Here is a 72,089-nt window from a genome sequence, read left to right on the forward strand (position 1 = left end):
TTGGTTCTGCAAATGAGAGCCCCTGACAGAGATGGGAAGGATGGAAGTAAAGTCAGGCATTACCCTTGTCTGTCTCCCTGTGAGGTCCCCAAAGGTCACGGCTCCTCTCTAGGGCTCCTGCTTTCTATGACTCTCCCTCTCTGGGCACCAGCCTTGTGGTCCTCCTCTCCCTGCCCACATCTGTGGTATCAGTACACGTTATACCAGCTCAAATGCTGCTGGAACCCTAACACAGTCTGCAGGATTCCTCCCAGCTGTCCCTCTGCTTGTGATTATGTTGTCAACTACTGCACTTGGTTTCCTTGTTCTTCTTTCTTTAAAGTAAGGATTCTTGGGTTCTTCACATGAAGTTCAGGTGGTGCACAAATTACTAACACAAGAAAATGTTTTGAATTCACTCCATTTTCTTAAAAGCATGACTATTGTCCACAATCACAAGAGAGACACCAAAAGTAAGTAAAATAAGGACACAGCTTTATTTCTCTACAAGGCAGTAAGTACACTGTCATCTCCAAGTTCAGTGACAGACATCTGGCACCAAATATTCTTAAGGCAGCCACTGGCTTTCATCCCTAGTTTCCTGACTCCAGTTGCAAACACAGGGTCTGTACGGCAGTTCCGAGCCCATATGCTCAGAAACCATAGGGGACGCCGATGAAACACATAACCCCTGAATTAAAGAACAGTGAGGGCAAACTCAGAACAAAACACAGGACATCAACAACACAGATCTCCCAAAAAAAAGAAGTGCAATGCATGCTCTTAGAAACCATCAATAACCAAAAAAAAAAAACAAAACCAAAACAAAACAAAACAAAAAAACCCCAAATCAGTAACAACAACAAATGCAAAATCTCCCAAACAAGTTTTCCAATGTATTACAATGGGGGGTGGGGGGGGGGAGGTACGTATATATATATATATTTTACATATATATATATATAAAATAAAAAAGTTTGAAATACTAGTGCATAGTCAATTACCTAACACCAAGTTTCTTTCCATCCAAAGCTCTACTGCCCCTCTGATACTAGCAGCATGTCTACAGGCTAAAACCATAGCAGCAAAACACATTTTTTCATTTGGCATTTACAAAATTAAATTACTGAATAAAAATATAATTTTTTATAAAACTATTTCATACAGTAATAATTTTTAAAGCAAGCTAACAAAAAAAAACTCATAAAATGGTTTAGTACAATAAATGTACCTCCAATGTTATTAACCATAAATGAGCATTTACAATCTTGATTAAAGATCCCATGGTATTAAGCCAACATTTACAGTAATGCATTGTGTTTAGTGATTGAGAAAAGTGATATATTGGAATACCTTTTTTTGTGTGTGTGTGTAAAATTTCAAAAACCTCATCACAGGAAAAAAATACTGTTCCGTTGGTCCTCTAAAAAACAGATAAATCACTTTACGTTTTATTAAAAAAATCTGCATTAAGATATTAAACTGACTACAATTCATTACCTAAAAATTAGGTAAGACTGTTATTTACTTATTTATTTTTTAAAAATCCTTTTTGTGGGGTGAAATCCCAGAAGATTTCATCCACCTAAATGCACTTGGTGCTGCTCTCAACTGTTGTACCACAACAAAAATAGGCTCTTCTCCCATTCATGAAAAGTCTCATGTAAAGGAATGACATATCCCAAGTCAACTTGAAGTGTTCTGAAAACCATAATGCTTGTCTAGAAACGTCTCACATGACCAGAGTCCGGGTTGAGAAGGCGTTCACATACTTCCGAGCCTGACCAGAAGCCGTCACCTGATCTTCCGTCTTTCCACAGGAGGCAGCTTCCCAGGCGCCACCACAAGGCTAATGGGGGGAAAGAGGCCAATGGCGAGGTTAGACAGGAGACCCATACTTCAGCCCCAGAGGCTTCCCAGTCCCAGCAAGGCCAGCTGATGGAATTCTGACCCTCAGACAGCAAGAGGAGATACCAGAGAGCCTTTGTCAGATAAAATCTGACTTACGGGACTCAGGCGTTCTGAAGGGATATTAATGATCAGAAATCACTTATTGCTAAGAGAGAGGAAACCCCACTTCAGACAAGATCATAAGCTACAGTTGCATCTTGGCCCTTGAGCGCCTTTTGTTGATTAGGGTGATTTTTGCAAAGTTGGAGACAGGAATGGGCCTAATCCTCCCAGATACCTAAGACGTCTCTCTGGGTGTTTACTTGTTACGTAAACTGGTGAGGGCTTCAGTTCTCTAAGAGAAAAAGCTCCCACAGGTCCTGGAACAGACTCCCTACTAAACATAGTATGTATTTTATATTATCAGTGAAATATCAATTAATTTAGAAATCTCTGTTCACCAGGTAAGACACGCTGAAAGATCTACTAGGCAGCATCAACATCCGGGTCTGGTGTTCAACACATCACAGTCATGATCTCATTGACACAGCACAAGCACCCTGATGGGGAGGTTCTTTCTCTCTTCAAACTGGCAGGAAATGGAGACTCAGAGAGTGGACATAACCTGCTCAAAGCCGCTCCAAGGGTGAGGAGCAGAGTGGCTTTGGGCCCAGGTTTGTTTCCTGCACAGTCTGAGACCCTGCCTTCTCTCCATATTGCTTCCAACTGAAATATGTACTGTTTTGCTCTACTTTGTTCCTGAAAGGATTTATGATGCTCACAAAATAAATATAAGATAACAGGGATTAAACAGTAGCCAAGGCAGGGTCATGGGGAAATATCTAAAAAATAAATAACATGACAATGGGGTGATATTTGTACATAAAACGTTTGTCATGAAATACAGTGTGCCAGCTAGCTGTCAGCCTCAAGCTTGTGCCTGAGCTCTCTAGCCATCACCGCAAAGGGGGACACAGAAACACAAGCAGATTTGGGGTCTGTGAGCTCAAAACTAAACCGGTGGTTTAGTAAAAGCCCAACTCTTCCCGCTACGGACACCCAAGAGGGATTTTTCCATGGGACAAAAGAAGAAGCCAAAAAAGGCCTCTGCTTTTTAGAGCCTCCAAGGTCCTGTAGAGGACAAAGTGAATGCATGGGAACCAGGTGGGGTGAGAAGAGGCAGCGTGGGAGGTTCGTGGGACCGTGCCCAGGTGAAGGGGGGATGGTGCACTGAGACACTGCCAGGGAAAGGACAAGATGGGCAGGAGAGAAAAAAGGAAGGCACCCTGGGTAGAGAAATAGTTCGAAAGAAGCAGGAAGCTGCAGTTTGTACACTGCTTACCGGAGAGACTGCGAGAGAGGAAGATCAGGCAGATTTGGTGACAACATTCAGCAAGTGTCACCATGTGCCAAGCGTTTTCCCTCTTTCATCTCATGCACGTCATCCTCACACAGGTTGCCAGAGGCACAGGGGCGGATCAGTGCCCCTGTTTTGCAGACCGGCCAACGGTATAGGAAGAAAGAATGTAGGCAACATCCTCAAGGTTAACCAGCTAAGAAGTAGTGAAGCCGGGCTGAGTCCAGGCCCTTGGGAGTGTAGGATGCCCCTGCCATTAGCATCCTTAACAGTGGAAAATTGTGGGCTCTGCCCAGTGAGGTCTTGGATTGCAGGAAGAAGTGTTTAGATGGTGGGTTAGGGGGCAGAGTGAAGGTGAAAATCATCAGGCTTTGTAGCAAAGAGGAATCATTCTGAATGAACGTGCCATTTGTACGGTGATGGGGTTTCCTAGCCTAGTGGCTGGAACAAAGTGTCAGTGACAGAAGGCTTACGGTGCCATGTTTCTAACTTGGGAGTTTGCACAGGACACAGAGCTGGTTTCCTGGCTTCTGCCCCACCTGCCACGCAGTCTCACCACAATGTGAAGGGCATCGTCCAAGTTTACACACGTTTGCTCCGAAGGCTCAGAAGCTCAGCACCTAACCTGAAATACTACATAGCAAAATGGATTATCATAATATTTTCCTGGAGCTGTGTATCACAAGGATGACAGGTGTTTGTTTGGGGCTGACTTCTGCCTTGGGTCACATTTAATCTTTTCCTAAACAAAATCACCAGAATAGTTACAGTATTTCTTTGAATTAGTTCTGAATAAATGATGGTTCTCCAGGTTCAAACAAGCGGATTAAATACACATGTTTCTCTGGTGTATATCTGTCCATACAAAGTCCATATTTCAATTAAGTCGGTTGTTTACATGTTGTTGCTAAATTGTTCAGTGCCATGCTGAAACACCAAAATGAGGCATGAAGCCCAATTAAGAAAATAAAAGTTGATGTTACTGTTTCAGTGACTGAGTTAGCATCTGTTGTCACTGTGGTGGTGTGACCTGTCACTACTCCAGAATGAAGAGGGAAATATGGCGGACGTCTGGTCTGCATGAAGAACTGCGCAATGCTCAGAATCAAGGACATGGATCTTAAAAACAAGTGAGTGAAGAGGCTGCAGAAGGAAATACCTTCATATGCCAATATCTTCTATGTAAATCCCAAATCATGTATGACACACACAAAACCCCAAAATACCTATTTTGAGAGAATCCATACAAACAGATGGAGGGGAAGGGGGAATGAAGGTGAGGTTGGAGAGAAAAGTGAGAAACAGGGACAAATGTTTCTATCTTTCTCCGGTGAAGAATTTTTCTACTTCATATTACTCAGCCATTAAAAAAAAAAGAAAAATCTTGCCATTTCAAACGATGTGATGGCACAGGAGGGTATTATACTAAGCAAAATAAGTCAATCAGAGAAAGATAATTATCATAAGATCTCACTCCTAGGTGGAATTTAAGAAACAAAATAGAGGATCATATGGGAAGAGAGGAAAAAATAAAAGATGAAAGCAGAGAGGGAAACAAACCCTAAGAATCTCTTAATCATAGGAAATAAACTGAGGGTTGCTGGAGGGCGGGGGTCTGTGGGAGATGGGGTAACTGGGTGATGAACATTAAAGAGGACACGTGATGGGTAGTATATAAGACTGAATAATCATTGACATCTACCTCTGAAACTAATAATCCATTATATGTTAATTAATTGAATTTAAATTTAAAAAAAATTTTTTAAAGAATTTTTCTTAGCTGTGCGTCAATAAATATAGACTCAATTTTTCTAAACATGTAAATTATGTATCTTAAAATATTAAATGAAAACAATCTCCTGCTTGTTTTTTACCATGTCTCTTGGTAAAAGTTAGGTTCTGACCCTTGGTCATACAGTACTTAAGTTAATTCAGGGTTCCCAGAATCTGTTCAGGAGAACTGAATACTGAGTATTATCAGTTTCATATATTCTTAACTTGAAATTCGACTGTGTTCTTATTGGATCTCCTACATTGGCTCACCACTTTATCCATGTTTGGCTCTTTCTCCAGGATTAGATATTTAAAACAAGATCAATATGAAAAAGGTACCCTATATTTTTAATTAGTGTTTTAAGGAAACTTTTCAAATAGTCAGCTTTTCCTAAGTCAAAACAGAATTTTCCAAGAAACAAATCGAATTCCAGAAAATGGAGCATCTCAAGGGCATCTAAGCCCTGTAGCTCAAAGCCCAGGGAGAGCAAGACAGTTGGAACACATGACTCTCCTGGTGCAGACAAACACCAGGACCCAGTAGCCACTGTGTGTAGAAAAGCCAGTGGGCACCATGAGCGGGCATCTCCTTTTCTGCGGGTGTGAGTACTTCTTACAACAATGAATGAAAAAACTGGTTAGAGCAGACACAGACCGCCAGGGTGAGAGTTACGGAAGAGCAGAGGGACCGGTACTCAGGTAAGAGAAGAGGTGTTCGGGTCCAACAGCTGAAATGACGATGGCCTCCTCTTTTGCTTCCTTCTCTCTCCTTACATCTTCCTTCCCTCTCCCTACCTTGAAGCCCTGTGGCCCTGGGCCAAATTTTCAAGCAAACAGAAGAGTTTTGACAAAGGGGGATTAAATGTCTTCAGGCTGGAAGAATATTTTTTACTACTGTCACATATACCCTTGTGCCTCCTTTATTCCGTCTTGAATTTTAGCTTCCTTTACACTAAAGGATTGATTAGAATTACGGATTTCTGCACATGAATTCTCGTGTTAATGCAGACCTGTCACTCAAATGCTAATTCATTTCAACATTAATAATCCTACTACACATCCTCCTCCTCCTGCCTGAGAGTCACCTTGTTTATCCTGTGATGGGCCTTTAATTGTCCTTGGGGCAGAAGTGAACTGTAAACAGACTGTCAAAACTTTAACTGGGATATCCTGCTAAGGCACTTGAAATAAATACTTGGCTTCTTTGTGGAAAACAGAAGAAATAAAATGAGACAAGCCCATGTCCACAGGTGGTTTTCTGTCAGAATTAGATTGTCTTCTTGTTTTCCTTTAGAGTACAGGTTTTTTCATCACGCTGAACATTATTATATTCACACTGCAACTTCACACAATAGCTGATGTTCAAAAATCTTGGCAAGCTACGTGCTTTCCAATTCAGAGCCCTAATAAAAAATTTGCATCAGTCATTAAAAAATGATTTTGTAAAACCAAAGCAGCTCATGAGACAGTACTGTTTTTTCTTTCGTTCTGTTTTTAAATAATAAACAGGTGTCCTAACGAGTAAGAACAAGAATTATCCGATTATTCTATTTAACCCATCTGAAGAAAAGACTTGCTCTGGACTAAAAGTCTAAAAGTCAAAAATTCCTTCCCCAAAGGGCATCATTTAAAGATGTATCAATTATAAGACATAATGTAAAAATCTTGAAAACTGTTGAATCTTGAAAGTCAGGGATGGACCAGAGATGAAATGTCACTAAGGTAAGGTCAGTGGTCAACTTCTCCCACGCATGAACGCCTCCCAATGTCTGCACAAAACTGTGAAATGACCCCAACTTCAGGGTTTTTAACTTCTCATAGAAAAAGCCTTAAAAGTTAGGGAATTAAAGGTCCAGGCAGTGATTGGAAGTTGCCCCATCCACCTGCGCCTCCACTGCCCACCCAAACCCAAGTTAACTGTTGCTAATGTGACTATAATTTTCCCCAGTTTGGAGTTTTTCCTACATGTCTCAGGGGTGTCACTTCATCTTACATGTTTATAGACTTCGTAAACATTTATAGGCTAGGGTGTCACATATTAGTTCAGACTATTAAGATTAAGACAAGTGCCAAATTGCTCCAAAGCAATTCTATCTTTGCTGGCCCAAGAAAGAGTTAGCATCTTAGTATTTACTAAGGTGAACAAAAATAGACAAACAAAAAAATCCATGTCTTGTACTGTCTGGGGCAGGGCATTCTGAATTTGAGCTTGATATCCTTTCCCCTCCTTATTCAGCCTTTTCTAGTTCAACCCAAAAGCTGTATATGGCCAACTGGCTTAATTTAAAACATATATAGAAAGGAGGTCACCGAAGTACTACTAACGACTATGTGAATACTTGCTGGGGCAAGTGGAAAAAAGTGACCCAAGGGAGAACCAAATGAGTACAGAGGTATCCAAAGGAGCAGGTCAACAACACCACAGTACATTAAGAAATACCCAGAAAGACCTATGTCGTGTGTAGACAGATTGTTTTCTCTGTCTGTTGACATGCCAACACAAGAAGCAGAAAAATAGAGAAAACCAGTTAATCATTTGTTTCATCTCCATCATACCAAAGGTAGCTCTGACTACCTTTATTTCAGGAATCAGCTGAGTCAGCTCTCTCTTTGGGTGACCCACTGACACAGTTCTGCAAGAGTGGAACCGGGAATGAGAAAGAATGTGCTAGAGGAAATTGTACACCACAGGGCAAGAAGCCCTGGCCATAGGGGAGGCCTCCTTGCCCGTCTTTCTGACAGAGACTGTGGACAGCCTTTGCATAATAATAGATACCACCAATGTCCATGGGCAGTTGTGCTGCCATTTTGAAAGCAATGTCATGTCCATTTCATCGTCCTACCAACCTTGTATGATGAGTGGAGGACATACTATAGTCTTCAAGTTATAGACAAGAACATTTTGGTCTGAAGAGGTTAATGAATTAGGATCACATAATCAGAAAATGGTGGAGTCTAGACTAGACCCCAGGTTCCTGTTGTCTGCATGCTAGCTTATCATGCTCTTCAGCAATGCCGATCATACAAAAAGGATTTGCCCTGTTTTTTAAAAAAATTCATTAACAATTCGTATAAAGATAGGAGCAATCAAAAACACATGGAAATGAAAAGTTGAGTCTCATCTGCTTGCAATAATATTTTAAGATTCCTCAATGCTGTGCAAATGTGTTTAAATAATAATGGCCCGAGAAAGTCACTTAAATTCACTGTTTTACAAAAGTAAGGCCATGACAAGCCAAGTCAGGAAATTAAAATTTAAAGCTGTCATTCTGTGGTTAGAAAAAAAGCGGAAAGTGAGTGAGTAAAACAGCATATGAACACATCTTTTACACTTGGGTTTTAAATAGGAATAAAGGGAAATTATAATTTAAGAGAAAAATACAGAAGTTCAGAAGGCTTATAACTTAAGTACAGTTTCGGATCTGCCAATGAAAATGTCTACCTCAAGAAATGTTTATTAGCATAATATATTTATTTCAAAATGTAAAGCTAATTGAAAGCATTTTGAAGAAAACAGGTAGCTCTTTTCTCTTTGCTGAGGAGGGAGCTTTGCGTTCATGTGTGTGTCCCAATCTGCAAGCTTTCTAAGCCAAATTTTATTTCCCCAAATTAGATAGTTTTATAACTTTCTAGACTCCATCCTCTACCCCCATACAATGAGGGAAAAACATGGTACAATTGTCTAACATGAAGATCTCACATATTCTGGGCTACATGAAAGAGACACAAATATCAAAAATGTCTCAGAACATTTTTATTATGAGTCCCTGTTCACTAGTACAACGTAAAATTAAAGCACCTTTAAAAAGAAAAAAGAAATTCAACAATTATAAGATTGTGCAGCTGCCACAAATTCCTTTGGGGAAGAAGGCTGAGCATAAATAATTTTAAAAACAAATAGAACATTATTCGTACCTAATGGATAATATAGCCTCTATGCAAGCATTATAGTTTATGGATTGTAACTCGGAGTTCTGAGTTGTTAAAATGCATTGCTTCTCAGTGACAACCCACCTAACACATGGACATACTCAGCACCCTGATTTTGGTCTCTACACACCTTTTTCCACTGAAAGGATCAGCGCTCTTGGGGGAAATGGTTAATTACAGGAAAAGAGCAAGGAAATATGACTATTAAGTTATAGCAGTGTAAATTAAATGAAATCGAAAATTCTGTTCCTCAGTGGCACTAGCCACATTTCAAGTGCTATAGCCACATATGACTAGTGGTTATCATATTGGACAACAGCATATTGGGCATTTCCATCACTGCAGGAGTTCTATTGGACAACATTGGTCTAGAGATTATAAGAGATTTAAAAGACTTAACAACAAAATGCACTGTGTGAAACTGTTTCATTTCTGATTAGAAAAATGAAGAGTCTTTTTTGGATTAATGGGGGAAACTTAAATACAGCCTCAGAATTAGAATATTAAGGAATTATCATAAATAACAATGTGTGATGACAGTATTAGGTCATATATAAAAACATTTTTAGAGATATATCTGGAAGTACATAAATGAATAAATGTTGTATTGTCTGGAATTTTAACACATGATAAAAAATAGATGCAGTAAATATGGCAAAATGTTAATAATTGTTAAATCTAAATCAGAATATTTTCTATAATTTTATGTATGTTTGAAACTTGTCATAATAAAATGTTAAACTCACAGCTTCTTGCATTTCTAGTTTTAGAATATCAAATGTAACTTATACAAAATTATGTATAAGCATGTGCATTTCTATGTACATTAGAAGCTAGAACCATAAAGGTCCAGTATTTTGGCCTCAAAAATAGTAATTGCTCTGCCTAAAGTGTTATTGCCATAATTAAGCCAGGGATGATTAAAACTGAAATGAGAGAACACAGAATTACTATAGTCTTCAGTAAACTGTTCTTGTGTCTAAGTTATCTAGACTACAGGGTGGATAGACAATCAATTGCCCTATCTAAGTGACAGATATTTTACATTTTAGAAATATCAAAATTTTAAACTATTTTAGGAATCATATCTAGTTGTCTTAATTAAAAGCACTACGATAAAAACATCAAGACTATTTGGCTAAAATCCCATTTAATATTTGATTTATTATAAGTACAAAAGCTGTAGGTTATATAAAGTACTCTTAAGCTGAAAAGCCAGAGCATGTAAGAAATGCATTTGTTCAATAATGCTATTCCTGAGCAATCTGCCTAATTAAGTCAAATTGAATTATCAATGGAAATATATGATAAAGTATTATGTCCTAAACAAACAAAACTACCAAATTGCATAAGAACCTATGCAAATATTATTGAATTGGGACTCCATGAAATAGAAATAATATATGCTTAAATATTGAGATTCATTTGATGTATTTCCCAATACTTATCACAAAAGTTTAAAACATTTTAGAAATCGCCTATTTCTATGGTATCAGAAGCTAGGGCTCCAAGACACAAAACAATGGAAATTCTTGGTGTGTGCTATTCATTCATTTAATGAGTATTTCTTAAAATGAATTAGTTATCTATCACAGCAGGTTATTAAGATATATTTAAGCAATATGAATCAGTAAACCATATAGTGCAGATAGAAGCATTGACTCTAAAATTAACTTCTGGATCTCAATTATTTCATTTAGTGGAATTGACAAATACTGCCTTCACTACATGAATGGCTTAATCCCAATAGACAGATATTAGAATCTGTAGAGTGTCAAATACGACTCCTTTATATGGCAGAAAATATAGATTAATGAAACAGGGCTCTACTTAATTTTGAGTCTCAAAGATAACTAATATTTCCATTAAATAATATATAAATACATTAACAATAAAGTTCCATACTGAGCATTTTTTAAAAAATACAACAGCATGTAAGATTAAAAAATCTGACAACTTACTTTTTTATAATACTGACAACTTGCCAATTTTATTTAACATATATTTTATATCAGTTCCATGTTCAGCTCTAATGGTTTTGGCCAAACACTATTCAGTTAGGCCCAAGAGCTTTTAGGATTCAATTTTAGTAAAGCAACCTGGGGTTTTCAACTTACCCAATGATAGTTACTCACATCATGATAACTGTCCTCAAATATACTTACATGTTTGCTCTCTGAAATTCAGAATGCCTTTCTCTGTACTACTGTAAGTATAGGTTGAATCCCAGACTAGGTTATAAAATATATGTAAGATTTACTCTAGCTTGCTGTACTAAAAACAATGGTCAAATTCTAGGCTCTGAAAAACCTAGGGCCAAGTATTTTGGAAAGAAGATGAAAAGAAAAACAAAGAATGCATGGCCGTTCTGGAGCCAGGATCAGTCTAGGTCAAAGAGCTGACCTTCACCTTGACATTCTTCTAACCTGCTTTCTAGGCCCCCTTCGGCCTCAATGGAGTTTGTTCTCTTCTTCCTGTCCCAGTTCTTGGTGACACACAGGCCTGACTACCCAGGCCTGACTGACTCAGGAACACTCCAGAAGCCCCCAACACCCTGGCTTTCCCTCTTCTGTGTCCTATATTCCAGTCAACCGTCAGTCTCTCACCAAAGCAGCTGGATCAGATAGAGGCCACAGGAAAACAATCTGATTACGAAGCAAAATGTGCCTACAGCCCTTCTAGCAGTATTTGTATTACTTAAAAAATAATACCAAATATCACAAATACTTAAAAAGGGGCAGTTTTAAGATTCTCACAATGTGGGGGGAGAAAACCTACCACAATGATGGGGAAGCCCTTAAGAGGAAAAAAAAAAAAAGACGAGTTCTCAAAGCACACCAACCTATTCTGGTGCCATTAACTCACAGTACAAATAGCACTTTCCACTTCTGACTCCAGGTTTTCTATACACCTTAGGGTTTGTGAAGTTTCCTTCAGGGTAGCTCAGAAGTATGGAGGGGAGGGCTCTGCAGGTGGCTGGATGCTGGGCTACTTAATGTTGGGAACTGCTTTAAATACTTCAGGGGAGTAAATTTGCATTCTTCTTTACATTTGGCTCAGGATTAATTTGGCATTTGCTGTATTTCATCAACATACACCTACTTCAGGGTTATAAGGGAAATCTCTTTTGGTATTAAAACCCAGGAGCAGACCATCAACTACAGCTTAGGCACACAACACTGGCAGCTGACTTTCTTATTCTGGTAGTCAAATAGATGGTAATCATTTTCCAACTAGTTAATTTCAAACCTAATTTTAAACCCAAATAGTGCCTAAGTTTTGATGGCTTACTAATTAAGCATAAAAGGTAAAAATTTTGAAACAAAAAAAGAACTATACCCATAAACTTTTTATGACATGTTTAAGAGCAGAAGAGGAAGATTATTGACACGCGTAAGCACTGATCTTGCCCTCAGTCACAGTAAGAAATGTTTCACTTCATCACGCTTTGAAAATCTGCTCTAATAAAAGCTTGCGCTGTGCCTCATGTGAGTGGCAATAAGGAATGTTAGATTTTTAGACATCAAGAGTTAAAAAGCATCACTCCTCTAAAACTAACGTCTTAAAATAAAACCCCCCCAAGACCCTCCAGATGACAGTGTTTCAGTGAATGGCTTTTAAGACACCAATGTTGGAACAGTAATTACCTGCAAGGGACTCGCCAGGGACCTGTTTTTAGGTACTGTAAATGCTTTGAGAACATTGTCTTCATCTTCTGATACTGGCGTCATTAGAACGGAACTTGTGAGAATATTCTAAAGGGAAAGAACAATTTGGAATTTAAATGAGCCTGGAAAATATGAGAGCTGACACAATTTTGACACTGTAGAGAAGAGATTATATGAAGTGATACACAGGAGCAGGAACAAGTGCGGGAACCTGCCAGAAATTCTCTTCTTGCTGAGCTTAGAGAAGACCTTAGATACGCCCAACCCTAATCCCACCGTGGCAAACACTTCTAAAACAAAAAGCTTTGGGGTCTCACATAGTTCTAGGTAGGAGGTGGGCACTCAAAAAAAAAAAATAAATAAAAAATCTGCTAAAGGAATTAAAGGAATCTGCTAAAAAAATCCATGCTTTTAAAAACGAAAGACTGGGGTGCTTGGGTGGCTCAGTTGGTTAAGCAACTGCCTTCAGCTCAGGTCATGATCCTGGAGTCCCAGGATCAACTCCTACATTGGGCTCCCTGCTCCGTGAGGAGTCTGCTCTCCCCCTCTGACCTCACTACTCTCACACTCGCTCTCTCTCTCTCTCTCAAATAAATAAAATAAAATAAATTAAAGTGAAAGACTGGGCACCTGGGTGGCTCAGTTGGTTAAGCATCTGACTCTTGATTTCAGCTCAGGTCATGATCTCAGGGTCGTGAGATCAAGCCCTGATTTGGGCTCTGAAATCAGTGGGGAGTCTGCTTGGGATTCTCTCTGCCTCTCCCTCTGCCCCTCCTCCTGCTCTTGCTCTTCTAAAATAAAGAAACAAATATTTTCTAAAATAAAAATGAAAGATTTACTTAGTGCTAGTTAGAGAACTCTTTATTCTGTATATTGGTACCAAAATATTTTTTAGAGCTACAAATTAATGGCAGCGTAGTATAATGCTTAAAAGCATGGAATTTAGAACAAGACTTTCTGAGTTCGAATCCCGAACCACCACTTATTGGTTATAAAATCTTAAGCAAGTAAGTAAGCCTCCTTGTGCCCATTTCCCAGTTGGTATAATGGCAAAGATGATGTTACCAACTTTGCAAGGCTGTTGTGAGGCTTCAATGAGGTGATGCATCTGAAGCTCTTAGAATGGCACTTACCCCTTAGTACATACTGAACAAGATTAACTATTCTTATGAGCTCTGATTCTCCAAATAGGACAACCATTTGCAAACTCCAAACTTTAAAGATGGTGGTAACTGAGTGCTAAAAAGAAAGGCGCCATCAAGCCATGACAGGAAACGGAGGAAACAAATACAAATCACTAAGTGAAAGAAGCCTGTCTGAAAAGGCTACAGGGTATATGATTTTAACCATATGAAGTCTTGGAAAAAGCAAAACTATAGAGACAGTCAAAAGATCAGCGGTTGCCAGGGGTTGGCAGAGGCAGGGGTTGGTGGTGGAGGGACGAATAGGTAGACCACAGAGAATTTTTAGGACAATGAAACTACTGTGTATCTATCCTATTCTAATGGTGGATACACGTCATAAATTTGTCCAAACCCATCGAATGTATAGCGCCAACAGTGAACCCTAATATAGACTATGGACTTTGGGGGAGGAAGGGTCAATGATGTTGGTTCATCAGCGGTAACAAAGGTACCAGTCTAGTGAGGGATGTCGGCAACGAGGAGGGCTATGCAGGTACGGGGGCAGGGGTGTGTGGAAAATCTTGGTAGCTTTACAGCTTTGCTGTGAACCCAAAACCGCTCTAAAGAATAAAGTTTATTTTAAAAAAATGGTGGCAAGCAAAGTCATGCAGTAATAAGAACAATAAAGAGCGTCTGCTATAGACACGGACTGGCCTCATGCTAGATGCTACCTGAAACCAAAGAGGAGGCAATGCAACAAGGAGGAAATACTACCCTTAGAAGACAAACACATGAAAAGAAAATGTAAAATTAACGTTCTGCTTTCATGGAAACATGTATTTTGGCGCAGCAGATTTTTTAAGTGACAGGGATGCTCAAATCACAAGAATACAGGTAATGAAAAATCTGCATGGAAAATAATCTATTTCCAATACATATACAAAAATTTCTATATTCAACATTAATAATCATGAGAAAACAGTCATACAACAGAGAACATTTAGAAATAGGATGCATTAAATAGTGCTAAAACCACAGGAGCCTCACGCACCACGCAGAGAATTCTGTGGGGCACCAACATCTCCTAAATGGGCAAGTACTTACTGGCACGTCTGTCACAGGCGATGCCTGTGTGAACAGCTGGGTGTTCAGACTCTCCCCTTCCCAGTGGCTGGAGCAGAAGAAGTTTCCTGCTTTATCCGTTGGGGATTCCACCTAAAAACAAACAGGAAGTGCTTCGTTGTTTCTAGAACTTACCACAGAACACTGACATTTGAGAGTAAATTTCTATAAAATGAGTAATATCTGAGGATTTAATGTATATCATGTTGACTGTAGTCGGTAGCACTGTACTGTATAATTGAAATGGGCTAAGAGAGCAGAACTTAAAACTTCTCACAAAAAAAACTTAACAAAAGGTCAACGTGTGAGGTGTTGGGTGTGCCCATTAACTCAGTGAGGGAGAATCCTTCCACAATGTATGTGTATACCATGTCGTCAGGTTGTACACTTTAAATCTCACAATTTTGTCAATCACATCTCAATGAGTCAATCTCTGGTCAGTCTCTCAAACATTTATCCTTCTATGAAAAAAAATTCCAGAGGCTCTATATCCACCTGCAGGAAATGCTACTTGCCACCCAAGACAAAACTTTTTTTTTTTTTTTTAGATTTTATTTATTCATTTGAGAGAGAGAGAGTACAAGCAAGGGGAGAGGCAGAGGGAGAGGGAGATGCAGACTCCCTGCTGAGCTGGGAGCCTGACTCAGGGCTTGATCCCGGGACCTGGAGACTATGACCTGAGCTGAAGGCAGATGCTTAACCATCTGAGCCACCCGGCTCCCCACAAACTAAAACTTTGATCCTTGCACGTTAGTGTCTTTTTCTTTTATACTAGACACTATTAGATACTATTATTTTAATTTAAATTTCAACTCTCCATGACATCTGAAAATTAAAAATCATGTGTATTAATTATCTATGTGTTTGTGTATCAGTGATAAAAATGTACAGAAAAGAAGTGCCTGCATGGCTCAGTCGACTGAACATCCATCCCTTGATCTCAGGGTCGTGAGTTCAAGCCCTGCATTGGGCTCCATGCTAGGCATGAAGCCTACTTAAAAAACAAACCAACAAAAATAAAAAATCCAGTAAAATGTTTTCCTTTCTTTTTTTTTTATCCTCCCTAACACATTTTCTGTTCAAACACGAAGTAGGTAGAGGTGGCTTGGCCTCCCAGATGAGAGGTCCCATGCCTACTACAGTCTGGCAGTACCTCTTAGCCACATCTTGCAGGAAAATCTTGAATGAAAAGTGCTGTTGATCCCCAGTCCTGATGCCAGACATATAAGGCGGCCACAAGGAACAGAGGCAGCAGGATTCACATCTTACTCCTTCCAAAGCATCTCGCACTTACCTCTTGTTTGATCTTTTTCAGCAAAGGGGGTCCATTTTCTTGAAACTCGGCAACAATGCCAGGTTTGTCTGTTTCCTGCTTGATCACATCCTGTAGGTCTTCTACTAGGTGAGATGGTGTCTGAGGCTGAAAAGAAGAGTGGGTATGTGTGCATCAGAGGACAATTTCTGTCTGCGCTAATCAACCAGTTAACCTCGGGAACTTGGCCCGGACTTACTAGCATCTTCAGAGGTCCATATTTAATTTCTTGAGCTGCCAGGGCGTGTTTGAATGGTGTAGGAGTTCTTGGAGAGCTTTCTAGGATTGACCTTTTGATAGCTGGAGTTCTAAAACTTTAAAAAGAAAACAAGTGTTGGTTCAGTTACAGAAGAACATTTGTCCTTTCCATCACTCTGCCTATTCAATGCAATATTTTTGTACTGAATAAACTCTGTTGTTGATATACAATTGGGTATGTGAATTAACCATATATGTGTTGTTAAGAAAAAGATAATATATACATCACATATTGCCAAAGAGTTCAAATTATGATACTCTTAAGAGGATTAAACTATTTTTCATCTTTCTTTCATCATTCTGGAGACACAGTGATCCTAGGTTTTTATAATGACTAAAAACGTTATAAAGATTTGTTGTCATTTCCAAATCTATTTGATCTATTCATTAAAAGAGGCCCACAACAGAAAACATACGTTAACTTTTTAAAATGTACTTATTGTAAGTGGAAATTGTAAGATATCATTTTTAAAGGTTTCTTATAATTCATATTGATATTCTCTGCCATTTCTTTGAATAGAGGAAGGTTTTTTTAAAAAATATAAACATTGCTTAATCACTCCTTGGCTTCTGATCATATGATATTACTGGGGATTTTAGAAGTCCTATCTATAGATAAATTTCAAAAAGGAAACATAAGATTAAAGAATATGAACTAAGTAAAGAACCATACCATTGTTATTCTGAATTTTATAAGCAGAGAGGAAAGGAGGTTGAAAATTTTGTTCTCAGTGAAGAAGAAAAAGCCTTACTGAGCAAACTGAACAACTGAATGAAAAGTTATATGAGTATGATCTCACCTCTGCATGTGGTTCTACATAGTCCTTCTGAATAGGACTTTTTTTTTTAAGATTTTATTTATTTATTTGACAGAAAGAGAGAGAGATCACAAGTAAGCAGAGAGGCAGGCAGAGAGAGAGAGAGGGGAGGAAGCAGGCTTCCTGCTGAGCAGAGACCCCCCCACCTCCCACGCAGGACTCGATCCCAAGACCCTGGGATCATGACCCAAGCCGAAGGCAGAGGCTTTAACCCACTGAGCCACCCAGGCCTCCCTGAACAGGACATTTTGAAGTGAGTTACAAAACGTAATCTAGTTTACCTACTGACTTGCCTCCCCCAGGTAGTTGTAACATGCCTAGGACAGATATAGTCAATGTGGGAATATCCCTGATTAGATACATACAAATGGGTCACATATTTGGAGGCTATATTCCATTAATTAAATAAAAGTAAATAATTTTATTCTTGAACCAAGCACTTACATAGTATTTTCCTTTTGAGTTTTCACAGTCTGGTCTCTATGAAATGGTGTTGTAACAGTCAATTTGTGACCATTGAGAGGTGTGGAAGTTAAAGAAGGCATTTCCAAGTCTAAGTTTTCATGGTTACCAGAAGTGTTTAAGAACTAAATATGGGAAGAAAGAAAAAATATTACGTAAGCAGTGATTCCTTATTCAGCCCAACTTAAATATCACACCATGGTAACAAGCGAGTATGTTTTACTGACCCATTACGTAAAATAATAAAGATATTAATAAGCACATAGTGTTGGATAGGGTATTATTTTATTTCAGTTGGAGTGCAATTTGGAGTGTAATTTCCAAGCAATAAAACCTAGGGTCGTTGCTAAAAAACTCGCAAAATCCTATGAAAATATTCTTAATAAATACTATTTGTCATTAAAGAGAATGAGCTGCATACTTTATTAAGATTATAAGCCTTAAAGTGATTTTTTGGAAAGTAATTATTGTTTTTCTTTCATGCTGTTTTTTTTTTCTCTTTAATGACCTATGAATTATTATGATGGAAGGTTTGCATTATATGGAAAATTCTTGAATAATAAGATATGTTTCTCAGAATGCCATTGTTCAGGGGCAATCATAGGTGTTCCTCAAAAAGTTCTAAGGTAAAATAAATTTGGAAAACAAACATATCATAATCTCCTTCTGGATATTTACAATGTGCATCAGTGTCTTTAAAAACTCTGAGAGGTCCTGTAGTAAAGATAGTGCTTCCCAAGCTTATATTCGTATATATTTAGATTTTTTTCTGGAACATCTACTAAAGCCTTGCAGAACTAATATTCTCCAGAACACAATTTGGAAGATACAAACAAATAACAAGATAATTTGGGGGGTGGGTGCTTCATTTTCTCATACTTAAAGCTGTCCTTAAAATAAACTCAACAGACATACTTGGGAAAATGTGTTAAAGTGCCAAATTATCTAATAACTTCAATCAGTTTAGCAATTAAAGACTACAAGTCTCTGTTAAGAATTATAACTTCCATGCCTTGAAAAAACTCTATGCAATGAGAATATTCATGGCAAAAAACCATGTTGATAAAATAGTATGGCATAACCTAAAAAAGCCAGTGTTGAGAAATTAAAAATAAAACATAAGTTGTTTTCCTTAAGCATTTGTTTCTTATGCTTTCCCAAAACTTTCGCACTGAAGTATGGATCAGAATCTCTCAAGCTTCTGGTTGCAAACCAAATGCTCTCCAAACCCAGTTTGGTTCCCTCCTCCCTGGGTCAGTGAATCACAAAATAATAAGTGAACAAATGCAGAAAATCTGCTAAAGTTCTTAAGGAGGGGGAAGGGATGGGAGAAAAGGAAGGGATAGAATGTTCAACTCTAACGTTGGAGGAAATAAAAGCACATCCCATGCAACTAACAGTGTTTTAAATCACCCGAAAGAAAGAGAGAGAATTATGACAAAATCAGCAGTCAGCCTACAGATGGCTCCAACTATGGGAGGCAGTATGACGTGGCAACAGCCAGGGTCAACGATGGCACAGAATCAGTGAGGGCAACAGTAATTAGTCATTTGTTCCAAAGGATTAGTTTCCAGATTATTAAGGCTCAAGTGGCTGTTGAAAATTAGTAAAAGCCGTGCAGAAACTGTGCTCTACCTGTGAAGGGGAGAAGGGTAGGCTTTTGACAGGGGAACGCTGGGGAGTTGAGCTGCTGACGCCAGCAAATACGAAGGAGCTAGAGTCTCCCGTGGCCAAGGGGCTTGCCTGGCCCCGCTTTTTTCGTAGGATGACCAGTGGAAGTGTGCTGTGCCTCGAAGGAGGTGAGAGCTTGAGCGGGTCAAGGGAACCCTCGTTCAACTTGAGTCTGTGCGCCCTCGTGCTAGGCTCTCCTGCAGAGCTAGTCACTCTGCCCTCTCTTTGCTGAAGCTGTAGGGCTTTGCCTGCATGCTGTTGGCTAGGTGAAAACTCTGGTTCTTCACAGAATTCAAAACTGCTGAGATCACACCGTGATGAAGAATCCTGAAACAATGTGGGAGGTGCAGAACTTTGAGACGGTGTGTGCCTGCTGCGTGCCTCCACCTGAAACAGCGCTGAGGAAGAGATGCTGACGGTGGACAAAACACCTGGCCCTCTTGAGAAATGGCCTCAGGATTCATGATTGTTCTGGGACGCTGCACAGCGGGTCTCCCATGCTGCCTGCACGCTAGTCCCTGTGGACATGCCACAGGGAACCCCCCAGACTCTCTCACTTTCATGCAATCCAAAGCAAAAAGGAAACCTGTTCTAGATGGCGCATTTTGGCAAGGGGCATCCCATTTGATGGATAGGCCATAAATATGCTTTTTAGCGACAAAGGAAATGAACTGAGTGTCTACATTTTGGGTGCTGCACTCACATGTATTTCACTAAAGATAGTTTGTCTTAGTGAACCAGCTGGGACTGGGAATCAATGATCAATGTTTTGTGGTGAGAGCCATGTACCACCAGTGAACTCCTTCCTGCTTCAGATACATAGAAAGGCTGCTTTTAAGTTCTGAGCAAACACAATTCTTAATGTGTTATCCGAAAGCAAAGCACAATTCTGGAGAAACACAAAGAAGTAACAAAGTAAAATAAGTTACAAATAACTCAAAGCTCATTTCATAAACCAGGATCTACTTATAGGTCATTAACTTTACTATTGTAAAAAAATATGCATTTTGAAGGAAATGCGTGAAAAGCTACCTTTTATCTGGGTTGTCTATGAATTCAGATCTCTGAAAAAAGATAGATGCAAAGGCCGAAATCATACTTTTACATTAATATATGCTAATAACATGATCTTTGCAACAGAAAATGGCAATCATCTGAGAAATGGGTTTCCTAATCCATCTGCAAAAACATAAACTTGTCTTAACAGTTCTACTTACAGAATCTATAAATTGAAGTGTTTCTGCAAATTCTAAGAGGTTCTTGACGTTATCCAGGATGGTCCCTTGGTGAACGATCATGCACCTTGCTGGGGAGGCACTTTCTTCAGGTAGGGAGCCAGGGTCCACAGGCAGAGATGGAGTGGAGTGGTGTTCTTCCAAACAGGAAACAGGTGCACTGTCCCCATGAGGTCTGGTGTGGTCAGCGATGGTGGTGCTGTGCCACCCGGGATAGCTGCATGTGTGGTTCTGGGTCTAAGGCGGGGTTGAGGGGGGTGGGGGACAAAGAAAGAGCGGGGAGAAGAAAGGGAGAAGGAACTTAGCAATGAAGTTGCACAAGGTATCAGATGCTGTTGGAGGAAAGATAAAAGTAGTTGCATCACCCAAAACTTGCGCCTATGAAACAGTTGTCAAGATGTTTCCTTTTATCGATGCAAGACCCTGCTTTTTAATAGCGTTAAGGTCTGTCGCCTCCATGAGCACCCTCACTGTCATCATTTTGCTAAAACTGTAAACAGAGGGACTGTGTCACAAAGTACAAGTCTCACACAGGCCACCTTCAAGATCTACTTTACCATAACTTCCAAAAGGGCACATATAGTTGCTGCGAACTAAGCATTGTCCCATTAACCTACAAAAAGGCCAGGAGACTCAAGAGTTAGAGTTCCTTTTATCTGCATATACTCTTTTTGCTTCTATCCCTTCTGAATGTTCCCAATTGCACTGAGGCCCTGAAGGGCTGCCAGATCAACGTGGTTAGGAAAGCAGAAGAGCGCACTAACAGAAGGCGCCTTTCAGCATGACCACGCAACAGGAGACATTGCAAAACGCGAACTAAAGTTAAAAAGTGGTTGAACTAACATATGCACAGAACTAAAGTTAAAAAGTGGCTGAACTAACATATGCACATAATCGTCTTACTATTTAACCCCAAAGGAATCCACTCCTATGAATCCCTACTGGGTATTACATCTCTTTTATTCTCTTTGTTGTTTAACTACATAGGTTACAAAGTACAGGTCACGTTCTCAGTTCGCAGTCCACCCACCAAAAAAATCAGTAGTGGTCCTCACAGCTCTCATGCGTGCAAAAAAGAGAGCAGTCCTGTTATTTACGGAGAGCTTATCCATACCTTCTTCCATGTATATATGGAACAGGCATCAGATCATATGTGAAATAATAAAGTAAGAAAATCTAGGTTAAGAAAAATGATAGAAAAAGAAAAATGTCAATTGAATAGATACCAGAGACAGGTATCTTTGTAAAAAATGGCAGATTTTCATTTATTTATATCCGTTAGTTAGTCTTCGAATGGATAACAGTCCTGAAAAAACAAGAGAATCGATGGTGGCCCCCACAAATGGACTCTGCCACACAAAAGGGCCACGTTCAATTTGGTCAACATACATTGGGATCCCAACTGCATTTTAGCACAAGCAACTTCTCTTCAAGCACTATCAATGGATCTATAGTCGTGGTTAATGTAGTAGTTAGAAGAGAAGGGAAAAGAGACAGAGGGCGTGGGGGTGACGCTGCTGTCTGTCCCCCATTGAAGCACATGGTTCTGTTCTTACCGGTAGCGCCTGCTGTCCTTTGAGCTCATTCTCAGTTGACATGAGGAGCAACTCTAATTCCTTTATTCGCTTTTCTTTCTCAGGGTCTTCATCATTATAGTGTCTCTGAAATTAAAAGTTAAGAGAGAATAAAATTCAAGGGCCTGACTGGAAGCTATAGATAAAATTGTTGTGGCCCACAGTTGTGAGGAACCATTGGGCTCTGTGAGCCTCAGTGTGAGATCAATGCCAGCAGAATCCAGCCACTGTACAAAGCTTTGGGAAGGTTCTTCCAGATGTAAGGGAGCGATGCGAGATCTGAGTCTCGAGGGGGCACTCGCGGATGTGCTGGTTCAGCTAACAACATCAGAGAACCAGAGAATTCCTAAGCAGGTTTCCCCTAGAAGCGAAGATTGGTAGCCTGCTGGCCAGAACTCCACCCCACTCTCCACTCTGCCCTCTTTTTTTCTCTCTCTCTTTTACTTCAGCTGGTCAAGTGAAAATAAGTGTTTAGATGAAAGAAATAAAGCACATCTTTAAAAAGTTTGCTTTGAACAGCCCACGAGTTTCTTGAGGAAAATGTCTTCAAATGATCTTACCTGAATGGCTGCAGCCGCTGGCTGAGGGACGTTGACTATATTTACATGTAACGCTACAGGATACGGGACATGACTGGAGACCTAGATCAAAAAGGCAGACAAACAAAGGCCGAGTCATTCATGATCACATAGGCATTAGGGGACTTGGCTTTCTGAGGTTTTGCTCTAGGACTGAGGAAAAACAAAACTCTACTGATAAAATTCAGACACAGAGGAAAAAAAAGGAAAAAAACAACAACAACCCTCTAATTTGAAAATTTAGCCAAGTCTTTAAAAATGGCTAAATAAGTAGTTGAAGGAACATAAAGAGATTTAAAGTTCTCATTGATCTTGATGAGAAGTATTCCTTAATTAGAGTAAAGCACAATGAAACACAATGAAAACATAACCTAAAAATCATTCATGAATGTATGAAAGAAGTCATAATGGGAAAAAACTGATGGCTCTAGCTGTTTATAATAGAAATATTTTTCTTGGAATAATTATGAGTTTTAGTAAAGAGCACAGAACTGCCTACGATAGTTCATTCATCTGAGACTTTTCTGGTAAGTCTGTAGTCAAATGTATGGAATAGACAGAGAAGAGTGAAAACTCTTTAGGAATATATTTTGAATATAATTTGCATATGAGCTCCATATTCTTGGCTAAGTTTCACCATCTGTTACTGTTAGTTGTAAGATTAAAGTTTATTGATCTTATTATCTTCTTTTTCCTTATTTTTCTTTTCCCAACCATTATGGAAATTTCCTTCCCTGAATAGAAATATCTGGCAATTAGGAAGGAATCACACTGATCCAAAGGAGGATGAAAGGAGAAATCAGAAAATGGTGTCACAACCTGCTCCTGACTCAAAGTAAGAAGGTAAACACGCTGGGAAGGAATAAATTAAGACATTTCTGCTAGATCACTACCAGAATCAAACTTACAGAATCAAACTTGTTGAATTTTAGTGTCAAACGATCTCCTCTTTAATATGACATTCACTTTTCATTTTGGAAGAGGGAAATACATTTTCATTTCCCCCTTCTGCTTCAGCAAGAGCTTGTTAAGTAAATTTACATGCAAAAGCTAATTTGATCTGAAACATTTAAGTTAAAATCTGACAACCTGGACTCCTCCAGTCTTGCCCTGTGAGCTGGGTGACTCTCTGTAGATCACTTAACACCCTGGCTTCAGGGGCTGTGCCCCCAGATAATAACATCTCCCCATATCTACCTCAAAGGCTGTAGGTTGGGGATCGAAGGGGGTCATGTTTATGGAAGTTCTCTGAAAAGTATAAAAGTGTGAGGTAGTCCTTCTACCTGGAGCTAAAATCACTGATCATCTCCCTCAGGAAACTAAATTCTCAAAAATGGCTTACATTTTGTGCTTCAGAAATGTGGTAATAGGGATAGTCATTGTTCACCGAGGGCTGGCCAGCTGGTGGGAGATGAGCTGACGGTGAAGGATGAGCAAAACCCATCAGATGGCTGTTCTTCTGGAAACTGGGGGCCACTGTAGGTGGGCTGGCTTTCGAAGACTCCTGCAGATAACCTTCCTGCTCGACCTTCCGACGCATTGTAGAATTCCAGTGGTTCTTGATAGCATTATCAGTTCTGCACAGAAATAGATCACATAAGGATTTTACAAACAAAAATTTCAATTCAGATTAGAGTTAATTGACAGAAAACTGTTTCAAACAGAGACCTTTTCTTCTGGTCTTTTGGGATTGTTGCTGTTTTAACTGTTTCAGTCTTCTGGACCTCTGAAAAGTCATGCTTCCCCTATTACCTAATTGAAAATCCACAGATTTTTCTCATTACCCCTTATGGAACATATGTGGACCTCTAGAAATCTTTAAACTCTTTAAGCACTTTGTTTCCTTGATAAAAGAATATTTTAAATACATCCACCCTTCGTGTTTATTCTGACTGTTCATGGTACGAGGCTATAACACAACTTAGAGATACAGCTGTTCTAGAAAATTTCTCCTTTGAGTGTGGCTTAGCAGGGCCTACCCACCACAATGGGTACACAGTAAAAGTTTGGTGAATGATAACGATGTTGCCATCACTGTCTGCTTTTTATCTCAGAGAGCACCACGCAGAAATTTTGAGTAAAATAAAAAAGGAAAAAAGGAAAAAAAGAAATTCCCACCTTTTGCAGTCCACCTCAAACTGTTCTCTAACCAGAAGTGAGAATGGAAAATGGGATCCAGAAGGGAAAGATGCTAAGTCCCAATGTATTTTCCAACTGCAAAGCATTTTTACTAAAGTCTTTCAATTCTCAGGAAAACAGTTTCTCAATTCAAAAAAGACAAAAACAAAAACAAAAACCGTTTTAAGTCTCCCTTTTACTGTCTTGAAGGGGGTGGGGACATGTATGCTAAAGAAAGAGGAAGTTCAATTGCCCCTTAAATTTTTACAAGAATCAACAGCATACCCTCTCAGGCCAAATGGGACAAAAGCCCTCCTTTCTTCAGCCTCTTGGATTTTCTAAGCTGATCCTGAACCCTCCATGAGGGAGGAACAGCTCTGGAAGGTCACACAAGAACACTACCTGAACCATCAGAGCCATGGCCTTCTTTGAAAGGACCCTTTCTCCAATCCTGAAGCTCAAGGATAAAATCTATTAAATTTTTTCTATCTTACATTATTTACATAAGATTTATAATGAAAGGTATCTTCCAAATTAAAGAAAATGTGTTTATAAAGTGTTCCAGTGGGGTAAGTGGGACAAAAATGAGCTTCTATTGATATCCCTCATAATGAGGTCATTTTTGTGCCTTGTCCATTTAAAGAAAGCATAACACTGGCATTATTTAAAAACCTGGAAGCAGTATGATAATTCTAGAAATGCTCTGCTTCTTCAAAGGAAGAAAAATGAAGCCGTGTGGTATAATGAAATGAACGCTAGTAACAGGAAAATGACAGCTGAGCTTCTTCTGGTCACTTCACCAGCTGCACGAATTTAGACCAGAGACAAGATGTCGCTTCTCAGTTTCCTTCTATGTGTTTAGAGGTTTTATAGTTTACAGAGTGCTTCGACATCCATTTTATTTGATACGAACATTGGCCTTGTGGAGGAGGCTAATACTCATTTTGCCAATGGGGTGACTGAAGCTGAGGAAGGTTCACTGACTTGGCCCAGAGCGCACTGTTGGGTGGATTCTGGAAGTACTTGACCAGAGAAATGCTAAGAGCTCCTCCAATTTAAAAACCTATGGTTCTGGCATATCTCATGAAACATGATCATTGGAATGTAATTCACTCACCACACATTTAAAACAAAATGTTCAATACCCACTCCCTCATTCTTCCCAATCAATATATTTTTTGACATATTATTACCGTCCAGGCAGTAGCTTTGCGATTTCTGCCCATCTGTTCCCCAGTCTCTTGTGTGCCTGGTAAATAATTCTGTCTTCCTCTTCTGTCCAGGAGGTTTTCTTAACTTCTGGATTCAAGTGGTTATGCCACCTCTCCCTACATTGTTTTCCAATTCTCCCCTTTAAGTGCTTGGCAATAACAGACCAACGTTTCGGACCGTATTTCTGTACAAGCTCTATCACCTTCAGATAAACACACAAAAATAACCTATGTTTTAATGTTATGTATTGACTCAGTGGAATCATTCTTCAGTGTTACAAGATCTTTAGAAAATGTCTAAGAATCTGCTTGCATTCATTGGAAATATGGGAATAGAGTCCTCAGCTTCCTGACACTTTACCTGTTTCCTCAAATTGGGAAACATTCAATAAAGATGTCTGGGGAATAGTCAGAATTGTGATTCCCACACCAATGAGGGAAGAACTTACTCTCTGATCTTCTTCTTTGGTCCAAGGACCCTTGATGAGCTCAGGGTTTAGAACTTTCTGCCATCGGTGTTGGCACTGCACATCTGTTCGATTCTAGACAAATAAAGTATGCGCTGTCATATAGGTATTATGTGATAAGCACACGAAGGCTTTCTCATGGTATGAGTCATACACAGACAATACGCACAGTCAGAAACACTTTAGGGCATGTTTGGAAAGCCTACCGATCGCTCATTACTTATAGCTAGCGAACATACAAAGAATATATCAAAATTTTATCTAAAATTAGAAGCTCTGCCTCCTTCGTGAAACGTCCTGCCATGTGAACTGAAGGACCATCATCTTGGACAGATGTCCGTTTAACTTACCATATCCTCAGCCCGTGGAAGTTCCTCTGTGGACTAAGACTAAGACTTGTTAGTGATTTCACGTGAAGGTCAGGCTTTCATGGAAATCCACTCCAAATGACTAAAGTTTGCTTCCCATTCAAACTAAGAGATGTGCTTCATTTTAGGGCCTCAAGTCTTACTATTACAGCACAAAGATAAATAAAAAGAGGCTCTATATTATAAGAGAGGGTAATCTTATAAGAAAAAAAAAGACAAATATATAATCAACTAATAGAAGGCAGAATTTGATTCAAGATAAGAAGAAACCAAAGCAAAAAGATATTGGACTGAGAAGAGAAGATTCTCCTTAAGAGGAGAAATTATGCTTCCTAAGGAAGAGTCTGGAAAAGCTTTTGATAGGAACTTGGAAGGATGGCTGGGACATTATAGGAGGAGACATCACCAGAGACAAAAGCCCAAAGGAGGGAAAGCAGAAATGAATTCAGTGAAACCTGCTCACATAGAGGAAGTAGGAAATAGAACCGGAGCTGTACGTTGGGGGCCATGTGGAAGGTCATGGGGCCTGTGCGGAGGGGCCCGGGTGCCAGGTCGAGGCACCCGGGCTCCTTAATTTGTGAGATTCTATGTCACTGCTGTGGATTTTGAAAAGTTCAGGGACAGCTGCATTCTAGAAAGCTCCATGAGCTAACAATGTTTGGGATGGATGGAAGAGTGGAAGGCTACAGGTAGGGAAGCCAGTTAGGAAGCCCCTGTAATTGTCCAGAGAAGAGGGAAGGGGGCCAAACCTGCAGAACAGCAAGGAGGTTGGAAAGAAGGGGCTGACTGACAAAGGAATTCCAGATTCCACAGTCACTGCCTGGATGTAGGAGGTGGAAGTGGAATAAGTCAAAAAGGATAAACCAAAATTTTCAGCCAGGGTACCAAAAATATGGCTATCTAAATAAATAGGAAATTTAAAGAAGCTAACTTGAAAATATCAGGAGTTTTGTCACCCTACCATCAGAATGCTAATTTATATTATTCTAATAAATAAAAAGATAAAACAAGAGGCAAAGTTTTTAAAAAATGTTGTAAAAATCCTTTAACCATCTATCTAGAAACCCCAGTTATATGCATTACAATAGAAACTATAAACTATAAGTTATGGATGAGGTGTTCTCCCCTACTTCTTATATATGAGCAAATATGTAATATTTTAATGTCTTTTCCCAGGACATAAATGTTTGGAGAAGATTTCCTTTTACAGAAAAAAAAAAATTACAGACTTACCGGGAGATAATTGGCAATAACTTTCCAGTCATCTGTTCCATTCTGTTCCACCAACTTCTTTAGTTTTTCATCCTAAGACATTTAAAGTTAATCTAGGATATCAGTCATTTACAGTATAACTTTATTCAATTAAGAGTAAAAGGGAACCAATCCAATAATCCAATCCAGAAAAAAACCCTCAAAAATATCCAAATACAACAGACATTAATGTAATATACTGGTTTAGAGCATAGATTTATTTAGAGTCTGACACATAAGAGTTTGAAACCCGACTCAGCTATTGAATAGTTAGACGAGCTTGGGTATATCATTTTGTTTTCCTGGGCCTTAATATCATCTTCTATGCAGTGGGAATGCGGATGTCAATGTGAGTTTTGGGAGATTACATGAAATAGCGATGCAAGACATTTAGCATAATGCCTGGCTCGCTGAATGTTTAGTATATGAAAACTATTAAAAGTTCGCTTGATGGGAAAAAAAATGAACTTCGATGTTAGAGTCAACAGACATTTAACTATGACAGTAAACAGCATCTTGAGTAAGAAATAGTTCAAGTTCTATTTTAACATTTAGCTAGTTCAACCTCTTTCATGCAAAAAATGGAAGATCACTTTTTAGATTAAATTTGAAGTCACGGATAATATAATTTTATTTTTGCATCAGTATAGTCACAATTTAAATGAGGCCAAACTTATCAGAACACAGAAGATACTAAACCTCAGGAAGAAATCTTTCAGGTCTCAAATGTCTTTCTAAACACATCCTTTCAAGTGAAAAAGAACCACCACATTTCTGCAAAGATAACTTTCACCCACAGCGTGGGTCCTTGTAGGACACGGACACAGGAATTAGGAAACCAGTATTAACAACAAAACTTCTGTATCTCCCAAGATCTTCTAAGATCACAACCTCCATAGATAAACTAAGCATTTCCTATGGACCTCACTGTCAATCCCACTTGCCTATCAACAGGGGTTCTGGTTTAAGTGAAGTAGGATGGAATGAAACTGAAGAAGAGTCAATATCATTTATTCTAACATAAAATCCTCTAAAATCAGTTGCAATTATTTTGGAAAGCTTTAAAGAAATCAATTTTCCCCATCCATGAATAATTTTTCCCCCTTAAGTATTTATTTCTTAAGTACAAAGATCAAGCTTTTGCTAAGCTAGCAGAAAAAGCAAGGTGGGAAGAAGACATATATCCATCCATCACTGAAAGCTGAACAGATATTCATGTATATGGCTCTGTGAAATATTACATATCACAAGTGTTTAATCAATCCATTATGAAAAGATGAGTTCTGTGAGTATTTTGTTTCAAACTTTTGTTTTGTTTTGGGAAATAGCAATTCATTCCCTTGTACAGAGAACACTTGTTAATATCTTCCTTTGTGTCAAGTGATTCTGGGCTCAGGGAACACAAAAAGAACAGACACTTAGCCCTGCTCTCAGCAGATCTGTTGTCAGTCTACTGGGGGAGGCACGCATGTTCCAGCACTAATAAGTAAGAATGTGTATCCAGTGCCTGGAGGATACAGCCCACCTGTCTGGGGAATCCAGGGATGGCCTCAAAGAAAAGGTGATGTCTTCACAGGTGATAAAGAAGTAGTAAGAAGCAGTTCAGCAGAAGGACAAGAACAGAATAGGCACAGAGAAAACCACAGATTAAATCTACAGTGAGAAGGAGGGGACATTCAAAGAACTATGAAGAGTCTGGAAGTGGATGGTAGAGCGTACCCGTGGAGAAGTGGTGAGAGGATATCATGCTGTACAGGCATGCTAGGCTAAGACTTCAAAGAGCCTGCTGATGAGTTTAAGCACCTGTCGTTTAGCTGAAACATTTTTTTTTCATAAATTGATACACTTCCATGTTTTGATAACACAATTAGTTACCTCTTCCCTGGTCCACCTAGTTTTCCCCAAGTGGCGCTTTCCAGACTTAGGCAGCAGCCCATCATAGTCATGATCACACATCTCAATGTCTTCATCGTCCTCGTCACTACTGTATATGCTGCAGGAATAAAAAATGGGCAGACGTGGACTGAAACCGGAAGACTTAAACTACTGGGTACAAAATTTACACGAAGACTCAGTCTTTTCAAAGGTTACGGAGATAAAATTTGGAAAACCTGCACGACAAGATTGTTTTCTGCATTCTGTTGCTCTAGCATTGTACACTGGTTCTGCTGGTAGTGGTATCCACAGATACGGCCAAGGACCTGGCACGTGCTTATTGCTCTGCATGTTTGAACCTGCTGAGACTACTAGGCCAGTGACAAGTTACACATTTCACAACCTTCCAACCAATGAAGGTTTAAGCTGAAAACTTAATGTTAAGGACAATAAAAGAAACAAGAGCCTGTGTCCTTTACATAAGCACATGCTCGAAATCTTTGGCATACATCACAGCATTGGAATAAAATTTCTCCAAGACAAGCAACTCAATTATGTTACTCCAAAGGGGCTGGTGTTTTATTGACAGAAAAAGAATTCAAGAAGCAATACACCCGACAATACAATCATAGTTATCCCTTACAAATTGAGAAGATTAAGAGAATGTAAAAGGAGAGGATTTTAGAAACCCAAGGAAGGATAAGGCCATCGAGTGATCAGACTGCTTTGTACACAATATTAATATCCAATAGCTCAAAACTGTAGGCCAGTTGGTCCAACTTGTGGCTGTGATGACAATACTCAGTTTCCTAAGTAACTAAATGAATAATTAGGCCACTTGGTAGTCACACTCTTACTTACTTTTTTGGTTTTTTTTTTTTTCTGACTGAATGGTATTTGTCAACTCTTAAGACGCACCTAATTCAAAACTGAGGGATTCCCCCAGGTGGGTTTAAAAAAAAAAAAAATGCATTAGTGTTTTGAAGAGTGCCCTTTTTACCTAGTAGACCAAATTCTGAATTCTGATGACTTTTGAAGTAACTCTACACTAAGTGTTTATTAATCATATACTAAATAGATGACAGTAATGTTGCAGCTGTGTATAAGATATGCTATCTTAAATTCTATCATAAGCTATTAGTATAAATGTACCTTAACTGTCTGAAATTATGCTATCTTAGAAACTTCACTAAAATTTTTCATTATAATATTGAGAAATCCAGCAAACTGAGTGCAGTAAAAATCGTGACAGAAAGCAACATCACAGTGCCAATCATGATTTTCAAAAAGAAAATTTATATTTATATCAGGTTTTGTCTTCCCAAACTAACTTACAAGTATATATTACTCACCCCTTACAAGTCAAGCAGAAGTATTTCCCCAAAATCCTGAATTTGAAGTTCTTATAATTTAAAACTCTTTTTTTTTGGCACAAAATGAAGGTCCAGGTTGCATGGTGATAAGTAGCATGTGATCCAAACTTCAAATGCCACACAAAAGAGATCCCTAAGCTGTACTTATAAGCTACAATGATTTTTCATTTAGTGTCTATTCTTTAAACAAGAGTCTCATCCTGATCCCCACTGTCAACGAGAGGTTCTAAACAACTTCTGATTAATAAATAGAATCGATTCCTGTAAATATATATATACATATACAGATATATATATGTATGTGTGTGTATATATATGTATATATATGTATATTTCTGTAGGTGAGCGTCTTTGGAAAGATTCACAGGAAGCTTCTTGGAAAGCCTCCTTACAAAATATCAGGAATACCAAAAAGAGCAGAATAATCTGAAAAAGGAGTCACAGATTCAATTTACTTTAACGTTTTAGGTTTGGCTGGATCTGGAGATTTTCAGAAGTGATAAACTACATTTTCCAAACTAGTAAGTAATTGGGCATCTTCCTCCTGGAAACAGCTCACCTCACAAGAACAAGCAACAAATGCGGCTGCCCATAGAGGGCAGTCAACGAAAGGTGAGAAGGATAGGCATCAAACAGATCTTTAAGTACTGGAGGCAAAGGTGCAAGTCCTAATTTTGCCTCCACTTCCCTGCATGACTTGGACAAATCACTTCCTCTCTCTCAGGACCTCAGTTCCTCGCCTATACCTAAGGGCTTGGATTTTATTAGTAAGGTACTTTCCAGTGCTAATAAATGATGGTTTCACCTCTTCAGTGCTTTTTCAAATTTCAGCACGGAAGCAGAGATGTGCAAAACCAGAGTCTTGGGGGAAAACTTGGCGTGGGACTTCTGCAGGTCCTGAAGAGACCATAAGGGGAGGAGGGCGAGCCCAGGGCTGCTCCCAGTCTCCTCCGGGGGCCATCAACAGGTTTGGCACCCGGACCAACTTTTGAGCTTTGCAGGAGATGCCCTGGCTCCAAGTTGTCCCGGTAGCCTAAATAGCACGACTAATTTCTATCAAGGACCTGAAATAATTTTTCCTTCGTCTGCTCTGACAAGCTCTCAGACTCGACAGTTAGAGGACTTTCAAAGGTTGATTTCAAGCTTGATGCACTCGACTCCCCACCTGCTAGACCTGGTGTGGTTACAAGAGTACAACTATGAATATTACATTCTGTCAAGGAAACAAACCGTGCAAAGAAACGAAAAAGAAAAGAGGTGTTGGGGGTTGGGAAGAGGGAGGGGAGCGGGAGGAAGTGCCTTGAAGCCGCTACTGTGATTCTAGAAAAGGGGTTCAGACTCATTTCGCTGACCTGGTTAATAATCCCTGCGACGCTCGCCCAGCAAGAAACGGCTTTGAGCCCGCAGCGGGGTTTCTCTTCCCCCTGGGGCAGGTTCAAGGCTCCCGCCCTCCCGGCCGCCACCCTTCTCCGCTACCTGGGAGCTGCAAGGAACCTGCGCGGCCCCGCCCCACCCGGCCCGCAGAGATCTCGGGGCGCGGAACCTGCACCGCGCCTCCTCCCAGAACCCCTTCCCAGCTTCCTTCTCCTCCTCCTCCTCCTCCCAGTTTCTGCTCTCGAAAAAAAAAAGGGGGGGGGGTGCCCTCGGATGCTCTGCTGTTAAGTCCCAAAGGCGAAGGTGAAACCACTTCAGGGGCAGTACCCCCGTGCCGCGTGGCCGGGCCCAGGGCAGGCGTTGGTTGCCCAGGGCCCCCCCAGGTCGCCTCCCTTTTTCTCGGGCGCCCAGCCCGGCCCGGCCTAGGCGCTGCTCCGCGCCTGGCCAGGCCGGGCCCGAGGGTGCTGCTGCACGGCCCAAGCCCTCACCCACGCTCCTTGCAACTTCCCAGCGCGGCGCGGGACAAGCGACAGCCGGTTCAAAACCAAATAAGTACATGAAAAGCAAACAGCCAGAAGGAAAAGAGGTTGGCTTTGCTTTGCCTCCAGGGGCTTATACCAAGAAACTCTGAGCGAGGGTCGGCCCGTCAACCCTTCCTCTGCCCGGACCACCTAACGCGGCGGGAGCAGGGCGTGGGGAGGAGCGGCAACTCAGCCGCGTCCACGTGTGCGCGCCGCGCCGGGACCTCTTGCCCCAGCGCGGCGGGGATTGCGTCCTGGTTGCGCGGCAGCGGCCTTGGGTGCTGCCCGCCTCTGTCCTTTACCGTTGAGTGGCAACCGCGACGGCCCCTGGGCTTGTCCCGGCACCCGGCGGCTCGCAGGGAACTCTGGCGCGTCCAGTCCGGGAAGTGCAGAGACCAGGGGAAAGCGGGAGCGCCCACGACTGACAGTTCGGACGAATCTTTCCCTCGTCCTCTTCCCTCTTCCCCTCCGTGCGGCCACAACGTGAGGGGACTTCGCCCATCATCCTGGCGAACCTCCCCCAAGTGCAGGGACATGTGCAGCGCGGACGTGTGTTGAGTGCGTGTTAAGAGCTTGCATAAGAAATAAAAGCCTCCCCGAGTACTATGATGAGAGCTTTCAAAACCTGGGCTTAAACCAATTTGCAAATGTAGAGACCCTTTTCCTCCCTAAAATCTTCCTGGCAGCCGCCTGTCAGCTGCCGCTCTTCTTCGCCTCCGTAAGGAATGAATGAAATTTAAGGGAACTACCTGCAGCTACTAAACAATCCGGCATTTTCCCTATATCTGCCATATGCTCTGCGCGTCCAAGTCCAAACATAGCGCAGAACATCCACCAATTACGCTGCGACTCCTTCGCCGACGCCGCGGCATCAAGCCAGGGACCTAGTGGGCTCCCCGGGGTTGGTGGGCGCCTCTCAGCCCCCGGCTGGAAGGTGCTGCTTTTTTGCCCCCTAGAGAGAAACGTCTCCCCGTGCAACTTCCAAAATGAGCCCCAGGGCATGCTTGCTGACGTCCTGCTATATTTCCCGCATAGGCTCTTCCATTCATCAGTTCCACTCGCGGCTTCTGCTGCAGAGGCAGAGGCTCTAGGTCCTCGAAGGATCTGACAGCCCCGCAGAAGATCCAGGAATGCATGCCCACCTGCTCCCCGAGCGCCTGGTGCCCCGCGCGCACCCGCCCGCGGCTGCCCGTCCGGGCTCCCCGTTACCTGTGTCGGGGTCTCCGGGCCATGGCGCGGCGGGCGCGGGGCTCAGCTGGGAGCCGCGGAAACCGCACGGGGCTACCGCCTCCCGCTGCCCGCCGCCTGCCTGCGTCCCTCCCCCGCTGCGCAGCGGCGTTCCGCACCGCCTGGGCGAAGTTTCTCGGGAGAAAGAAGAGGAGGAGGAGGAGGAGGTCACGGAGGAGGAGGAGAAGGAGGAGGAGGAAACAGGTTGATATTAAAATGTAAACTCTGTAAACAGAGATGCCATCAAACAAAGAGCTTTGGACACTCCCCCTCCCGCCAAATCTGGCGCCCCTGCAGTGCGCACGCGCCCTGCCCGCCGCCTCCGCGGTCGCCTTGGCTGCCGCCCGCCGGCTGGGCCGCCGCTCCCCTTCGCCTCTCGCGCCGCCGCGCTGCTCCTGGCGCGCCGCGAGCCCCGGACGGCGCGCGGGCGGGGAGCCGGGGGCCGGGGAGGGGAGGCCGGGGGCCGCGGAGGCGCCTTTTCTTGCGCAAACCCCGCTCCCGGGCAGCGGCCGCGCGGGCTCGCGCCACGTCCCGCTGCTGCCGCGTCCCCTCCTCGGCGACCGCGCCACCGTCGCCCGGCTCGGCGTGCCCCAGGCACCAGCGCCCCGAGCTCGCCGGGCTCTGACTCACTGTCCTGGGGGCGGCCAGGGCCGGAGGGGCGGGGGGAAGTACTGCTTTGGGGATTGGATTTTAAGCAGGGTGTAAGATTCAGCTCTCCGGAGATGGAGTGGGGGGTTGGGGAGGAGTAGTAAGGGACGTGAGCCTGTGTTTTCACTGGGCTGTTTTCCGTTTTTGTTTTTAATCTCTCCAATTGAACTTGTTAGTAACAAAGGACACTTAAGTGCAAGTGGGGCTGCAGTTCTCACCGCTCCTTATGGGGCATCCGGAAGGAGCTTTCACTCCTCTGCGAGATCCTGGAGCCCACACAGCCCACGCGCCGCCACCGTTTGGTCACTAGCACTTGACTCTCACCCGGGCACACGCCCGGCCCCACCCACCCTGCCCTGCTTGGGCGGCGCCCACCGCACACCTCTGCCCCCGCACCACCCCTACAGCTCGCGCCCTGGATCGCACACCTGCAAAATCCACGGGGCTCCAAACTGAACTAAGGAAACCCCACGTGTGCTGGCAGGGTTTTGAAAGTTAAGCGGTTTGTGATACGGAGGTCGGTATCCAGGCTTAGCGTAGTTTGGGGACTCTGTTTTACGAGATAAAAATCATCGAAGACTTTTTGTGTTCATTTAACTAGGGACTCTTGAAGAAATAAAGGGAGAAGATAAGTGCTGAATTTATAAGGATTGATGATTGGGGGATTTTAGGGGAGTTTTAGTTTTACTTCCGTTTATAGACTTGTACCATTGGGGATTTTTTTTTTTTCATTCTCTGTACACACTTAATTTATTTTTCCTTTAATCTTATAAGTTGAGACTTCTGCTGACTGGGTTTGTGGGTGTCCCATGTGCCCCGGCAGTTTAAACTTAGCTCAGAAAGCATTTTTCTTACTAAAAAAGCATTTTCTTACAGAAATGAGTCATAATTTTATTAAATGGTGAAGCATGCTAGGTTTCAAGACTTTATCTGGTGTTTTAAACTTTGTTTCTTAAAAATTGTAATATAGTTTAAGTCCTTATCAAAAAAATGTTCGTTGCTAGCAAGGTTTTAACATTATTTTCTTCCTGAGGAAAAAACAACTCTGAAAAAAAAATTATTGTGAGGTATTTCAGTTTGCAATTCTGAGAGATAAGTCACTTGCAAGTCAATATATTTTTAAAGCCAATATTTATGTGTAGATTATATAATAAAGTTTCTCCACATCAAAAATAAAATAATAATAAAGAACAAACATGTAGAAATTACTCCAAAAGAAATTACATTCTGTCTTTGGGATTACTTTATGAATCTAACTGGTGTGATTCCCAAACTGAACCTCTTTGGCACAGAGTATAAGAACCCTTCTGAAATGAGTTCGTTTTCTCAAGATGATTAGGAGGTACAACTGCTCTATGATTCTTAAACTCCTTTTAGGTAGAAAGATATCAAAATCAGTTTTATTCCCTTTATTCACTTTGTGGATCATTTTATGTGTTTTGGGAGTTTATTTTATTTTCATTCCCCAGGCAGACCTTCTGGAATATAGTTTTGTATTTTTCCTTATATGTGTAACATAAGCATAATCCAATAAAGAGTATATGTGCAATGATTCTTACTAGGCTAATGTGGGATATATTGCCACCTGATAACCATATGGTGGGATAGAATCAAATGGATTTACCATAAATTCTTGTATAGATGAAAATATGTTTTCAAAGCTGTTACAGGATGTTTATTACAACTATAAATTTTCCCCTCTGCTTATAACTATTACAACTGTATTTTTAGATGAAAACTTTATATAGTTCATCACTCTTTTTTTTTTTTTTTTTTTAAAGATCTGCCTCATCAGTTATTTTAGCTGGGGCAGGATTGGGAAAGGGCTAAATTCACATATAGGCTTTTATTTGCATTGCATCAGACAGAGGTCAGCAACTTTTCTGTAAAGGGCCAGATAGTAAATGTTTTAGACTTTGTGGGCAATATTGTGTGTTCTTTTCTTTCCTCCTCCTTTTTTTTAAAATAATTTTTTTAAAAATGTAAGAAAACATGTTTAGCTCGAGGGCCGTATCCAGCCTACAGGCCAAAGTCTACCAACGCTAGAACAGTGGTCTTCAATCTTCAGTGTGTGTCACCAACACTGAGTGTTCCTGTGAAAAGTATACAGTCCCAGGCACTGCCCCTAGAGACCATGATTCAGTAGGTCTGAGGTAGGGCCTAGGAATATGCATTTTAAACAAGTACCCAAGTGGTTTTCATGGACGTGGTTTCTAGACAACACATTGACAATCTCAATATAAGAGAGACAACAAGAGGGTTCAATACACTTTCACCTTTGAGAATTGCTGCTCACCACCTTCCCCCCACCTCATTCTCTTGCACCTCTCCTTAGCTAAAGATTCAGCCTCTCCAATCCAAAATAATTAAATTCTGTGAGAAAGTTGACGCCAGTGACCACAGGACTATGGCAGCCTGCTCTTTCTTCTCATACTGCTAAACTTCAGCCTCAGATTAGAATTTGAAAGGAACCACTCATCACTCCCTGATCATCATCAGGATTCTCCTCCATGAGAAATCAAGCATTTATTTTTTTTTCAAGATTTTATTTATTTATTTGACAGACAGACATCACAAGTAGGTAGAGAGGCAGGCAGAGAGAGGAGGAAGCAGGCTCCCTGCTGAGCAGAGATGTGGGGCTCAATCCCAGGACCCTGAGATCCTGAGATCATGACCCGAGCCGAAGGCAGAGGCTTTAACCCACTGAGCCACCCAGGCGCCCCTAGAAAAGCAAGCATTTAAAGCATTTTGTTTTATTGCTAACCATCAGAGAATGGCTGAGAGGAAGAGACATGCATAAAAGGTACAAATATCAGCCTTTTTTGCTTCTGACTATTGAGAAATCCCGAGCATGGGGTGGACCTTTAGTACCTGTGGTCAGTGTCCCAAAGACAAGAGAGGCTTGTCAGTGGTGGGGACAGACCGGCCCTCTGGGACCCCCTGTCTCTACAATACACCTCTCCTCACCTTCTCAACACATTTTAGTTCGGAGCATTCTTTAAAGGAAAATAATCACAGTAAACACCAAATGGTTACTCCCCATGATTCTTGATCATTTCAGTTAATGAATGACTGCTGTAGCATATAGAATTGAATCCGTATGTTTGAGATAAACCTCATGTCATCTCACAGCAAGCTTTTTAGTAATAACAGTGGGGGAACTGCTACTTTAGTGCAATATGTTTCATAGAGCCTCTATATTAGATAGTGACCAAATACATTTTTATCTTTAAATGATTTCTGGGTTTGGCACCTCATTTGGGATTTCCACCCTCCAGATTATATGTTCCTCGGACAAACAACCTGCCTGTTTTCATCACCATTTGAACTGAGTCTTAGTTAAAAGCAATGAGTCTTTCCATGATAAGGGAAGGGTATTTCAGAGGAAGAGAAAACTGTGAGCAGAAGCACAGGGTCAGGACCCACAAGGCCGATTCCAAGCCCAGGGACCAAGGAGCTGTCTAGATTGACTGCGGCAAGGAGAGCTTTGAAGGCCGGATTAGAGGATTAGAGTGTAGTGTGTTAAATGCAAGAGCTACATTTTCAGGACTGTGCACTTGGAAGACTGATTTAACAGTATGGTCAGATGGACCATAGTCAGAAGAAGAAGATGAAGGGGAAGAGTTCAGTTAATTGGTCTGGACTAGGACAGTGACCCTAACTGCAATGAGAAGGAGGGGGTAGATCAGAAGAACACTGGCTGGGCAGAACTTTCAAGACTTGGCAACTGATTGGCTGGCTGTTGGAGGCACCATTCATAGAAATAGGGAAGTCAAGAGGGGAAGAGAAGTGTGCGCTATGGAGATTCAAAGAGGAAAGTGAGTTTAGATTTCAGTATGTTAAGTTTGTGGTTTCTTATGGAAGTGATCCGGGTACAGTTCTTCAGCAGGTGGCAGAGAATGTGGGACCCTTGCCTGTGGGAGAGGCCAGGCAAAATTTTGTGAGCCAGTTGTTAAACACAGACATGATTAAAAATTAAATGTTATAAAACGACAATTGAATATATTGTATGCCAAAAGGTAATACATATTTAAAAGTCATAATCTCCTTCTTCTTTTTACTACATTTTACTAGTATGTCTGCTCTTGGGGTAATTTCCCCAATACATCTGCATGACGGAAATACTATGTAATGTGCGCTAATATGCATATCTTCCCAATTTTGTGTTCAGTCAAGTCATGCGGGTAGCTGGGCTTGGCTATGGTTGGAGTATTTATACCACACAAAGTGACAAAAGCTACAAATAAGGGCTCCCCAGCCCCCAGAAAACCTGTTGTTAAACATTTACCAAGGCAACGCTGGAGAAATAGTCTATTTAAGAGCTATCTGCATGAAGGCGATTGTTGCCCTATATTGTGGATTTGCTAATACACATTTGTGTATAGAGATGGTCAAGGGAAAAACTTTGGAGAATATTTAAGAAGTTGAAAAAGTGAGTGTAGGGGCTAGGTGAAGAGACCTGTTGGAGAGGAAAGAAAGTTTTCTAGACATGCATACATAAATGTTTTTGTCTTTTCTTCCTTTCTTCTATATTTTGTCAACTGATTTTGAAAAGTTTTACTTTGAGAAAAAATATTTATTGGGCAGTTCAAACATATTTGACAGTGACTCCTAATAACAAACCCATTTTAGCTCCCGTCTCAACACACACACACACACACATACACTCACTTAGAGCTAAAAAAAGTTTTATAAAACAATATTACCTCATACTACCAACCATGCAGTCTATTCCATTCTATTTTTTCTTTAAATTTATTTACTTGGCAGAGAGAGAGAGTACAAGTAGGCAGAGTAGCAGGCAGAGGGAGAGGGAGAAGCAGGTTCTCTGCTCAGCAGGGTCTCCATCCCAGGGCCCCGGGACCACAATTCCAGGACATTGGAACCATGACCAGAGCTGAAGGTAGACACTTAACTGACTGAGCCACCCAGGAGCCCCTATTGTATTCTATTCTGTTCTATTCTATCCCATCCCATCCATCCGATTCTATTTCATCCTATTTTAAATACATCCTGGTAATGAAACCTGCCTTGTTTTTGTACCCTGGTTATGGGTACTGAACCATAGTTTGAAAAATGCTGCTGAGGGGCACCTGGGTGGCTCAGTGGGTTAAAGCTTCTGCCTTCGGCTCAGGTCATGATCTCAGGGTCCTGGGATCGAGCTCCACAGCTGGCTCTCTGCTCAGCAGGGAGCCTGCTTCCCACTCTCCCTCTGCCTGCCTGTCTCCCTACTTGTGATCTCTGTCTGTCAAATAAATAAATAAAATCTTAAAAAAAAAAAGAAAAGAAAAGAAAAATGCTGCTGAGAGGTTGAAGGCCTTACCTCTTTCTGCTTTAGGAAATCTGCTTTAGGGAATTGCTCACCTTTTCCCAAGTGATAGTCCTATCTTTCCAAAGCTTTGAAGAAAAGTCTTGAAAACCAGGGGTGCCTGGATGACTCAGTTGGTTAAGTGTCTGCCTTCAGCTCAAGTCGTGATCCCAGGGTCCTGGATACGAGCTCCTTGGGGAACCTGCTCCTCCTCCTCCCTCTGCCTGCCCCTCCCCCTGCTTCTGTGCTCCTGCACCTGTGCACTCTCTGCCTGTCAAATACCCTCTTAAACAAAGTCCTGGAAACCTGTTTACAGAAGTCATTTTTCTCCCATGTCTTCTCACAACTGTTCTAGCCAATTCTTCCTCCTCTCTCCACACTCCCCCCACATATGTTATAAAAGTAAAATAGCAGATTTCAAAGTCAGTGGACAAAATATCAAGTTTTATTAACAACAACAACAGTCACACCTACAGGTTTTCTGGGGTAACTAAGTTACAAGATACCCAAGCCCCGTTCTCTGAAAGTACAGGCAGGATACAACTCCTCTGAGCCTCATATTCCAGACTTTCAAAATGTGGAGATTATAGTAGAGAGCTTTAAAGGTGCTTCCAGCCCTTTATTCTCTGTTTCTCCCTAAAATACCTGGGCAGCCCATTTTACCTCTATCTACTTGACAGTGTTTCCACAGTTCCTTTTTATTGGTAAACGCATGGAGACTATCTACTCAGTGTCCCCCGTGTGAGCACGGGCTTGCAGACATGAGAGGGCCTTTACTCGAGAATTCTTGCACATTCGGGGCCTCTTTTCCATGTTCATTATCACCACCTCCTTCCAGATGATCATTGCTTCCGCCTAAACTAGCACAACACCCCTGCACTAATGTCCTCCCCTCTGAGCTCGTTCTCCCCAACCTATCACCTCTCTGCCAACACAAGCTCACTGTAACCTCTTTTGGCCGTTTAGTCATCTAGTTAAAAATCCTTAACTGGCCCCTAATGTTGGGAAGATCAGATCCAAACTCTTTAACTTGGCATTTTCGTGTTTGAGCTGGCTTTGGCCTCTGTGCCTACACAGCCTTACCCTCAGGGGTGATGGTATGTAGTAACTGGAGTGGCTCAGGTACTGACCTATCAAAATGGGCTGCGGCCACAGGAACCCTGGAGAGCTCTGCTGGGGGACACGGGCTCAATGTCTTTCTGCTGTACAGCGCATGCTCCCTTCCAACCTTATCTTCTATCAGGCTGGGTTCATTCTGCTTCCTCCCCAAGAAGCCATTGGCAAGTTCAGGGTCTTTACTTACACCATGCCTCCTGCCTGCAACGCCTCCTTTGCTCCTTGCTACTTAAGTGCCCCCCATCTTTCAGGCTCCACTGAAGCCCAGACTGCCTTCTGAAGTTCTCCTAGGCTTCCCCGCTCCACATCACTGCTCCCACCTGTGAGTCCGGTCAATGCCCACCTTGCCTGCCTTTTTTTTTTTTTTTTTTTTTTTGACAGAGAAAAATCACAACTAGGCAGAGAGGCAGGCAGAGAGAGAGGAGGAAGCAGGCTCCCTGCGGAGCAGAGAGGCCGATGCGGGGCTCGATCCCAGGACCCTGAGATCATGACCTGAGCCGAAGGCAGAGGCTTTAACCCACTGAGCCACCCAGGCTCCCCCCTTGCCTGCCTTTTATTGAGCATCCGACTCTATTACCTTTGTTAGTTATTTACTTCCTTTATCTATGTCTTTAATTATTATAATGTGCCTTATCTCATCTTGTGTCTTGATTTTTAGCTAGAGGGGAGAGACAGTATCTTCCATCTTTCTTTTCGTCTTTTTTCTTTTTTTTTTTTTAAAGATTTTATTTATTTATTTGACAGAGAGATAGAGCTCAAGTCTGCAGGGCTGCAGGCAGAGTGAGAGGGAGAGGGAGAAGCAAACTCCCTGCTGAGCAGGGAGCCGGATGTAGGGCTTGATCCGAGGACTCTGGGATCATGACCTGAGCTGAAGGCAGAAGCTTAACCCACTGAGTCACCCAGCCGCCCCTCTTCAATCTTTCAATATGCTTAATTCTAGGACTGGGTCTTGCATGCAAATATGCACATAAATGTTTTGTGCAATAACAATTGATGAGGAATTAGTCGGAGCTGGTGTGTGTGTGTGTGTGTGTGTGTGTGTGTGTGTTTAAAATACGGTTAAAAATGCCTTACCTTTGGGTTTTAGAGTTTGCAACTGACTTAGCCATATATTACCTCACTCAATCCTTATAGCAGTTCTTGTCTTTCTGCCTATGTTTTTGGTTTTTTGTTTTCCCTCTAGATATTACTTTTTCCATTTTTGGGTGGGGGTAACTGAAGTTGAGAGAGATGAAATGATTTACCCAAGACCATACAGATAATAAATTGAAGAGCGTCCTTCTTCTCTCTTCCTCTGCCCCCTTCCTTATCTGAACCTGTAGTCTAAGGAAGGGAGGGAGGAAGTGAGGAAGGAAGGGAAGAAGGAAGAAAGGAATAGATTTAGGATAGTTATTACTGTTATTACCATCACATCAAGTAGACTACATAATTCCCAATGTCAACCTGTTAGGATAAAGTATATCATTACTCTTCTCTTCCCATTTAAATGTATTGCTAGAAATATAAAAAGTTCATAGAAGTGTAAAACCAATACTACAATGTTGTGTCATCTATGAAGATTACATATTTTGATTTACTTTTCATTGTTAGTTCTAGGAAATAAATAAAAATAGTTAACTGGCCTATGAAAAAAGCCATTCTCAGAATTATCTTAATTTGGTTTAAATATTTGTGTTAAGCAAACATTTTACTTTTCGTAAAGAAAATATCCTTTAGAAAAAATTTGTCCAATTGCTTCTAATCCTTTGGATTAAATTTCTGAAAAACTTCCAAAGTGATAGCTCTTTGGGAATGTGGGAAAGCTCATCTGATCCTGTTTTAGGGTCAGCCTGAGGGAGAGAACTTTTGTAATGAAGGTAAGGTAATATTTTGTTGAAAAATATCAGGTACATCAAAGTTCTCCTATAAAAGTTTTAATTTCTTTTTTAGTCAAGATTATATATAGTTTCTTTTCTGAAAGCCCTGTTGGTGTTTTTTTCTTTCTTTTAAATACCTGAGAATTAAAGATATCTTCATAGAAAACTACATACTCAAACTGCCTTGAGAAAGAAGTTACTTTTAATCTTTAGACTTGTGCACTTTTATTTAACAATTTGATTTATATGTATATATGAAGGAAGTGTTACTAATGTTTCAAAATTTTTAAAAAAACCTCATTACAGTGTATTTAGTGGTACTTTTTTTTTTTTTAAAGATTTATTTATTTGACAGATAGAGATTACAAGTAGGCAGAGAGGCAGGCAGAGAGAGAGGAGGAAGCAGGCTCCCAGCTAAGCAGAGAGCCCGATGCGGGGCTCGATCCCAGCACCCCGGGATCATGACCTGAGCCGAAGGCAGAGGCTTTAACCCGCTGAGCCACCCAGGCGCCCCTAGTGGTACTTTTAAGTATGTGAATTTCAGAATGTTCATGATGGTAATGTTGATTCAAATCCCAAAGAGTAAATAGATTCCTTTGAAAACGTAGCATGGGAAGAGATTTTCTTCGTGCAAAATCCGATACAGTTCCTGTGTGCTGGTCTATAGTCTTGTGCCATGTGATGGATTTATTGTGTCCTTTTGAAGACTGTCAACAGGTTTTGCATAGAATGACTCATTCAGAAGAACATGCCAGACAAAGTTTTGAAATTAGACCAGGGCTGGTTGTTGGTGTCCTCTTGCAGCAAATGGCACAGCCGCCCTTTCAGTGAGTCAAAGCAGGGACTTGGGAGTCACCCTAAATTTTCTCTGCCCCAAGATCCAGTCAAGCACAAATTCTTGCCAAGGTTATGTCTTTAACAGTTAGCCAATGATTTCTCTCCCTTTTAATCCCTCTACCACCACTTCAGCCGAGACATTTATCTAGCCCCTGAAGCTTAGTTAACTTCCTTAAAAGTCATTCTGTTCACAGTTGTCAGGCAGACAAATTTGTAAACAGAGACTGGACAACCTGATCCTTGGCTTGAAATCTTGCTTGTGGACAGACTATCAGGGTCATCTAGAAACTGTTTTCAGAGGACACATGCCTCCCTTACTACCTCTGCCAGTGTCTCCTTCACCCTAAAGCACAACCTGCCTGCAGGTGAGGAATCATAGCCTACGACATTGAAGCCCCAGTCAGAGACCACAGCTTGTGCCCCCCCCCCCCCCCGCCGCCCCACGTGCCATGGGGATCTGTGTTCCAAGACCTTGCTCATTCTGATCCTCTGCTAGCCCTCTCCCTGCTTCCTTCTTATAGTGACTAATTCCTGCTTGTCATTCCAGCCTCCGTTTAGATGCCTTCTGCTGGAGAACGTCTTCCACGGAATGCTGTGAATGTCTCGGTGCCTCTAGCAGAGTGCTTATGTGAGGTTTGAACTTGGTTTCATGTCTCTCCCTCATCTGCTGGACCAGTGGGTCTCACAGTTTAGAAGCCTAAGAACTGCCTTTCAGTGTGCAGACTCCTAAATCACCATTGTGCCGAGTCGATTCAAGAGGCCTTGCTGGGATCCAGGAATCTGCATTTTTAATAGGCAGAATCAGGTGATACTGATGCTGATGCTGCGGTTTAAGACGAAGGCACCTCAGAGATCAGTTTTGGGTTCTAATACCTTCTGTGTAACAGGTCCTTTTCATTTCACAGACATTCTGTAAGTCTTTGAGGCACTGAATTCGAGTCAACATAGCTTTTAATTGAATGGTTATGTCAATTTCAAGATTTGGGGGGGCCTTTGCTTGCCTCTCTACCAAAAAAATTCCTGCCTTCTCTCTGGCTGTCTTCGAAGTAGGAGCACCTTGAAAGATCTTAGTAATTAAGAAACTGAGACTCAGGCCAGTGAACAATTAAAATTTATCAATAAAATGAAATGTGATATTATCTGTGATTTTTCCCCAGCTACATAGATAATTGGGTTTCCTGTGGAACATTGCCACCAAATAAAATTTAATGCCAGCCATGGATCTGCTTTAAAAAATTTTTGTGGCTATGCTTTAAGAAAGTAAACAGAAACTGATATCCTTATTTGTAATAATGTATCTTATTTAACCTAATATATCCAAAATGCTATCATTTCAATGCATAAATCAGTATTAAAAATTATTAGGAAGACATTTTGCATTCTGTTTTGTTACTAAGTCTTTGAAATCTGGTTTGCACATTATATTTACACCGCATCTCAACTCAAATGCTAATTTTCATCAGAAATATTTCTGTTTACAGATATCACAAAATGTACAACTCAAAAAGTAAATTTGCGTATCTAGTTGTTTCAAGCATACATAAAAGATTTTTAGTAGCTGGAGCAAAAGTCATATTTTAAATTTAATATTAAATTAATGAAGAATGACTAAAATTTAAACTGCAGTTTCTTGATCACACAGGCCACAGTTCAAATTGCTCAATGGCTGTATGTAGCTAATGGCTACAGAGCATGGAATTGTTCAAGGTCAAATACTTATCAATAAGCTATCTTCAAACTATTCACACTTGCTCTCATTGTTTCCTTAAGGGTCAGATTTGTAGAATTTTGAATAATGAAAATAAGAACATTTTTTCTAATAGGTTCCATTTAATTATTCAACATTAGACTTTTACTTAAATACTTAAAATTTTACCTTAAAAGACTGATAGGCTGATTGGGTCAGGGTAGCAGGAGGGCAGAAATACATATCTGATTTAGATTTCGAGACCCTGAGTTTTCCCAACACTCCCAAACAAACTGTACAAGTTCAGGCAAAATGCTTAATGTTTAAGCCTGTATCTTCATCTATAGAATGGAGATGATACCTATTTTATGTACGACTCTCCAGAATCAAAGTGAGAATCAAGTGGTTAATAGATTTCAAAGTATTTCATAAACTTTGGATAACTTATTTTTAGAACACAAATATGGTTCACAACCATTTAATTGAAACACTACACTAGTAGCTACCATTTATTAAGCAATTGCTATATGGCAGGCATTTTGTGGGCTAACTTAATTCCCAAAGCATCCTTGCCAGGTAGGTGATATGATCTCTGTTTGACTGAGAAAGAAACAGAGCAGTTTAGAGTTTAAGTACATGTGCAAGTTTACATGACCTTTAAAGTTCAAAGCCAGAATTTTAACCCAGGCATTTTTGATCCCAACACTGTGGGCTTTCCTAGAAACTCTAACTCCACTGCCCTCCCTCCCCTCACCCCCAGTAAGAAAGGTAAGGTCCCTACATTTCTTTTCAGTTGATGGAATAAGATAATCCAATGATGATTTTTGGAAATAATGAGTGAGCTGAAAATATAACTCATTTTGAGAGTGGTTGTGGAATTTTAGGCCTATCCAAGGGTTAGTCCATTGTAGCAAACAGAATGAAGAATAACTATACAGAGATTTTTGAATAAGGATTTACTCCTGATAATTTCCCAGAGAAGGAATACATGACCTTCTGAGGTTGGTAATTACTGGTATTTCTGGCTTTGAGCCAAGCCTGGAGCCATAGGAATTAGTTGGCAGCGATTAGACATATGCTCATTAAAGAAAACAACCGGCTTCAGCAGTACTGCAGTCAGGTTTCATGTAAATCTAAATGCTTGTCCTTTATGGAATATATAACATGATATTCAGAGAAGAAAGGGAATCAATAGTAAACACTCAAACCATCAGAGGTGACCAGCGCTGAAGTTGGCTACTTCCAAAAATCAGAAAGGCCAGGCTCTGATAAGTCACATAGTTTAGACACCCTTTTGAGCCCCTATTTGCTCCCAAAAGGGAGGGAAGGCGTTTCTTGTAGTGTGGGTTACAAAATTTATGTTGCTTTTTTGTATAGAGATAAATCGTATTTGTCAATTTTTTCTTCTGGGATTGAAAACATTTTTCCAGTTTCACAGCAAGCAGAGTATCATGTTAGCCATGCTGTGTTCAAACAAGCAGAGCATCCTGTCACTTCATCAGAGCAGCAAACGTTGGGCTTACTCTGTGATGGCCATGGTAGATGGGGTCACCCTGTCCATCACCTCTTCAGAAAAGAGTCTCCCCATTGCCCTGACTACTAACTCCTTCTCCAGGGTGCCAGGCAGGCCAGCCTCCACTGTTCCCCCTCACCTCAGCAGGTTTCCCAGGCAGCCAAGAGGGCAGCCCAGTGGGAAGGCCTTGAGGACCTCCTTCACTGTCAGCGGGGACAACATCAGCAGCAGGGAGCGGCCACCAGCAAGTCCTTCAGCATTAGCGACAAAGATGAATGGGACAAGTTTCTGCCCTGACAGAGCTTAGCGAGGGGAGGCCAGCACGCAGGGATTACCACACCATGTGCATTATGTTCCTGAGAGAGAGCTTAGCTTATGCATAATTGTAAAACAACCAGAGAAGATGTCAGAGAGGTCTTGCCCTGTAGAGCTCAGTCTAATGTGTTTTCAGTCGACTGGCCCGTCCAGATGCTTTCCCCGTCCACCTGCACATTGTAATCCTAGGGTGCTATCAGACTCCTTTTCCAACTATTGCCTTGAATTAAATAAGCATATTGATCCATTTATTACTGGTACCCTGTAGTGTGTTTTTGTTTTTGACTTGCGGGTTTGGGAAAGAATAGGTCCAGGTGAGACACTGGAGTGGAAAGCTTCATTGAGTAGGAAATAAATCCTAGTGAGCACAGCCCACTGAGAGGACGTGGGAAGACACTTAGAGGTAACCTGGCCTTTTTGGGTTTGCTTAGGACCTAGTCTGCCTCCAATAAATGTAGTACCCAGAATGTGCACATGATAGCACATTGTAAAATGTTTTAAAAAACATTTTCTTCAGGGACGTCTGGGTGGCACAGTCGGTTGGGCGACCGGCTCTTGGTTTTGGCTCCCGTGATGATCTTGGGATCATGAGATCAAGCCTGGCATTGGGCTCTGTGCTCAGTGTGGAGTCTGCTTCAGATCCTCCTTCTCTCCCTCCAGTCCATTCTCTCTGTCTCCCTCTCTTAAATAAATAAAATCTTAAAAAAAAATAAAACAATAAAATAAAATAAATTTTAAAACCATTTTTTTCAAACACATATGCTTTTTTGGGATATCATTGACGTCTTTAAAATTACATATTGGATTCTTGTTTTCCTCATTGTGAAGTCATGCTGATGCCCCTTGTGAGAGCAACCACTACCCAAGTGAGGAGTATTATTCCATTGACGGTATTAGGACCTCTGTGTGTTGTTCCATATCCTGGGTGAACTCCATGTCCAGGCATGTGATCCCAAAGGCTTATTTACTTTGGCTGACCAAGAGATTAGCTTCTGCAATTACTTGCCAGAAGGAATAAAACTTTAGGTCAATACGAAAAATGCCATTTTCACATTGCTTTTCCATCTCAATAGAGCTCTAAAAAGACCTTGATTTTGGAAGTAGCACCGCACAGTTTAACAGAGAGCTTTCCAGTGAGATCATAGCTTGGTGGTCACCAGGAGGAAGAGAAGGATTTCTAGGAGACTCTGATCTCGTCTTTGGGGTTGGCGCAATATCCCTCCTGCTGAGCTCTTCTGGTTAGCAAGTTACAACTTTGGGAATGGTGCTCCTAGGGATCCAGAAACCTAGCAAGATCTCGCCTATGCCCTGTTTTCTCTTCACATTCCCCAGCCCTGGTGTTTGGACCGGGGTTGACTTGGAAAGGAAGCTGCCTTTGGAGACATGCTTCCCCTTGAGAAAACCAGGGTGACCTGAAGGTAGGTGAATCCGGAGGCAAAGACAGAAAGCTGACAACCCTAAACCAACTGAGAAATCTGGGGAGGGTGCTTCTCTTCGGGGTCACATATGACACTCCAGCATGATTGGAAAGACAACGTTACCTTAGGAGTATGTTGGCAGATAGCTTATCCGTATAAAGTATTCTGAGCCTGTATGAAAATTCACTGAAGGAAGGAGAGGTTGGGGAATGGAACCAGCCGTATGCATAGTGTTTGTGTACAATCTAATTTCCTGACCAGTGTTTATATTAGAATACTACCAGTATGCTGTCTTACATATTTTTATCAGCCATGACTTTCTTTCATGAAAGGTTTTTGGTTGATTTTTTTTTCACCTTACTCCAGAGTTCCTAATGGAGAATACTTGAAATCTAGTAAATACTAAACTTTCAAAATTTATTTTAGGGGTTTCAGACCTGGGTCTGGGGGTAGACTTGCGGGGACACATTAAACTCCATGTAAATTATAATGAATACATTCATTTCGTTTTTAAGGGGAGAATTTCCACAGTTATTTGATTCACAAAGTCATTGGTGGACCCTACAAGTGAGCTAGATGATTATGTGTTGTTTTATAGAATGAGTTTAATTCTGTCTCAGGGCATGGATTGGAGAGCAGGCAGAAATCCTCATCCAAATCTAGTTTTTAAATAACTGTTCAGTCCATAAGTGTGAATTTGGTGAAACTATAGTCAAGTATGTCATCTGCTACATACACAGATGAGAGACAAGTGGAAATATTATTTTTATAATCATTAAAAATAAAATCATGTACTTTCTTCCAAAACTTAAAAAAAATTCTATTTCAAAGAATTGGGCCTTTTTTTGATTTCCAAAAAGATGAGCCCTTGTGTAACATTTGAGTATAAGAACCGAGTTAACCTTTTCCTCTCCCCAGAAATAAACATTAAACTGAAGCGAGTCAGAATTCTAGTCATAAGCTCTTATTTTTTGCACTTGAAGAACTGAAAGCTTTCTCTGTTTGTTATTTTCTGAGGGAGGGGGTTTCCTGTGTGTCTTTCTGAAGCTCTGGGGATCCCCTCATCTCTTTAGTCCTAATTACCTTTTCCTTCACAGCAACCATCCTTTGGGCCACGAGGGGCTACCGCGGTCATCGTTTGCCACCCCCCTGGCAGAGCTATCTGCAGTTTTTCATGACTGAATGAGGGTGCTAAACGCTAAGGAAAGAGGTTGTTTGGCAGGGTCATGAGAACCCAGGAGGGAACAAATGGGGGCTGGTCCAGCATGGGAGGCAGCACGGGGACGGGGGTCTTGGTGGGGCCTTGGCGGAGTCTTGGTGGGCCCTCTTCCAGGAAAAGAGCTCAGGGCTCGGGCACCACCGGCTCCCGCTGCAATTCCAGGAATGACCACTGGAGCATAGGGCCCACCTGTCAATTTGCATTCTCCCTGAGTTATGAAGGAAATCTAAAATCTGTATCAGTTTTTCAAACTATTACAGCTATGAAAGATGCACTTTTCTTTTATGCCTGATATCCTAGACTTTAAACATCACAAGTGGTGTTTTAAATGTATTATTGGTGCAGAGCACATTATTGTAGTTCAATAAAGAATTCTATGTCTCCATTACACAGACTAATCACACCTCCAGACATATTTACCTTAATTTTCCCAGCTGATACAGTTTAATTAATGATATAAGGACATAATTACATGTTTCAGTGATCTTTCACATATTTACAGGAACTGCTGTAACTAGCTTAATTAGAGTAATTATGTAAATAGCTGATAATGCACAACAAATTACAGAAAAAAAGTCTCCTGGAGTCTAGCATGTTCATTTTCTAAGCAAGCTTAGAAAAGGAAAACATTTACATCTGGGGATTAGAGTTAAGATGACATGGCCTCTATATTTTGTTGTTCCTAAACCAGGCAGAACATAACTGATGGAGGTTTAACAGTTAACTTTTCTTCCTTTTGTAGTTCAGTTGCAGACCTCATGTCCGTTGTTGTTCTATGAAATTGCTCATTCTGTTCTGCCACTGGCTCGAGTTTCACGATGAGTTTTCTGTCACGTTGGTCGCGTCCTGCGCTCACTGAGGATGGGAAGGGTACTTAGGGAAGAGGTTGACAGATCTCACACATCTTTTTCATTTCCTTTCTTGTCCTTTAGCTGATATCTTCTGTTTTCACCCATCACACTCATGCACAAAGACATTTCTCTGGATCAGGATCTCAGAGCTCTGTCTGTAGGGAAACACATCCTTAGAGGGTCTGTCATTGGTGTTCTACTGTGCAGTTCTAATTCTGGTTTGCCCAGGGCTCAATTCCTTTTGATGTTGCCTTTCCTATTGAAGTGATCAGTCTTTTAGTCCGTGAGAGGAAGCAAGAGCCTGCTTTTAAAGCAAAATTGTGCCCCTCCTTAATCAGCTGCTTTGTTTCCTTGGATTGACATCAGGTCCGCCCTCTCCCTGCCTTTGCCTTGGCCTGCTGCAGGACCCATGTCCTGGTCCTTCTTGGGTAAGAAGACGTAAGGATATTCAACTGAGCCAGAAGAAGTATCAACCTCAAGTTGTGTATTGGGTCAAATTTTATTACAATTTGCTCCAACGAGTGACTCTTACATGCTCTGCACTTTCACCCTCTGCCTGTTCTCAGCCTTTTACCTGCCCTGCCTTATTCCCACTGTTTCCGCTCAGGAAGCCTCTCCCGTGGCCCTGCCAGTCTCCTGAGTGTCCTGTGAACACATTCTAGAACCTATATGTGTGTTCTTTTTTCCTTTTCAGTCTCCTTTTCTACTGGATTTTACCCATTTTGGAGGTCCTTCTTGAGTTCACCTTCTGCATGAAGCCCTTCACTATTAGCCTCAATTTCTTTCTCTTCCAGGACACAGTCTATGCATGTAAATCAGTTAATTCTGTACTGTCGTGCACTGTGCATCCATCCCTTCTCTCCAGTGAGATGGAAGGCTCTTGCAGGAAGGAGGCTTGTGTCTGATACTTCTTTATGCCCCACCGGGGTCTAACACAGTGTTGGTTACACAGCAGGCATTTAATGAATTCCCATTAATGAGTCAAGTGTAATAATCAAGTGTGTTTAATCTGCATGTGGCTGTGCAGGGTGGGTATGCACAATGCTAGGGGGCACCGTTGAACATCAGCTTTGCAATACTTTTTACTGTCATGTCGGGCCCTTTCTTCTCACTGCTGCTTGCTGTAGTCACTGATGTCTCTAGCTTTACCCTTACCAGTTAGGCTCACTCTGCCGAATGCGCAATTAGTCAATTCTTTTCCATAGTAAGATCCAGTATCCTCCTTCGAGTAATTCACAGGCTAATAGGAGATGCAGGCATAGAGATAAATCATTGCTAAATCTTATAATGATCAAAGTATGCAGAATAGATAAAGAAGATGTGGCATAGAGATGGATAGATATAAATATACACATGATGGAATACTGTTCAGCCATCAAAAAGAATGAAATCTTGCCATTTGCAGCAACGTGGATAGAGCTGGAGTGTATTATGCTAAGCAAAATAAGTCAGGCAGAGAAAGACAAATACCATGATTTCACTCATATTTAAGAAACAAAACAGATGAACAGAGGGGAAGCTAAAAAAAAAAAAAGAGAGAGAGAGAGAGGGAGGCAAACCATAGAGACTCTTAACTATAGAGAACAAAATGAGGGCTTCTAGAGGGAGGTGGGCAGGGAATGGGCTAAATGGGAGATAAGTTTTGAGAGGGCACTTGTGATGAGTCTGGCTGTGATATGTAAATGATGAATCACTAAATTCTACTCCTGAAACTAAGATGATACCGTATGTTAACTAACTAGAATTTAGATACAAAGTTGAACATTAGAAAAAACCAAAACAAAATAAAATACCGTATTCTAGTAAAGAAAAGGTATGCAGGAATTACAGAAGTGGTGTGGGGAAGGAAGTAACTTTTAAATTGTAGAATTAACAAGACTAACTGAATGTTGGGCTGAAAAGGGGGTGGGAAAGGGGATCTAGGTCGCTCCTAGGTTTCTGGCCTGAAGACTTCATAAAGGGTAGTGCTATCTTGTGAGAGAGGTGATTCTGGATAAGGAGGACAAGGTTTGAGGAGAAAAGAACATTTGGGGGCCTTTTAAATGCCTGTGAGAGATGGGAGAGATGGGAGATGCCCAGTGAAGTATGATTGACTTAGTACCAGAAGATGGAAATATGAGAAACGTCCACATCACCTGCCCATGCGTGGGGTTGTGTAGGGTTTTCAGCTTTCGAAGAGAGAGAGAACGGGACAGGAAAGAGAAGAGGCCAAGAGGAGAATCACTAGGGTAGTGGGAGGAATTGTACCAAGAGCAGAGTATGGGTAGAAGAGGCCCAGGAGTTCAAGGTGTCGCAGGCCGAGATATGAGAATTGGGGATAGCCCATTCCCAGATCTTGCTTTAAGCAATCAACAGGGATGATTTCTTTCCTTTTCTTCTTTTCTTTTCTTTTCTTCTTTTTTCCCAACAGGGATGATTTCTACTAAGCACATCCAAATGTCAGTCTAAGCATGGCACTTTCTTTGCATGAAATGAAAGGATAAACATTCCTTTTCTAAACTTTTTCTCACATTATTTATGTGTAGAGGAAGTCTTTTGGTGAGTTGTTACCTGTTTAATAGGAAAATTGGGTTAGGATTAAATAATGAAACAGGTGTCCCTTAACTGAATGTAGAAAGTAGGCTGAGGTGTAAGAACTGACAGTGAGGTGAGATCATCAGGACCCACTGGTGGGCAAAGACGAGACAGAATTGCTCATCTTGTTCACAGCCCTGCCCCGACGACCAGTTTCCTGTTACAGTGAACTGTGCATGGCTCCCTTGACACCAAAGACCCTTGCAGAAAACCCAAATTCCCTTCCATTTTCATAGGTTTTTTTTTTTCTCCACTATCCTGTTTTGCTTATTCAAAGTCTATTTTAATTGTTTATTACATTGTTGCTTTAAAATTTCTCATAAATGGCTTTAAATACCTTCTATATAATTATAATTTTGAAATTTTATCTCCAGTCTGGATCTGTTTCTTGAACTCTATACTCATGTAGCTAAATGCCTGGTTCTCATCTCTGGATCCTTCCAAGTCTTTCCTTTCTCAGTAAATGACAGCTCATTCTTCCAGTTATAAAAGTTGGAAGTTTTCCCTCTTCATACTCCTTCAAGAAATCTTATTGGCTCTATCTTTAAAACATATCCAGAATGTGACCACATCTCACTATTTTCATTGCTATAGCTCTATTAATGGCCACTGTCATATCATCTGTCACCTACAATATTATACTATGTTAATGGGTTGCCTTCAGTCTAGTTTGGGTAAACAGCCCAATCCTCATTTTTTTTCCTTTTTCTGAGGTATTGAGTATTCTTTTAATATATTTCTGTGGCTTAGAGAGAAAATTTTTCATACACTGTTTAATTATTAAGTGATAAATCAATTTTTTAATTTTAATTTTTTGTTTAAATTCTAGTAAGTTAACATATATGGTAAAATTGGTTTCAGGTGTGGAGTTCAGTGATTCATCACTTACACAGAACACCCACTGCTCATCACAAGTACCCTCCTTAATACCCATCACCCATCTAGCCCATTTCCCGCCCACCGCCATCCATCAACCTTCAGTTTGTTCTTTATCGTTAAGTGTCTCTTAAGTTTTGCTTCCCTCTCTCTCTTTTCCCTTCCTTTATGTTCATATGTTTGATGAGTGAAATCACATAGTATTTGTCTTTGTCTGACAGACTTATTTTGCTTAGCATAATAGATTCTAGCTCATGTCCTTGTAAATGGCAAGATTTCATTCTTTTTGATGGCTGAGTAACATTCCTGTGTGTGTGTGTGTGTGTGTGTGTGTGTGTGTGTGTGTGTGTGCCACATCTTCTTTATCCATTCATCAGTTAATGGATATTTGGGCTCTTTCCATAATTTGACTATTTTTTTTAAAGATTTTTATTTATCTGTCAGAGAGAGAGAGAAAAAGAGAGAGAGAGAGAGAGTGCACAAGCAGAATGAGAAGCAGTCAGAGGGAGAAACAGGTTCCTCGCTGAGCAAAGAGCCCAGTACGGGACTGGATCCCAGGACCCCTGTGATCATGACCTGAGCCAAAGACAGATGCTTAACCTTCTGAGACACCCAGGTGCCCCAATAATTTGCCCCCAAAACCCCTTTAGAAGATAAATCAGACCATGTTACTCTTCTGCTCAAAACCTGATGTTTTTCCAATTTAGAGTAAAAGCCCAAGATGCTACAATGACATAAGTATGTTTCACCACCTTCTTGACTCCTGTACCAGCTTTGTCACCATATGTTCCTGTTGTTCTTGCTCAGGACACTCCAGTCACTGTGACCACTTGGTTGATCCCAGAATATGTTAGGCATGCTCCCACTTTAGGGTCTGCTTTTTCATATGTCTGGATATTCTTCCTTCCACCCATATGACTTGCTCCTTCCCTTCCTTTAAGTCTTCATCAAAATTTCCCTTCTCCGTGAGACTTTCCCGTGTACTCCATCTAATATTTCAGTTCCCCATTCCCAAGTTCCTAATGTCCCTTGCTTGCTGAATTTTTCTCCTTAGCAGTTAAATACATCTGATATATAATACGTTCAGATTTATCTTTGTAATTGCCTCTTGTGGAACTAGAATATAAGCTCAAGAGAGAAAGACTTGTTTGTTTGTTTGCTTGTTTTACTTCTTCACAGCTGTATTCCCTTTGCCTGGAAAAGTGCCTGGCACATATTGGCCACACAGTAAATATTAAATGAATGAGTGAGAGAATAAGGAAGACTCAGTGACTTTGCCACAACCTGTCATAAACTGTCTCTCATCTCTCCATATCATTTGAACAGCTTCAAAAATTCCATTTCTTTCCCAACATTTCCCCTGTAAAGAATTCATGAATTTTATCTGGTACACATGGGCTGGGTATGGAATAGCTCAGACTCCTCTTTTTTCTGATCATCATCACGATACCATCATCACTTTCTGACCATGCTTTTAGGTTCCAGGGACTAGACCAACAGCTTGACATATAGCGTTCCATCTAATCCTTACAGCAACACTAGAATGGAGATACTATCCTCCTTTAGAGATGGAGATATGAAGAGTTAAAGAGGTTAAGAAATTTGCTCAAGGTCATACAGAGAGCAAGTAGTAGAGCCAAAGGTCTCAGATGGCTCTCATCCCTAATTTCCCTAAATCTATATTTTGTATATTTTGTATAGAGGTGTAAAAATGGGATGATTTGCAAATGGTTTAGACCACATGTTACCGGGCAACATAATGAGCCCAAATGTAGAATAAAGTTACAGAAACTAAACAAAACATTCTTTTAAAAACATATGCTCAAGGGGTGCCTGGGTGGTTTAAGCCGCTGCCTTCGGCTCAGGTCATGATCTCAGGGTCCTGGGATCGAGTCCCGCATCGGGCTCTCTGCTCGGCAGGGAGCCTGCTTCCCTCTCACTCTCTCTGCCTGCCTCTCTGCCTACTTATGATCTCTCTCTGTCAAATAAATAAATAAAATCTTTAAAAAACAAACAAACAAACAAAAAAAAACAACATATGCTCAATTAAGTAATTAGAATCATAGCCAGCACTGCTGGACTCAGAAGGTTGTTTATTTCAATGAAAAATGATAGGCAAGATCTCATGCTGACTAATTTATTGAAAAAGAGATAATGAAATTTGCATTTTTCTTAAAAGTTAAAGGTCAATTTCTCCTAGGCTAAAGAACAGAAATAGAAGAAAACAAGACTATAACTAATGTCATTTTGTCTTAAATACCCTGATGATATTTTAGTCAGTTTTCTAATGGAAGTCATTTAGCTCCCTCGGATCAAGCAAATGAATTCAAGAAGCCAGTTCTTTTTTTTTTTTTTTTTTTAATGTATTTACTGACTGGGAGGGTGACACATTTTGCCGTTCATTCAAGTAAAATAAAACATTTAATTTAGAAAGCTGGTGACAGGAAAGGATTTGACCAAGATAATAGATGTTTTAGAATGATAACATGGAGGCATAATTTCTTCCTCCCAGAATAAGACATTTCAGTTCTTCCCCTCTTAACATTTCTACTCCTTATTTGCTTGTAAGGCAGGGGTTGAGGGGCATGGGATTGAGAACAGAAGGTCTGATGCCAGGGACCTTCTAACGGCATAAACTGAAGTCAGAGATACTGAACACATGTTTAAAGAGGTTGTTATTTCATCATGAGTTTTGTAACTTCATAGAAGATACTTGAAATTAGTATCTTATACTTAGAAGTGGATGTTTTATTTCTTCAACAGGATTTTGTAAGAGAGAGAGAACACTTTTTTAAAAAGTAGGAGCATGCCACTAACTTGGTCTTATACCAGAAAAATACAAGGTTCCTTGAAGTCATTCAAAGTAATACTCCCACATAAACTTGTCACCTTACAGACACTACACTTCCTTTCTTTCACTTAAAAAATTGACAACTTGTCTTTCTAGGTCAATTACTACACGCTTCGTTCTTCTTTTTAAGCAGCTAATGGAAAAGAAGTAGGAGTAGACTAATAGCAGATAATAGAAAAGATAACTTCAAATGTGTGCAAGCACACTTTGGTCAGAGTACTTGAGCTGGAAGCTAAAGGAAGTGCTCTAGAATTCTACAAGAGAACATGCGTCCCCCTTAGACTAATAAAGAAGACTCCATTACACAAATCAGACTATGGCTATTTATTAGCACATGGTATTAGTCTTGTTATGATGTGTACAAATAATTTTTATTTTTCATATGGCTCATTCAGGCAATGACTACTCAACTGTTCCCCCCCCCTTTTTTTTTTGCTTACCAGAATTCATTTAAGATGCCAGCATAAGAACTCTAATGACCAGGTAATGGAAAATACTGCTTTGGAAAAATGGAGCTGACCTCTGGTCTACCTACTGTTCAAACATTTAAGATGTTAACGAATTCAGTATTTTCCTCCCTTTCTTTTCACTTTTTAAATGAAAGTTTCAGAAAAATGAGTTACTCTTTGTTTTTGTCTTTTCTTCCACAACACACATTTAGAAAGGTAGAACCTCTTACTTACCTTTATAATGTAGAAAAATAGTTTTATAAATAATTCCAGAAATTGTCCTTTCTTAACTGAAAGAACAATATGATTGAAGACTATAATTACAGATAATTTGGGGGTCTATATGTGCCCTTTACAATTTTCCTCAATTATACTATTACTCTGATTATTGTTCATCACCTATCCGCATTTGCAAGGCATGGGCAATTATCTTGTCCTGCTTTCTGAATTTGTTCTTAAGTAAGGATTTTGTTTGTACTCTTAACTTTCTTGCTACCCTACTTTTTTGCCCCACTTTCAACCGCTGTCAACACAGCCGATGCCTGACTCAGAAAGAAGTCATTCTTTACTTCAATGTCATGGCAATCAGTTCACTCTTTCCTATAACATGTCATGACTCTTTGGGATACTTATTCATCCATTGGCACCTGTGCTAAATACTGGCGACGAAGAAGTGAATGGATCCAGGTTCTTGGACTTGAAGGGACAGGTGGTCAGGGGGTTGATGCTTGTAATGAACGTTAGCACATTGTGATCAGCCCTATGAGAGCAATGTGTATAAGGGATTACAGACGAAAGACTTCACAGCGGAGGAGATATTAAGTTGGGACTGGTAGAAGTCTGCCAGAGAGAAACACAGGAGAACATCCCCTAAAGAGGAACAAGGATAACGGAACAACATGGAAATATAAAGTATAAAGGGCATGGCTCTGTGGGGACCAGGCAGATAAAGAACATGAATGAGTGGGCTAGGGGTGACTCACTGGAAAGGGGTGAGGACTATGGAGAGATAGAGACTTTATGTCACGTCTAAAGCAGAAAGCCATGACTTAGGTCAGCAAGTCACTGCCATGCAGAAATGTGGACAATGTTAGCAAATCCTACATTTTTCACAAGAAGATAGAAATCCTGTGAAATGTCCAAACAAACAACTTTTTAAACACTCTAAGGCCCAAACAAAACCTGTCTGTAGGATAGGCCTCCTGCTAACAATCTGTGTAGCAAATAATACACTCCAAATTTGGTTGGTTTTGGGTAACAAGAGCAGGGGAATGTTTGGAGGAGGAGGTTGTTGAGATGGTAGAGAATTGTAAAAGATAAAGAGGGGCAGACAGGTTGGAAATATTTTATAAAAGTTCTCTAATTCCTTATCTTGGAAGTTTGGACTCCATTCTAAATATAACAGAGAACAATAGAACAGTTTTATGTAGGAAAAATGCCATGATTATTGGACTTATTTTAATTTCTTGAAAATATTCATAACAACTTACTTTAAAAATTTAAGGATTTTATTATTTATTTGAGACAGAGCGAGCGAGAGACAGAGAGCATAAGCCGGAGGGGAAGAGGGAGAGAAAGAATCTCGAGCAGACTCTGCTCTGAGCAGAGCCAGATGTGGGGCTCGATCTCACGACCCTGACGTCATGATCTGAACTGAAACCAAGAGTCAGACCCTTAACCGACTGGGCCACTCAGGTGCCCTTAATTTTTATAAACAATTTAAAACAAATTCTGGAGTTAGGTCTTCTTACAGAAATAGCGTGCACAGGAGTAGATCCAATACTTGTTTGCAGTTACAATTGGAGTTAATCAAGCACTCAGGAATTCAATGAACCATAGGACAACTCTATTACCACCACTGCCACATGTGTTTGCCCATGTAATTGTGTAAATTGGGCACTGGGCTGGAACTTTCTGCACTGTTAAAAAGACTGTCACTGACTTCCCAGTCTGAGCATTAAATAGGATTTAGTCTCGCTAAAAATAACTTGACACGCACAGGTAGAATAAACACATCCTTAGACCTTCACCTAGTTGTATGCAGAGCTGGGCCAAGTCAGGGTGACCTCATGCCAGAAGGATGTGGTTAAGCTGTAACCTGCTGTTTACCTGCCCTCACAGCCATGGCTATGGGCATTGCTTTAGCTACAGCTGCCTATCCCAGAACACCCCCACTCATCCCTTCTCTGCTCGCTGAGATGGGGTAATGAAGGGACTCGAAGGAACAGCATCTCTGTTTTCTATCAGCCCTTCAGGGCAAGGTCAATGCGTTGTACACAACAGCTGCCCACACTGCCAGATTCTGGACCTAAATTAAAGTGCAACACTTTCTTTTAAGGCATACCGGAACGGGACTCTGATGATGCATGGTCATGAGCATGGAGAAGTCTGACTGTTAATGGAGTTTAATGTTCCTGGCAGCCAGTCCTGGCTTGGGTTCTAAGTACTGTGGCAAAGATGTGTTTTCTTGGCCCCCCATTACAGCTTTAAGTAGGGTCTCTGGTTTACATGGGTCCAGGGTGAGTTTGGGGTCAAAAGTTGAAACTGATGACTAACGTTGGGCTCTGAGCTTTTAGTCATGAGAGGTCCTAGAACCAGGACACAGCTATCCTTAACAGTGAAAATGTAACCTCAGGGACGCCTGGGTGGCTCAGTGGGTTAAAGCCTCTGCCTTGGGCTTGGGTCATGATCCCAGGGTCCTGGGATTGAGCCCTGCATTGGGCTCTTTGCTTAGCAGGGAGCCTGCCCACCCCACCCGCCTGCCTCTCTGCCTACTTGTGATCTCTGTCTCTGTCAAATAAATAAATAAAATCTTTAAAAAAAAAAAGGTAACCTCAAACCCCTATCTGCCCAGAGGTGCTAAAGTGAGAAAAACCATTTAAAAGCAGATCTCTGGACTGGGAGATATTAGTTTCATTTGAGGATGTTCATAATACCGCTTTTTCTTCTGTCTTTTCAGTTGGTCTGCTTGTAAAATGGGGATAATAAACTATTCTTTTTGGGGTGCCTGGGTGGCTCAGGTGATAAAGCATCTGCCTTCAGCTCAGGTCATGATCTCAGGTCTGAGGTCCAGTCCCACAACAGCTACCTGCTCAGTGGGGAACCTGCTTCTCCCTCTCCTGTCACTCCCCCTACTTGTGTGCATGCTCTCTCTCTCTCTCTCTGTCAAATAATAATAGATAAATCAAATAAATGTCAAATAATAAATAAAATCTTAAAGAAAATCTGTTCTTTTCTACTCCATAGAAATGAATATCCCTTGAGTATGTACTGAATTCTGCAGGAGAAAAGTTCTAGAAAGAGTACATTATTATTTCATTAGTGAAAAATTACACTTGTATAAAAAAGAAAAGCAATCCCCTTACACTATTTCAATTATAACAAATACTTTGCATCAGAAGACTAACCACATAGAAGTCAGCCTTTAACTAGGCTTTCATTTTCATTAACTTTTAATGACTGGGTATGCTTACTTTGTGTCTCTGAAGTATAATATAGATAGCCAAAGTAAAAAATAAGAACAATTTTTAGAGTAGATGGTGCAATGGAAAGCTCCTGGCCCTTTTGGCACCTCCTTTGACAGTCAAAGGAAAGACATAATCAAGTTTCCTCACAGGTACTGTCCATATAAAACCAAATCTTCCATTCTCACTTTCACCAAAAAAGGAGGGAAGCAGATGTCTAGAATGGGGGAACTTTGGAACTCAATTTGTCTGGTTTGCCTACTTCCCTGGTCAAACTTTCACTACTTTCATTTTCGTGTCAGAGACTATTGACTCTGGAATCACTTTTGCTCATTTCCATCCCTGGAGTTTTGTGTGCGCGATTCTTGTAGGCCAGCCTTTGATTATTGAGAAAAGACACTGAATTCCTATTTTCCTCATCACTTTTTTATCTCCCCAGCCACTCTACCTCAAGCTAATTTGAGAGGAAAGTCTGGGTTCTCCCATTTAGGATGCAAGGTCAGGTCTTTGATCTTTCTTTCTGAGAGAGGTGGGCCACCTACTGTTGCCTTTTGGTATGACTTTTGAAACTAGGAAATGCTGGTGGCAGAAATTAGGTAAATTTAGAAATTACAGTTATAAGCAGTCGTATACATATACAAATCAGACCTATTAGCAAAAGAATGTAAAAGCATCGAAATTTTTTGCTGTTGTCTCCATTACTCACTGACCGTTGTTTTCGTCAGCATGGCTGGGTAGAGGCCTTAGAGAAGGCAGATGAAGGGCTTAGGAAGACTTTTTTAAAAACCACGAAGGCCCAGGCCTCACCTAAGAAATTGATTTTTTTTTTTTAAAGTAGGCTCTATGCCAGTGTGGGGCTTGAACTCACAAGCCCGAGATCAAGAGTCGCATGCCTTCTGACTGAACCAGCCAGGCACCCCAAGAAATTCTGATTTAATTGGTCTAGGATCGACCCAAGCATCAGTTTTGTTTTGTTTTGTTTTGTTTTTTCAAAACTGCTCAGATGACTTGAATACGCCAGAACTGAAAATTACTGCTGTAGGATGTTGCTACTACTTACTTCTTGATGCTGGGTTGTTTTTGTTTGTCTTCAAGAGACAACAACGGGGCTGCTTTGTCAGGCTTCTTTGAATCAGAAGCTCCTTCATGGAACACGTTTCTAAAAGTTTTCCAGAAAGAAATTGCAGTGAATCGACAGGCCAAACGATCAAATCTCATGAATGGCCCATCAGAGCTTTCAGATGAACAGTTCCTTTTTTACATCTTGTATTTTTCAATGAAATGTGTACAGTGAATGAGACAGACTTCTGTTCCCAATTCTGTTCCCCCTTTCACTGAATGTGTCAGTCTGAGCTGATTATTTCACTTCTCAACTCGAAAACGAGGAGAGTCATAGCAAGTAGCTCCCCGGGGTTTGGGAGAATTAAATGCAATACTACATGGTCCACCACAGACAGCATGGAGCCCTAGTGCTTGCACACAGAAAGTTTTCAGTGAAAGATGGAACTGTTGGTAAAGTGAGCATTGCATCTTGGTCTCCCAGTGTCTTTTTAGTTTTTACTTAATCCTGGCTTTAGCCCCAATGGGTTCTTTACAAAAAGTTATCTTGAACTACATATGGGTAACTTGACTTTTGGTGCATAGCTAAGCAGTTCAACTAAATTTAACTATGATTTTACTGCCAAAATATGCACCTACTACTATGACTAGGTGAGGGCACAATTCATAGGGCTACAGAGGAATGAACTGAAATCTACTTTCTTCCTCCTAGAATCCTTAGTAGGGTACTAATGACCGTGTGTCGATCGGTGTGCTCCATAAGTCAAAATGCTAGCTGTTTTTTATCCCTCAACAACTGCTTTACAATAGTCTTAAAATGAAATTTTAAAAACAAACAAAAGTGTACCTATTATTCTCTCCTTTTACCTAGTGTGGCTGTTGAAATTTCTTCTTGCCTTCTTCCAAGTCTATTTGCATGAACTTACTCATATCCCGTCTTCCCTGACTGAAGAGTCATTGTACCTGCTTTGCATTTGATCTTTTCCCCTTACCCCACAGAGCTTAGTAACCAGAAGTGGGGGCTCCAGGGTCAGAGTCCTTATTTTCCAAGTGCCTGGCATTTGGCTGTATGACCTTGAGTACTTTGCTTAACTTCTCTGTGCCTCCTAGAGTTGTTGTGAGGAGTTGGTACATAGGTACCCATACATTTTTAGCTATTATTTAACAGTTCTTTGGTAAGCCCTTTTAGCTTGCTACACAATTTAAATGTTTCCATTATTTAAAAATCACATTATTTTGATTATCATCATAACAAATTATGCTCACGTGATTTTTCACTGATGAAACATTACTATTTTGAGGACTGGAAACTACATAGATCCTTAAAAGTTCCAATTTCTCTTCTTCTTATTTCCAGCTTAAGTGAATTTAAATTGAGTATATTTATGTGTATTGAGCAGGTACGAATAGATGGAAAAGAATGCAACAATATGGTAATTTGATGAGGTCACTATCAGGCAACCACACAAGACATTGTTATGTATTTCAAGATGACACAAAATGATTTCTAAACCTTTGCTGGTTTATTATGTGGATCTTCAGATAGGAAAAAGTCGCTGCAGACTGACACTCATGGGAGTCTGAGCTAGTGAGTGCTTCTTCTTCATCCCTGCCACCTCCAGGTATGGTGTTGATGTGAAGAGAAATAAGCCTTAGTCCTTGTCCTTGTGCTCCACACTTTCTACCATCAAGTGAAAAGTGACCAGCTGGTGACTTATTAGGATTGGGGGATGATTTGGGATGCTCATTTATTCAACGAATTGTCATAACACACCTGTTACTTGCCAGGCTCTGCAATGTGAACCAAAGTGGATCGGGCCTGACCTCCTGAGGTTTACCATCAAGGAAGACAGACAGCTATCCATCAAATGATCCATCGAACAAGTGTAAAATTATACCTCCAACAATTTTAGGAGGGAAATGTACGTGGCGTAATGAGAGGCTGGACTTAAGGTACTTTGTCTAGAAAGCTGGTCTAAAGAAGTCACAGTTGTACTGAGAACAGGTGGATGAGTGGGCATTGACTAGATGAAAAGGAAGGAGAGTGCATCCTTGGCAGAAGGAACAGAAAATGCAGAGTCCTGTGGCAGGGAGAAGTAGACTGAGTAAAGAGAATTGGAAGAAGATCAGGTGGCTGGTCCTGTGACAGAATGAAATGAATTACTCTCACATGGATTAAGCCAGACCAGCTTCTGAGAGCTGCTTCCATGTCTCTCCCTAACTCCACATATAGTGATAGAAAGTTTGTAGCTTGAAATTGACCAACGTGGGTGTTTTTACACCACAAAATTTGGCCAACTCTTTTGATTATTCCCAGAGAGCTGGTTTACCAGTACACCATCGGACTAAATTATATGGAGATACCCAGATTTAGAATCCAACCATTCCACATGGTACTTAATCTGAGAATATAAGCAGTGAAGACACATGTTTTGGGAGAGAGGAGATTGTGACTTCCAATGATTTTCACCACTTATATAGCAAGAGCAAACCAGTTAGGTATGAAAAATACCCTCTGGCACCATAGCTTTACTCTTTTCTTTTCTTTTCTTTTTGTTTTTAAATGAAATGACTCAACCATCCTTATCAAATGCTGTGGGAAGCCTAGTACTCTACCTGAGAATAGTAAGCATTCCTAAGCTCAGTGCCTTCTTCCCCATAATCACCTCTCACCTTGAGTTCTTGCTGAATTCTCTCCTCACTCTCTGCATCCTGCTGACTCTGTCCATTAGCTCCTATCTACACTGCTTTACCCTCACAAGGCTGTTGCTCACCACAAGGCCATCACCCATCTTCTCTCATTCCCCAGAGCAGCACCAACACCAGGCACACAAAAGAAACCACCTTGAACTTTAGGATAGATCTTCCTGCCCTAAAACTCCTGCCTTGGGTGGTCTACTCTCAGCACCCAAAGCCCCCTGGTATATTTCCCCTTTCTTCAGTTCTTATAATATTACTTGGGAAATTTTAGTTCACAGATTAGGTTCAATGTGCTTCTCTGCATATCCAGAAAGCTCATCATATTTTTCGCTAAATCAAAGGGGGGTCAACCAGAATGACCCTCAACAGGAAGAAGAGCTAACAATATGTTTGAAATGACCATTGCTCTTTACCTTGGGGAAGATAATATTTTTAAGCACAGTTGACTTCTCCACCAACCAAGGGTTTTGGGTTTCTAGTCTTCATTTTATAGAAACACTGACTTTTAGCTATTAATAATAAACAATCATGAATTTACTATAGCTGGAGAACTAGAAACACCGTCCTGTCTCTAAATTTTAGTAGTTCCAGGTCATTTTAGACCACCATATGCAATCTTCTAGAGTTATTGAGATTTTATTTTAGTTTTTAGTTTTTAGTTCAGACTTCCAGCATAATTAGAATGAAATGTTCTGCACGCCCTCCTCCTCCCTTGTTCTGGAACCCTGGACGCTGACAGGTTGCTGCAGGTTTTCATTGCTGTCTCAGCCAGCTTCTATGCTATTAGCAGAATGCCTTTCTGGGCACAGAGGGAAGATGTAACCCCAGGGTCTGTCTCCTCCACCTCTTCATCTTCTTACTCACCTGACACAGAATTCCTGCGCAGCCTTTAAAGAAAAGATTCTATGTGACATTTCAGCCACAGAAAAGAGAAGCTGCCATAAAATAGAAAGAATAAGGCATTGCTATTCAGAAAATACCTAGCCAGCTAAAATTTGTTGTAATTTTCCCTGAGTTCCTTTAGGCTTTCCTTTCAAGTCTCTTCCCTATGCTCATAGAATCTGTTCAATTCATTCACACGATAGGAGAAACAACTGATAAGACTTCGTATATTATGGCTTTTTAAGCTATTAACATTTCATCAGGAGAAGAGTGATTAGGAAAGGAAACACAGTTGTTGGATGGATAAAATTATTTTGCAAAAGGGTTCCTTTGTGACACTTTCAAAATTATTCCCCTCAGGTTAAGGATTACTCCTTGAGATTAAATATGAGCAGATATGGAAGACTTATTATTATTTTTTTAGATGGAGTAGTCCCCATTTATATTAATTAGGATATAATTAATTCAGCACTGATATATAAAGTCAGTCCCCCTTTCCTTTTTAGATCTAGGTTGAACATGTCACTCTTTCTTAAGGCAAAAACTTGTACGTTGACAGAGTTGAAGGTTTCTCTTCACTCTCTTATAAATGTGGATTGTCTGTCCACAGTGGACCAAGTGTTCATCTTAAGAAACTGCAGGACAGGTCTACAAAAGGAAGAACGCGTATAGCCTATGGTCGGTCTGGCCCCGAGGATAAAGGGCGCCTAGTACTTTTATCTCTTGTCTTTTGACATCTCTAATCCAAACAAGAAATATTATAAATATCACCTTTTAATTGCCTGGTATTCCTCATGCTTACATTTTGAGGTTTTGATAGAATATTGAGGCAAAGTCAGATGAACATCTGAGGTCATGACTGGGTTGGTTGATCTACTAATTCCAGAAATGAGGACTAGAGATCTGTGCAGATGGAAATGAAGGCCAATTAGACGTGATTAACATGTAGATTCAAAAATAAGATAGCACAGCATTTTACTCTGAGACTTTGCCAGTAGAGTTTAATAAATTAAAATGAAATGCATTCAAGTTGAGACATTAGAAAATGAGGTTAGGCAATATTATGCAAACATTAAGACCTGGTTAATGGATCCTAGCGTTGTGGGAAGATGGAGTCCCTAAAACCGACCAAGGCACTCTTTTGTGGTTTGATGGCCTTCTCCCCTTGCCGAAGGAAAGGACCTGCATAACAAGTGGGAGAATATTTTTGGTTCAGGCAAATATTAAAACTAGAGATTCATACAAAGCTCTAAAATTGCCCACAGCTCCTGAAGTTACTAATATTTACAAGTATTTGTTCCCCTTTATTTATTTTTAAAAGAATTCTTTTTAAAAGATTTTATTTATGTATTTGAGAGAGAGAGAGAGCACAAGAAGGGGAGGGTCAGATGGAGAAGCAGACTCCCTGCTGACCAGGGAGCACCCGATGCAGGACTCGATCCCAGGACCCTGGAATCATGAGCAGAGCAGACGGCAGACGCTTAACCAACTGAGCCATCCAGGCACTCCCATTCCTCTTAATTTTTGCATAAGGTCTCTTGCCATAAGATCTGCTTGTAATGGCACTACTTAGCTGCTACGAGTTGAAAATGAAAGAGTTAAGTAAAAAAATTATATTTTGTGGATGTAGCGAGTAGGTGGTTAGAAAAACAGACTGAAGGATCCTAATTTTCTGGATTATTTTTTTAAGCACTGACTTCGCTCCTCCTAAGAATTTATTTCCATAAAGCTTTAGGCTGTTATAGTGCAAATTGCACCTTGCTTAAGGGCAGCAAGATTTGCTTAATGACTATCTGCAAATCACTGTAGATCTTAAGGGAGGAATGTTATTAGAGTGTAGAGCAGTAAATGCTCCCTGTGCAGGGGAAAGCTTCCCCAGCTCATGACTGCAGGCTTTGATCTCATCAGTCCTCATAATGAATTTCTGCCTTGAGTTTTATAAGGACTTTCTTCTAAGGAGAACAAAACTCAGTGCAGACATTATCTAATTCTTCCTCATAACCTTCATATAAGTTTGGGTGGGGCAGATGTTATTACCAACCCATTCTACAGATGGGGAAAGAAAATAGAAAGTTACATGACTCGCCCAAGGTCAAAGAGAAGCTGAACAAGAGCCAGAAGGATTCCATTTGGGGTTTCCCAACTGTCGGCCTAGAGCTTTCACCTGCTGACTCTGGGACCACCAAGCAGCCATGGAAACACTAGCAGGTCAAGCCAGGTGGTGAAGGGGTGCAGGATTCTAAGCCAGAGGGCTTGCATTTGCCCCTTTCTGCACTTACTGTGGTCCTTCTGAATTAATTATTCTTCTTTAATCCAGGGCTATTAGAAGTATGTGTCCCACAGTCTGCTGATTGGATGAAATACGTTTTCAAGTTAGGGCATATGATGAAATAATCCAATCACATTAACATCCCAGAGGGTAAACCATGAGATTGAATTTCCTAAACACAAATATGAAAGTTGGTAAATAAATGTACTCTATTATCTTGATTCATTTCAAAAGGTGCAGTCACAATTCTCCATCATTACATTTACTGTAGATTTTAAATGATTTTAATGCAGTGAAGGTGTGCATAAATTCGTATGTCTTTGACTCTTTCACTTATTATCTCATGACCTTCACTTAGTTTTACCTGTACTTGTAACAAAATAAGACCCACTAGCTTCCAAGTAGGGCTGTGCCTTCTTCCTTCCCAAGCTTTTCTCCTCACCTTTCCGTGACCCTGTGGCTCAGTAGAGTGCCTGTGAGAAGCCATCCCCACCAGGCTCGAGTAGATGTGCCTTAGGCACGGCCGCCATTGCAGCAGGAATGATGGGCACTGGGTTCCTCATGGAGCCGAGGGGCACTGTGTCCTCTGGCATTTCCAAGCTGTATCCTGAGCAGGAATGGGGGGCTCAGTCCACCTGGGCTGTGTTTACACTTTTCCCCACAGCTCTTCCTCCCCCACCCCACCCCTGGGTCCTAATGTCACAGCGTTTTTAGGATAACAGCTTGAAGGTCAGTATAGTACTTGGGGTCTGGGTCAGGGGAGACAACTGAATGACAGTTATGTGCTGAATTTAGAGCCCCTTCTTCTCTGACCACTTAAGCCTTTTAAATGAAACAAACCCAAACTGGATCATAACCATGATGCTTGTGTGAACCTTTTTTTCTTTTTTCTTAAGAGAGGTTTTGATCCCAGGAGGCACCTCAGGCTGTCATGTAAACATTGGTGGTGGGCAGTCAATCTATAATAATAGACATGCCTTAAGAGTGGGTTGAACACAAACCTCCTTCCCTATTTTCCCATAGAGATATACCTGTAGAGTGAAAAAAAATTAAGTCAAAGTTAAATATAAATGTACTTTTAAAGGTTAGCTTTTTACTCAACATTTTCTTTCTTTCTTTAAGATTTTATTTATTTATTTGACAGAGAGAGAGAGGGAGATCACAAGTAGGCAGAGAGGCAGGCAGAGAGAGAGAGGGCAGCAGGCTCCCTGTGAGCCGAGATCCCGATGCGGGGCTTGATCTCAGGACCCTGAGATCCTGACCTGAGCCGAAAGCAGAGGTTTAACCCTCTCAGCCGCCCAAGCCCCTCTACTCAATATTTTCTTAAATTGTAGGAACCCCTGGGCTTCCTTGATTTTATTTAGTGTAGGCGTGGTTTTCCAGTGTATAGACGTTATCCCTTCCCCTTCAAATAAAGGAGAAGGAAAATAAAAAAGAAATACTCACTGAACACACGCACTTAAAGTTTCAGAGATTATCACATTTCTTAGGTGAACTAATATCTCATTCATAGTTGGGAAGTTTACATTCTATTCATTTACATAGTCATCTTTTTGTGAGGGGCGAAATTATCCAAAATGCTTTTTCCCTCTTCCTTCTCATCCACTCTGTCTGTTCTCTATCCAATCTCACATCTGGAGATATGAAATGTACAGATTCTAAAATGAGATTCATTGACAATTTGCTGTTGTTTTTACAGCATGAGACACTTTTCCCCTGGGGGCTAGAAAGAGGCTAATGACAGTATTTAAAACTGAATTGTTCAGAGGCTGGCAGGTACATGGTGTCTAAAAGAATGCTTTCACTTTTCTATTGGGCTTGACCTAGCTGGAAAATTATTTGCTGTATATGCATTATCATTTTTGTTTTGTTAGCTATAGTCGAGACTGCCCAGAGCAGGACTTTCATGGAGGTTGAACACACAGCACCGCTCTTGCCCTTTAAGCAGAAACTTGGCTCAAATATGAATTCCAGAAGAACCTCCGTGTCCACACCAGAGGCATGAAGAACTAGAGAGAGAGAGACCTTGTGGTCAATCTAGATGGAGCTTTTAAACATGCTCATCTGAGTATTAAGATTTATTATGGTGGTTTTTGCACCACTCTCTTTCAGGATACCGAAAGCGAGGGAGCAAAAGCAGAGTTTTGTCTCCTTTGTTTTTCAGGGGGGCGAAAAATGTCTGCACGTTTAGTTGCCCGTGGGTGTGTGCACACTGGCTATTACCTAAGGAAATGGTTACACTAATTCCTCATTAAAGATAGTAGCCAGAGGCACTGAAGGTCATTATTTTATTTTTTGTGCTACAGACTTTTGACTAGCAAACCTTATAATAGGTACGTAGGAACCTGATGATAGAAACTTTCCTGCTTAACTCATTTTGAATGATCATCCAAAGGTCATTCAAAGATCATAGGAAACACTTTCCCCCAACCGTTATTAATACTGGAGGGAGGTTTATCTCTGTAGTGCATTCAAGGCTCCTATCAGCTACATGGAATATGAAATATAAATAAATACAAAACAAAGAACTTCCAGAATGACCGGAGGCTGCAGGAATCCTAAAGAATTACCCCCAGTGAGGCGTATGCAGACCTGGCGTATGAGACCTGGAGGAGTGGGGGATGGAAAGGGCAGCTGCCTTCTCTCCGTGTGTACCAGTGCGAAAGCAGTAAAATCAAGTTCCAGCCTGACCCACTGGGAAAGTACGAGTTAGCAGCCTCACAGTTATCACGGGTGTTCAGTTGTAAAAGAAAGAAGGGTCTTTTTGTTGTTGTTGCTATGTTTCGTTTTGATTTTAAGAAGTGCCTCAGCAAGTTTAGGAAAAGGAAGTTCAGTCGATGCCAAGTTATCATTGATTCTAGTGGGTATTCCCTTCTGCTCTCCTCCGCAGCTGGGAAATCCCCTCTCTCCAGACTGGCCACCACCAGCAGTGGTGCTGGGGAGCAGCTTGCAGAGACTTTCCTAGATCTGCCTCATTTTACGAAGTCCATGCCGAAATAGAAGACGGTGCGGCAATTCAGGGGGAGTTTTACTCTTCAGAGAATCTTTTTTTCCCAACCCAGAAGATAATTCTCCCTAGGCATAGCAGAACATCTTTCCACCCAAGAACCTCAAAGCTAGCATATATCAAGACATATAGTTTTATCATTTTAAGTTAAGAATTGATAGTTTCATAAACTTAAACTGGTTTTGTAATCTTAAACTATCTCATTTGTTAGAATAAAATAAATATACAAAAATTGTAAAGTATGCTTATAATCTGTTTTCGGTTTCCTCAGTTACTGAACATTAATGAATATTTGTTGAATAGTGATATTTTCTGTCACCTGCAATCAAATTTTTTTATTTAACTCTAAGATGAAAAAAAAAAAAACATCAGTGAGAAAATAGTGGTTTTTTTTTTGTTTTTTTTTTTTTTAAAGATTTTATTTATTTATTTGACAGAGAGAGATCACAAGTAGCAGAGAGGCAGGCAGAGAGAGAGAGAGGGAAGCAGGCTCCCTGCTGAGCAGAGAGCCCGATGTGGGACTCGATCCCAGAACCCTGAGATCATGACCTGAGCCGAAGGCAGTGGCCTAACCCACTGAGCCACCCAGGCGCCCGAAAATAGTGGTTTTTTTAATTTCATTTTCAAAAGTAGGGATAATTAAGGGCGCCTGGG

At 40.9% G+C, this 72,089-nt stretch overlaps 1 protein-coding gene across 2 annotated transcripts; it reads right to left on the bottom strand.

Moving 5' to 3' along the window:
- Positions 1-466: 466 nt before the first annotated feature.
- MYB (MYB proto-oncogene, transcription factor) lies at positions 467-34,738 on the bottom strand. 2 transcript variants are annotated; one of them, XM_046006840.1, is made up of 16 exons: positions 34,519-34,738; positions 30,042-30,159; positions 28,149-28,220; positions 26,530-26,622; positions 26,063-26,283; positions 24,094-24,328; positions 22,734-22,814; positions 22,156-22,260; positions 20,582-20,836; positions 19,329-19,691; positions 17,676-17,818; positions 16,355-16,469; positions 16,138-16,263; positions 14,826-14,936; positions 12,577-12,684; positions 467-1,828 (listed from the first exon to the last, which is right to left on the bottom strand). In XM_046006840.1, exons 1-16 carry the CDS (start codon positions 34,539-34,541, stop codon positions 1,712-1,714), a joined length of 2,286 nt encoding a protein of 761 aa, XP_045862796.1. In that variant the 5' UTR covers positions 34,542-34,738; the 3' UTR covers positions 467-1,711. The 2 variants fall into 2 exon arrangements, with proteins under 2 accessions (XP_045862796.1, XP_045862797.1); XM_046006841.1 differs by lacking the exon at positions 19,329-19,691 and having other exon boundaries at positions 34,519-34,730.
- Between the last annotated feature and the right edge of the window lie 37,351 nt (positions 34,739-72,089).

This window comes from Meles meles, chromosome 5 (genome assembly GCF_922984935.1).
Source record: "Meles meles chromosome 5, mMelMel3.1 paternal haplotype, whole genome shotgun sequence".
Lineage (NCBI taxonomy): Eukaryota > Metazoa > Chordata > Mammalia > Carnivora > Mustelidae > Meles > Meles meles.

What these genes read in the sequence shown, in the direction of transcription:
- MYB (XM_046006840.1), bottom strand. Translation starts at nt 34,541, where the DNA reads ATGGCCCGGAGACCCCGACACAG. An exon ending in ATGGACCTCTGAAGATGCTA is followed by an intron (nt 16,264 to 16,354) that starts GTAAGTCCGGGC and finishes TCTTCTTTTCAG; the next exon opens with CCTCAGACACCATCTCACCT. An exon ending in TGAAAAAGATCAAACAAGAG is followed by an intron (nt 14,937 to 16,137) that starts GTAAGTGCGAGA and finishes GTTTGTTTTTAG; the next exon opens with GTGGAATCCCCAACGGATAA.